Source organism: Amborella trichopoda, chromosome 2 (assembly GCF_054954075.1).
Source record: "Amborella trichopoda isolate Santa Cruz 75 chromosome 2, AtrichopodaSantaCruz75HAP2 v2.0, whole genome shotgun sequence".
NCBI classification, from domain to species: Eukaryota; Viridiplantae; Streptophyta; class Magnoliopsida; order Amborellales; family Amborellaceae; genus Amborella; species Amborella trichopoda.
The window spans coordinates 37,256,868-37,328,956 of NC_142337.1; positions in this window are offsets into that span (position 1 = coordinate 37,256,868).

The following is a 72,089-nucleotide window of genomic DNA, read 5'->3' on the forward strand; positions in this document are numbered from 1 at the left end:
AATTACAATTTAATTGAATTAAAATAAATTCTAAAAATGGGTGTAAAAGGACTATTTTGCCCCTGCCTAACAATGTGTGGAATTTCAGAACAGGCCTTGCTGCTGCTCGAGAACTTGCATGATCTTCCATGACTGATATGGGGTTGCTCTGATGCCCGTTTGATCAAAAGATAATTTTTTTATTGTGGGGCTTGGCATGACGATCGATTTGATACAAATTTTGAGTCATGAATCATGTTTTTGAGCCACAATCATGAGACTTGAATTTTGGATGAATCTTGAAAACTTTGGATCGAAAGTGCGCGCGTTCCATGATGTTTTTCTTCTGTTTCTTCACTAAATCACACTGAGCATGCCATCATGATCCCGTTGCGACAAGCACGGCTTGATTTCGTGTTCGGATGAAGATTTTGTTGTCTTGATTTTTTGGCCTAAATCTTGAAATCCAGCAGCCAAAATTTACAGCAGCTTTGATGCCTTTATGTGTGAAATACAACCGTTCATTGTACATGAGGTTCCAACCAGAGATAGCCTCGGACCTTACGGACATAATGCAATTGGTTTCATGTCGAAGGAGTACGTGAGCGCCATGATTTGGCCGCTCGAGTGAGGCATGATGCTGCTGAATTTTCTGTAATTTTCTTTATGGATCCACAACTTCTCTCTAGTTTTTCTCCCTGCACGGGCATTGTCATGAGTACACTACATTTCAAAACGCTCATCTTGATGAGACAAACACACTCACCAAATTTGAGCACGATCAGACTCGGATCGAGTGAGATATAGGCCCCTAAAGTCACGGCCCATGACTATGAAAACAACCACGTTTAATGGTGTTTTGTGCAGGGTGGCCACACGGGAATAGTGTGTAGCCTAGCCCTTTCCGTAATTTACCCATAACTTTATCCTAGAGTGCCGTATTAAGCCGAAACGTGACCCATGGGAGTTTTTGAATGTGTCAGATCCAATGGTGGTGGTCCCATAGAAATTTGACATACCAAAGATATAGTTCTAGTTACGGGGTCCATTTCAGGATACTAGAGGCAAACTTTTCTGAAATGTTTTCTTTGTGTTTACTGTCTTAGACATGTCTGATGGCGATAAAACTTGGTAAGTGGCCTGTTGGAGTGCTGCTGAAGATCTTGACCAATTATGGGGCCATTCGGAGACTGTCAAAATTTCCATTGTATGTTGAGGCTTTATTGACCTGCTTCTTCTCTATTCTGCATCAGGGACCAAAGTGCTGAAAAATGCATTCAAACAACTTTCCCCACTGAATGTTGTGCTTCAAGATAAGAAAGAAGGATGACATTCAGAAAATTTGCTTCGTCTTTATTACTTTTTTCTTCCTCGCCACAAGACTACATGAACACCAAGGAGATTCACTCACTGATGCAACTAGGATGCTCAGACGTAGGGGTGCATTATTCACAGGTCCATCCCTGAAGAATTTAGGGGGAGAAGAGACTTTTTTGAGGGATCTTATCAAAGTCCTCACCCTCGTGTGGACTATTTGTGATTATGAAGCCGAGGACCTTGTACGGACCTCGTCAGTCAGAATCAGGCCCGTCTAGCAATTGAGTGCCGTGTCCAAGGGCATTGTTCCCATTTGGCCTGGGTTTCTTTATCTTGGATAGACAGCAAAAGATCCTTTGGTTTGGTGCTCTTTTGCGTAGTGCACCAGTTATTCCTTGGCGAGTAGGGTACCTCCGTTTATCGAGGTGAACAGCTTTGGGTATAACCCGTACCCACTACTAGTAGGTCGTTACATAGCAGGTCCGAAGTCATGGTTGGTTTCTTGACGAGTAGGGTACCTCAAGTTATCAAGGTGACCAGCTTCGGGTATAACCCATGGCCACTGTTAGCAGACTGTTACGTAGCAGGTCCAAAGTTATGGTTTACTTAGCCTTCTTAGGGTGTCTTTTGGTTTGTTGGAATGATTTCCTTGTTTATTTGTTCTGGATGGTTTGCTGAAGAGACTTTTATTGATGCTCATCTATATCATGCATCAGTTATTCCTTGACGAGTAGGGTACCTCAGTTTATTGAGGTGACCAGCTTTGGGTATAACCCTTATCCCTTGCTAGCAGGTCATTACATAGCAGGTCCAAAGTCATGGCTGGTTCCTTGGGGAGTAGGGTACCTCAGTTTATCAAGGTGACTAGCTTTGGTTATAACCCTTACCCACTGCTAGCAGGTCGTTACATAACAGGTCCAAAGTCATGGCTGACTTAGCCTTCTCAAGGAGTTTCTAGCATCTTGGAGTGTGTTTCGTAACCTCTTAGGAATGATGCCCTTCTTCATGAGACTTGACTTGATTTCTTGGTGAATCTTCTATCCTTCGAGTCCTTTTTGCAACTAGACTCAGACTGTCAAAATATTTTCTTTGAAGCTCGTATTTTTGGGGTCCTGGTATTGCGACACTAGGGATTTTTTCCTTTGAGTGTGGGTTAAAGCTGTCTATTGAGGCGAATGCTGCATCAACTTGTTTATTGGTCCAAGAGTCCTTTTCAGGTTTTCACTTGAACTTGGGAAGAGGTGCCGTAGAGACGGTTTTCACCAACTTCCTTTCATTTGGGGGCTTTTACCCATGATCTTTCAATCATGTCCACCCTTTTCATCCGTTTTTACTCATAGTGCCCTTTTGGGTTTTCACCGTGCTCGAGTTTTTATTTTCATGGAATTCTTTTGCTCATAGTTTCATGACGTTGTTCAGGAATACACCATACCCATTATATATATATATATATATATTATGAAGGGGTGTTTAAGGTCATGCCTTCAGGACCTATGCGAAGCCTTTTAACATCATGTGACTAGGACGTGCACTACAGTTTAAGGTCATACAGCTGGACCATGATGGTGATGAATGACAGTCTATGGAGGCCATGGAGTGAGTATGATAGTGGTTTTAGCTCACTTTAGGGAGATGGCACGAGGCTACCTGTGAAAGATGGATGATGTGGAAAGGTGGATAAAAAAATGGTGACCCACTAGTTAACGATGAGTATGGGTGGCAGAATGGTTCGCCTTTTTTGTGAGCACAGGTTAGACTCACTGGGGAATGATAAATGATGATGAAATGGATGGACTCACTGGGGTGGTTACGAAGGTGGTGCGTGCACACGAACGGGTTGGTTAGGGAAGACGTGCTTGAAAACACATGTAAAAGGTGTGTGCGCGTATGTGGGGGCATGTTTAAGGTCATCCGTCCGGGACCTGTGCAAAACAGTTTAACGTCATGCGGCCAGGTCGGGCACTATGGTTTAGGGTCATATAGCTTGGATTGTGGTTATGCAGTTTAGAGTCAAGCAATTAGGATGGTGAAGTTTAAGGTCGTGTGACTAGTTCTCCGCTACAGTTTAAGGTCATATAGTTTGGACCATGGCGCTGAGCCTTTTAACGTCATGCGGCTAGGACGTACACTATAGTTTAGAGTCATATAGTATGGATCACGTAGTTTAGGGTGATGTAGCTAGACGTCTGCTATAGTTTAAGGTCGTATAGTTTGGACCTTGCAGTTTAGGGTCGTGGAGCTAAACCTTTGCTATAGTTTAAGGTCAAATAGTTTGGACCATGCAGTTTAGAGTCATGCACTTGAACCAAAGCTATGTAGTTTAGGGTCATGCAACCAGGATCGAGGCTATACGGTTTAGAGTTCTGTGGCTTAGACTATGCACTTTAAGGTCGTGCAGTTAGACCTCCACTACAGTTTTAGGTCATATAATTGGATCATGCAATTTAAGGTCGCGCAACTAGACCAAGGCTGTGAAGTTTAAGGTCATGCAGCGCGGACCGAGGCTATGCGTTTTAGAGTCATGCGGCTTGGACTATGCAATTTAAGGGGGTGCAACTCGACCTCCATTACATTTTTAGGTCATATAGTTTAGACCATTGTGTGGATCACCATGTTGGTGAAGCTCCACAAGGAATAGATCTGTGGATAACAATATGACCCCTTTGGGATAAATATGGTTAAGGCTATACACAAGTAGAGATATTTTTAGATGGAGATGGTGGCCCAATGAGTGGCAAATTTTGCTGGGGATTAGGAGGGTAAGTGTGACTCCCTAGGGATAAAATTATTAAAGCCTTCAAGCGACTCAGATGAGAAGGCCGACTTCACTAGGGAAAAGGGGACAAATGGGTCCTTTATATCCTTGGGGATAGAATAACTAGGTGTGAAGCAGACCCACTTGGGATAATAAGTTGCAGTACAAGTATGACTCTCCCATTAGGGATGAGAAGTCACCACCTGAGTTTGAACGACCTGAGTTTCACTTTGCTGAGGATAATAGGTCATAGTCACGGTACAACTTCACCGGGGATAATAGTAATAGGACACACACAGCTTCGGCTTGGAGTATGCGACAATAGAATGTTTAAAATACAACCGGCGACAGGCGCAGCGACCATCATTCCTTGAACACTCGGATGGCGTTGGGTTTGTTAAAAATGCAGCCGGTACTGAGAACAACCCATGCTATCTTTTGATCATAGCCGGTGTTGAGGACAACCCGTGGTGTCTCCTGAGCATAGCCGGCGCTGAGTCATTGGGAAAGCAGGTGGCACTGTGGTTGTTAAAAACACTGTTGGCGCTGAGAACAACCCGTGCCATATTTTCATCATAGCCGGTGCTGAGGACAACCCGTGCTATCTCTTGAGCACAGCTGGCGTTGAATCATTGAGAACGCAGGCGGCACTGGGGTTATTGAGGTCATAGTTGGCACTGGGTAGTTTAAACAACAGCGTTGGGCTTAGATTAGTGTTCGGGCCCTGACCCGAGCCTGACCCGATCCTAGCCTCTATTGGGATAGGATTTTATAAGCGACAATGAGACTTGCCTCAGACCCTAGGTCAAAGCTTGACCCGGCCCATCGTCGTTTGGCATTCTAGGGTGCAGTTGGGATTCCCAATTTGTGAGGGACATTTGGGGAAAACGTTGGCTATATAAAGGGGTAAAACCCCATTAACTGCTTTCATTGAAGGTAAAAAAAAAATTAACGTAAAAAGTTTAAACAACGAGAAGGGGATTTCTCCCGTGAGGGCTTCGTTGAGCTCACAGGATATTTCGACAAAGTTGGCTGGAGTTCTCCAGCACACAGGGAGGAGGTTTCAGCTATGAGAAGAGGGCACCGGTGGGGAGCACAGGGCCTTTCGGAAGGGAAGGGTACTTTATAGGCAAAGATAGGGGGAAAAAGAAGGGGTTTACCGAGGTCTACCAAAATTTTGGCAGTGAAGTTTTGGGAATTTTAGGGACGAGGAAAAGGCTGGGAGGCTGCAGCAGAGTGTTGCCTGAGCTTTTCCGTTGCTTCTTGGTGGTTTTTCAGTAGGTGCGCGTGGTTTTCGGGTAACTTGGGGGAAGTTGTAGAGGTTTTCTGAAAGTGGAAGGGGAGTTTTGGCAAGAAACCGAAGGGTCAGGGGGGAGACGAACCGTCGCTGAAGCTGGACAGTTTGCTTGGAAGGTGTGCAACCGTCAGGGAGGCAAACATTTGCCATTTACACGTGTGAGACGTGTGTCAAGTGGCATAGCAGGATGAGAGTCATCAGGTGGTGTATCAGGGCTTGAGGTGCCACACGCAGAATCCACAGCGCGTGTGAGAGATATGAACACGGTCGGTGTCAGAAATTGACAAAGATAGTCGGCGGCAGGTGTTAGTAAACACAGCCAGCGCTAAGCATTAGTAGACATAGCTGACGCTAAGCATTAGCAGACACAACCGGTGCTAAACATTAGTAGACACAGCCGGTGCTAAGTGTTAACAGACACAGCCGGTGTTAAACGTTAGTAGACACAGTCGACGCTAACCTTTGAGTGCACAACTGGCGCTGAGTTTCTTAAAACACAGCCAATGTTAAGCTTTTGAAATCACAATTCGTGCTAGACCTTCGTAAATACAATCGGTGCTAGGCTTCTGGAAACTTAGTCCGTGCTAGACCTTCATAAATGCAATCAGCGCTAGGCTTCTGGAAACTCAGTCGATGCTAGGCCTCTGACAATATAGTCAGTTCTTAGCCATTGAAGACCCAGCCGACGCTTATCCAGTACCTTGAGCTCTTTATAATGGCTGAGTCTTCTTACCAAATTCCTAACATAAAGATCCTTCCATGGGGAGGAGGGGTCAGTACCTATGAATTTACCGGTGAGGCTCTATCAAGGGGGGAGCCCATTTGGATGACAAAGCCAGTATGAAAGCTCGAGTGGCCCGGTTCATTTTGAAGTCCACAAGGACAATGATGGCAACATTATTATCAAAGAAGGGGCAGTGCTCCTTCATTGTATGCACATGAACATAGCTTATGGGGAGAACTTGCCTACCCTAGGGAAGCAAATGGTGCAAGCAAAGGGGTTAATGTGGTCTGGGAAAGGTCTTCGAATACAGGGGGAGAACCAATATTTAAAGGGATACTCTTCCTGGACCGCCAAGGTATTGGTGTCGCACATAAGCATTCTTGAACGTGTTTCTCAGCTAGCAGTGGTCTAGTGCTCAGGCAGCTACTATGATCGATGCTCCAATACTGTCAAGGAATTACTAGAGACATGGAGCCATGTTAGCAATACTTGACTTCTTGGGCATGGGGAAGCATGAATCTCTTTACTAGATCTTCATGTTATTTGGGGCCTTCCGATGATTGGGGCGATGTATGACAAGGTCGTGCCCCAAAACTTGGTCATCTTTGGTGGTGCTAGCTTGGGGAGAGAAGAGCCACCTGCTAGTCCCCGAAAGGTTTTTGAGGTCTACCAATTGCTCCATGCACATTCTAGCAACAGTTGGGTAACCTTCATCGAATGGGTGAAATTATTTTGTGGAGACTATCCCGAAGGCGGTCGGGGTACTCTGAGAGGGAAAGGGAAGCAGTTGTGAAGGGGCCTCTATATCAATCCGAGACCAGTGATGACTGTGTCTTCTTGGTCGCATTTTTGGCCTTATTTTTATGCAAGTTCGTGCTCCCTGGAGGGGCGGATGACATTCATCCAGGCAACTTATATTTGGCCTGCGACATGGCAAGAGGGCATGAGTATGCCCTTGCCCAAGCAGTTTTGTGCAACATTAACCATGGATTGGGGGTCATCTGCCATGGAAAGGCTTACAAAGGTAAGGAGGGAGGGAATGACATTGTTGGAGGAGAGGCCTTTCCTGGGGATTTTAAGACTCCGTTCCCCATCCATTACGTATACCGGGGGCTAGGGGCCTATTTCCCTGCCACTTATGTAAGGAGCCAGGGTACGGGGAACAAACTGTGGTCCTTCTTGATGAGGATTGCTGACCAAAGGCTATCTTCCATACCCCAGTGGTTGGGAGTGCACCAGAAGTCCTTTCCCAATTTGATGCAACGCTAAATGAGCTGGAGATCAAGAATACTGCATCATGAAACGAAGACTAGTAGGTTAGCCTCAGAGAAGTCCATCTTGCGTCGTAGTGAGGAGATAGATTTATGCAATGAGAAGAAGGCCACTATCACGGGCCGTCAGCAGGACCTTAAGAGGGAGGCGCAAGGCAATTATAAGAGGATGATCGGAATAAGAGAAGAGATGTGAATATTAAGGCAGGAAATCGCTGGTCTTGAGATGAAGATGATTCAAAGGGGGGATATGGAGGCCTCTTTGGTTGCGGATTCATCTGAACTCGCTCGCACCATTGACTCCGAAACTGTGGTGATGGAGGAGGAGACTCAAATGGTGGCCGAACTGAAGGAGCGTGTCTAGGGCACTGAGACTTCTCTTGCGGCATGTAGCACAGAGATCAATAAGATAATTGATCTTTTTTGAAAATGTCTTTTCTTTTGCCAGCACTTGTAAAAAGTTTGTACTCATGAATAAGATGCTTCTTTTTCTTTTTTGACTGACTTTGCTGCATGATTTCATTCTCCTCTTACTTTTCTACACCTCATGTAATTTTTTTGAACACCTTTGGAGATATTTATTATCTCAAGGGGCTAATATCCTAGGCCTTGTTTAGTCCCATGACGGGCTGTCGTGGCTTGGATAGCTTTGAAATGGGGAGTCATTGCTTTTTCTCCTCTTAATGTTTGATTGGCCAAGGGCTCATAGTTCATTTTCTTCATCATTTGATGACTCTGCTCACTATAGATAGTTCAGTCAGGAGCGGATTTGGTCTCCATTAACTTCAAACCCATCATAGCTTTTGGTCTCAGGCACGAACTCCTTGAGATGTTTTGAAGCAATATGCATAACCTCCAATTAGCTTTGGAGACTGCGAACTTCGCTTCTTAAGTTTGTTAACGGATCCTGCTCTTGAGGGGAAGAAGATTGACCATTCTCAAACTTCTCTCCTCCCGTCAGACCAGGGAAAGTAGAACTTGCTGCTGGTCACTAGTCCGAGGAGCATCCTCTATGCTTACAGCAACTGGAGTTTGAAAAATCTTTCGTGGTGGTTGGGGTACTTCTTCTTTCAAGAGTGAAATGGGGTTATGCAGAACTTTTTGATGGTCCGGTGTATAGGTGATTTTTGCAGCTGGGAATACTATCCCCATAACTTATTCAATCTCAGGAATGACTTCTGGTTCATCTTTTGGCCAAGATGGCCCAGAACTGGGGGTAGAGGGCAAGGACTCCTCTTTAAGTGAAAACGAAGTTTCTTCGGGGAGGATTGTGGGGATGCTAAAATGAATGGCGGTTAAAGGGAGAGTTTTTCCTTGCCTTTCTTCCTCTTTGATCATGCTTACTAATGTTCTCCCCATGTCCTCAACATCTTCATGAGGTGAAGATCGCATCTTTGTTGTAGACTTGTGATCCCCCTCATTCAGCTTTTGAGGTGACACTAGATCTATGAAGTAATATTTAGCATTAGTATAGTGAGTTTCGGGTATAAGGAACGATCTTTTGTCAGCATAGACCGTATGCTGTCTTCCATTTCGACTATACTTGAAGCACTAATGCAATGTCAATGGAACTAACCCCTGGTCATGGAGCCATGGCTGACTGAGGAGAATGTTATAGGAAGTGTCGGTGTCGATTACATGAAATTGGGCTTAATCATTCAGCTCACTGATCTTAAAACGAAAGCAAATCATGCCAGCAGGCTTCCCTCCTAACTGGTTGAATCCTTGAACTGCGATATGGGTCGGAGTAAGATCTTCGGCTAACTCTAATCGAGTAAGGATCCTCCTTGGAATAAGGTTGATCGCCGACCCTCCATCTAACATAATTCGGTTGATGGGGCATGTATGTAATTCGTCAGTGAAAAAGAGGGGCCAATTATGAAACTTTTCTCCTAACTGCAGATCATCCTCTGAAAAGGTGATTGGCATATATCCTTCTAAAATCATCGGGTCCACTTCAATAGGTTTTACTTCAGTCTCATACACCTTTGGGTTAGAGAGAGCCTGAACCAAAGCCATCTGGTAATCCTTCTAGAGCATGAGGGCATCATAGATACTAAGGAGAGCTAGAAGCTTCCGCATATGCCTTATCACATCATATTTCACCTTTTCTTGGTCAAGGCTTTGTGCTCTTAGTCCTGCCACCGATTTGGGTGATATGTTGGGTTGAGGAGCAGGTTTGGGTGCAAGAGGTTTATTTTGGCCTGCTGGCTGACTCGATTGCATAGCGAGCTTGGTTGGGGTGACGTTTGAGGTTTTGGAAGTGACTGTGTCAGAGGTATCGCAGGAAATTGGAGAATAGGTGGATTGTTTGAGGTATTGGGATTAGGAAGGAGTTTGGGGAGCTGAAGGATAAGCAGATTGGTATTTGGATTAGGGCATAGTGCCGAACTAGGAAACTTCAAGGTTCCTGACTTCTACGGTGGAGGTTACAGTGTCTTCCCCCGATCTGAGGCTCATTGGCCCTGTGCTAGGTGATGTTCCTGAGATTTACACCATATGACAAGCCTCTTGAGAATAAAAGCTCTGTTCCCTTGATTCTCTAGTCTCTGCTCAAAGTCGAGCTCAGGGGGCCATTGGGGTTTCTTCAACTTTGTCTTTTTGTGCTTCTTTGAACAAGACAGCTTTGCTTTGGCTTTAGCTATCAGGGCGTTGGCAACTATTAAGAATCTGGCTGCCTGGGCCAGGGTCATTTTCAACCGCCTCCGTTGCGTCCTGCTTATGTTGATTCCTTCCAATTCTCTGTCAAGAGCTTCGAAGTCTAGACATTTCAAGGTTGTACCTACAGGAGACCTAGAAGAGGAAGGATGAGAAGAAGAAGAAGAAGAAGGAGAAGGGTTCAGAAAGTGGGGGACTTTTAAGGTCATTCCCCTCATCAGACCGATCTAGGCAACGTTTTGCACCATCTCCGGAGTTGGACGTGTGTAAGAGGTCTTTTAGGTCTTTCCCTTGCTTAGACTGTTGGGGAGTTCTTTTAACGTCGTGGCCCTCATTGGACGTATGAAGAGGGTCTTTTAGGTCTTTCTTTTGCTTAGACCGTTGGGGAGTGCTTTTAACGTCGTTGCCGTCATTGGACGTGTGTAGGGGGTCTTTTAGGTCTTTCCCTTGCTTAGACCATTGAGGAGTGCTTTTAACGTCGTCACCCTCATTGGACGTACTCTAAGGAGAATATGACATGGAGACGTCTTCTTGATGGAATGGAGAAGGAAGAAGGATCGTGTAAGGGATAAAGTCTACTAAAGTTAGTAGTGGGGGAAGAGGCCTGAGAAATTCCTGCTCAATTGGAGGTTGAACCGTCTTGTTTCTCCGGCGAGCAGCCCTTGGTGCCCGTCTCCTTCTAGTCTTCTGAGGTGGTATTTGATTTGTTTCTCTAGGCTCGTGAACAGACCTAGCTTAGCAGACAGCTTCTCATCTTAAGGATTTGAGTCTACTTCGCCCATGGTGGATTATCTATGGCTGGGAAGGCGAGGGGTCAGTAGAGTTTGAGTCATTATTAGGAAGGTCTTGTGCTGGGATATCCTCTTGCACCGGTGGAGCAGTGGTTTGGGGATCACTTACTGCAACATTGTAAAACTCCTAACATTCCCACATTTTCTTTGCTAATATATCATGGAAACTGATGCATTCCCATAGGTAATGGCCCCATACTTGGTGGTACGGGCACCAACGGTCGTTAGTCTCTTAAGCAAGGCGTCAAGGTTGCCTTGCCTGTTTCAGTGTGAATAAACCTTCTTGAAGCATTATGACAAAGAAGGCATCAAGGATACCAGGGGCTTCGTCTTGCTCTTGGATTGTTACTGCATGAGAGGCTTTTGCTGCCCCGAATGCCTTCTTTAAGTCCTCAAGCTTTATCCGACCCTTCAGAATCAGGGGCTCAATGATATCTTTTAGTGTGAAGAAGTCATCTGTAGGTTGATCGATCCTTCGATGATAAGCACAATAGTTTTTTTGAGTATCGAGTCCAGCTTGCTTAGGGAACTTGGCTTCTGGAAGTTCGATCATATTCTGTTCCAATAATAACAGGAATAGTGTAGGGACCCATTCCTTCTCAAAGGTATAGACCTTGTTCCTATTCCTCGTGAAATAATCATCCTGATTAAGATTCGCCAGCAGGGGTACTCAGTTGTACGATTGTTGTTGCTTGCCTGTCTGAGGAGTTGTCTTTATTGTGCTCACCCCTTTGGAGAGGTCCAAAGTTTGGGAGAGAGCCTTCTTTGGGTCAGTGACAGTGACGAATGCACTGATCACTCAATTTTGTTGACTGCCTTGGGTGTTAGTTCGAGATCTGCCATTGCCCCGATTGTTCCCCGAGCTTATAGACAGCTGTCGTGACCTGCCGTGGTGGCGTGATAGAATTTCTATGCGGACTGATCTACAAATCAGCTCTGACATGGAAGTCGAATTAGAGGCCTCGACGTGTAAAGCAATTTCAGGTTGCATGTTCTGCACGCATGTTTGGACTGCTTCCTTCCCAGGCATGGGATTGGGATGGTGAGCAGCTAAATTTTTCCCTCTTGATATGAACTGGTCCACGGGCTCATCGAGATATTGAGTCAGGGTGAAGAGCTCAATGGTTTGAACCTCTCTCTCGAACTCATAGAAACTCTTGTGGAACCACTTCTCCATTTCCTCCCAAGTATGCACCAAGTTTGGGGGAAGTCGAGCATACCACTAAACAGCTGAGTCGTCAAGGGCAACAAACTGATGGAGAAGGAGTCTCCCATCAACCACTGTTTCTCGACATGCTGCTTGAAAGTGGTCGATATGCTGATTTAGGGATGTGGTTCTACTGAATAGGGGAAACTTGCCTTCCTTGTAATCTATGGGAAACATGACCTAGTCAATGTATGAAGGGTACGACCTTTGATAAGGCGTTGCATCCTGCATCCCTAGAATTTTTATGTTCTTTAAGCTATGGGTTACCATAGCACGGGCTGAGGGACAGAATTGTCCTGTGAGGTGGAGGGAAGGGCTGCCTTGGAGGTGCACCATCTGAGTGGTGGGAATTGACCTCATGGTTAGTTGTTTGTCGTGTGACGTCTATATGATCAATCTTCTCCATCATTGCACGCTCCATATCTTCAAACTTGTTCATGCGATCTTCCTGTGAGTCAGGTTCGTCTATAACCATCACACTAACTGTTTCTTCAAGGACGTCAACCGTAGTTGCAGTTGAGGGCTTGCGAACTTGACGGTTCGCACGCGGCAGATCCGTAAGCAGGGGGCTAGCATGCCCTGACTGAACTCGAATTTTGTATGCCGATCACATGAGGATCGGCTCTCGAAGGCCTTGGGACCGTGGCAGTTGAGGGGCGGGGTCATCTTCTACGATGCTAACCACAGTGCAGGGCTCATGGAGCTTTTCTTCAAGCTTTGTCATTTGAAGAGGGTAGAAGGGGTTCAGGCGAAGACGGTCATTAGAGCTGGTTACCCTGACCGCCTTGGTCAATTTCTTGCTGAGAATTCATTGACCCCTATCATGTTTAGGTTTGAGGTTTTGATGGACCTTGCTCCAAAACTATGATCGGACATGCGGCGGGTCAGCTCTTCTTGCGCAAGAGAGAGCTATCTCCATCAGGTGCGACAAAGGATGAGGGTCAGGGACTGGAGTCATCTTGGGCCGGGGAGGATGAAGGACTTGATCTTTCATAAGGTATTTGCCCCGAGCTCTCTTATGGGGTCCAGAGACGTGATCGAATTCAGGATGGTGCTCTTGAGAACGGTCTTCGAGTACCATAGATGATGGTGTTTGCTCGAAGAAGGAGGGGCAGGCAAGAGCAGGGTTGACCCATGGGAACGCTTGAGTCGAGGGTGAGAGGCTATCTGAAATGGCGACGTGTGTGCTCCCCTTGAAGAAGGATCACGGGTGACCTAGGGGTCAACCCGGGCTCGAGCAAGTGATCTGGCCTTAAGAGGTCGAGAACTGCGAGCAAGTGTCTATAAGAGAACAGGTGGAGGCCTACCCCTTACAGGGTGTGCTTGTGTGTGCTGAGTAGGAGGATGAGAAGATCGTCTCCTATGTACTTAGGTTAGCACATTGACGGCAGTTCCCCGAGTAGTGGGATGCATATGAGTAGTGTATGCAGGACCTGGCCTTAAGAGGTATGATTCTGGCCGCTGACTCGAGGTAATGTAAGTGTTGCCCCGAGTTGTGACTCGAGTGGGTGACCTGCTGGCCTTATAGTGTGTGTGAGGGGTGGAGGCCTTAGGGTCTCCGCCTCGATGTGTTGAGCCTCTAGGGATAGAGACTCGTGGTGGTGTAGGAATGTGGGGGGTAGCCTTGCGACGACCCACAGGAGCAATGGAAACTTGTTTTCCTTTTGCAGAGAGGGTCTAGGCAGTCTTCCGACGTACCTCAACAATACGACCTATAAGTGACTTGCTGGTGGCAGGGTGGATGCTGTGTGCGGCAACAAATGTGTAGTCAATGCAAGGCCCCTTGATGGAGGTTCCACCAGATCAAGGAGATGGGGAGTAAGGGACTTTTAGGTCCCTCCTCATGCCAATCCAGGTTAAGACCTGGGAGCTAGACCTGGGGGTCTTTGCTCAAAAGAAGGGTTGGGAACGAAGTTAGAGGAACGTGTTCCCTGGGGAGACTTGCGAATGCGGGGATAAGAAAATACCCGATCCAGATGAATGGGTTATAGAACCCAGCAGCCACAAGTGCAGACACAAAAAATAAAAATAGAAACTTAGCCAAACAAGTACGATTCGAGTAAGTGGTGTCCCCAATGGAGTCACCAAGCTGGTTAGGTGACAAATACGATTCGACTAGGATTGTAGACACTCCATTTTAAAACTGACAAATTCTATAATTTCTTGAACCCTTAGGATCACACTTAACCTAGTAAACCCAAATTTATAGTTCACGCAACCGACCTTGTGACCCAGAACCAGTCAGCCTGACCGGAACCTTGTAGAAATCCTGTTTTCACCCACATTTCTGTAAACACCTTGTTTGACCAAAACATTCATTAAAAATAGTAAACAAATCCGTTTTTACTTAAATTTTCCCTAAGAGCTTCACAAGAGGCTAAGGAAGACACCCAAATTGAAAAACATTACTTTGGAATAGTTTTGGTTTGGGTGACATGGGGCGTGCCGCCAAGGTGACACAAGGCGTGTCGCCCATGTCATCCTACAATTGCCCTATTATACCAAAACACTCATTAAAAATAGTAAAAAAAATTTGTTTTAACCCAAATTTTCTTTGAGAGCTTCAAAAAAGGATGAGCAACACAGTAGAAGAGAAAAATATCAATTTGAACCAAAATTGGTATTTTTCACACCCCCCAGGCGACATGACCAGTGTCGCCTAGTTCAGACTAGTCCCAAATCTATTTTTGATTTTTGTTAATTTACTTGGGTGGCACGCCTCGTGCCACCCAGATCTGGACGTTCAAAAATAAGTTTTTGACTGGGGCGATTTGTTTGTTGTGGGAGGATATCCTTGCCAATGGATTTTGACCCCTATAACCCTCTTTTCATGGCATTTTGGGAAAAAGAGAGAAAAACCCTAGTAGAGACAGAGAATATGAATGAGGAGAGAGAGAGACTAAACCCTAAGAGAGAACTGATTGAGATCAGATAAAAAAAACCAAAGAGAGTTATACGAGAGAAAAAAAACCCTAGAAACTGCTTCCGGAACCCGAGCCTCCGGAGAAAAAATCCCAAGTCTGAGAAAACCTAGACCTAGGGCACAACCACCTTAGATCTACACTTAGGGCACAACTAGCCTTCTTCAACCAGAGACATTCTGGTGAACATTCGACTTAGAAAGACAAAAGAGGATCATTTTTGATATGGGCGAGCCCTAGAAGGCTCGGGAGTCCCAGGTCATTCGGCTTGGGTTGGTGTCATTTCTTTCTTTTTTTTATTCTTCTTTTATTTTTTTAATTTCATTTTGATCTAATTATTTTATTAAAATCGTATTTTCGTGTCTTGGATCATGTTGGATCTACCACATAATTGAGAGTAAATCTGCTCGTTTTCGGGCAGATCTGGCTTTAGATCTGAATTCAATTTGTCCCACTTTCTTGACAACTTTATTTTACCACATTTTCACAAGTTTAAGGTGACAGATACCAAAGATCTTCATAAGATCTCTCAAATTTTGCATCGTAAACAGTTTGGCGCTCACCGTGGGGCTTTTCGAGCTCGATCCAAGCGCAAAAATACAATTTTTATTCATCGTTTTTCACTGTTTTCGGTAAAAAAAAAAAAGTCCCAAAAGTCAGCAGTAACTAGGATCCAGGGTTTCGGTGCTATGAAACCTTGATTTTTCTGGGTGACACCAGTCGTATCGCCTGGGCGATACCACCAATGCCGCCCTGATCCAAGACGACACTCCCCGTGTCGCCAAAAATTCAAAAGTTTCAAAATATTCTGAAATTTGTAGAACTATTCTGGGTCTCTTTTGTGATAGTCCAGAAAAATTTAGAGCAAACTAAAAATTTCAAAAATACAAAAAAAATAGTTTACTTATTTATTTCATCATAAATAATTTTTTTTCATACTTATTCCAAGTTTAAAGTAGTCTTACTTCATCAATATTAACAAGAAAAAAAAAATACTTTTTTTGGGCTCCATGAGGTGTGCCGTCCAAGCGACACAGGTTGTGCTGCCCAGGCGACGCGAACCGTGCTACCAGTCCCAGGGCAACACGTCATCTGGTGCTCCCCGTTGCCCAATCTTAATTTTTTTGAATATTTTTAGGCTTGATCCTGGGACTCTCTTGTGACTGCTGACAAAATTTTAAATTAAAATAAAATTTTTAAAAATATCAAAAAATATTTTGCTTGATACAGGTCTGTTCTATTTGCTGCTCTTCTGTTTTACTTTGTTTTAATTTTATTTCATCAAAAATTTTAATTTTTCTGTTTCTAAAAGATTTAATAGCCTTATTTATTCAAGGTTGATAGGGAAAAAAGTAATAGAAATATGTTTTTTTAGCGGCATGACCTGTGCCGCCCAACCTATAGGTGAGACACGGCCAGTGCCGCCCTATCATAGAAGTCCCAAAAAATTCCTAGGACCCTGCAGGCTTGTTCCAGAGCCTTTTTTCTTCTTTCTACCAAATTTTGGCTTAAAATCATTTTTTTAAAAATATAAAAAAATTTATTTTACTTTTGATAAGTCTATTCTGCTCCTGACATTTTCTTTTTTATTTAAGTTTATTAATTTTGGCTGAAACCATGTTTTCCCTACTTCACCATGCTTAGTTTAACTGTGTTTCATCCAAATTAAAAAAAAAAGATGAATTTTGTTTTTTTTAAAAAATACATCGAGGGTTGCTCGCGCCCTCCCTGAACCGTTTCCCATTTGAGTCATCCTCAACCCGGGCCGCGCTCGACTTAGAATGGACTATACCTGATCTCATTGTTCTGAGTTTACCTTCTTAGGGGTTGCTTACTACTGTGCTTTAAGCAAGTTTCGCCTCGAAGCGCGCATCGCTAAGCACGATCAGTACTGAGCGATCACTTATTTCCTTTCTTGTTTTGTGTGCATTGTGTGCTTGACTTTATTTTAATTGCATGCTTCTTTACACACTCCAACACACACCGGACCGGGAGTTCCCGAGAAACTAGCAAACAAATATTTCTAAAACCTCCATAATCCGCGTTAACGGCATGAGGGAAACTTAGCTTTGAGAGTCGAGGCAGTTGGGATTCGCGTAGTTTTAACTGTGTGCGCCCCTCCATAATCCTTTGCCTCAAAGCAAGTCCGCATATAGTAGGACTTAGTGAAAATCCTATAACAGGAGTCCAATACCTATGTGGGGACTTATATCAGCCTAGCCGCATTTCAATAATTGAGAACCTACTCTCAAGCTAAGCTTAACTATAATACTAGGTCAAATTTCGTGTGCTTTGCTTGCTTATTTTGTTGGTTAATCTTGGATCATCTCAATCCGGACCCACTTTTGGTCTGAGCAGAACTCTCTGGATCCAAGTCCAGGCTTATACCCAGCTTAGCCCATGTCCGAACCAGGTTTCGCCTTGGTTCGAACTTAGGACCGCTTATGGTCCATGCAGAAGGCTTGTTCCTAGCTCATCTTTGATCCAGTCAGAGTCCACACCTAGTCTGATCATCAAAATTCTCTGGGTCCAAGTTCAGGGTTATAACTAGCCTAGCCAAAGTCCAAACCAGGTTAACACCTAACTCTAAAACTAGGCCCCCTTTTGGTCCTAGCCAAAAGCTCGTTCCTAGCTCATCTTTGAACCAATCCTGACCCACACATAGTTTGATCACCAAAATTATCTGGGTCTAAGTTCAGGCTTATACCCAGCCTAGCCTAGGTCCGAACCAGGTTAACACCCAGGTCCATACCTAGGCCCCCTCTTGGTCCAAGCCGAAGGCTCGTTCCTAGTTCAATCTTGTTTTAGTCCGGGTCTACATCAGATATGAGCTTCAAAACCCTCTAAGTCCAAGCTCAGGCTTGCACCCAACGCAATCTAGGTCCGAAGCAGGCTCACACCCCGGTCCGAACCTAGACCCACCCTTGGTCTGAGCCGAAACTCGTGCACCATCTAGTCTAGATCTTAGTCTAGGTTCTAGCATAGAGTTTCCTCTAAAGCTAGATTAGGCTTACCTTAGTTCAGGATCGGAACCAGAACCCATTGAGTCTAGCAAGTCTAGGTTTTAGTCTAATCTTAGCCTAGGTCTTAGTCAGGGTTTGCCCCTAGAGTTAGGATAGGTCTGCCTTAAATCGTCGAGTTTAGATCTTACATAAGTCTAGATTCTAGAACCCCACTAAAGAGAATCACCATGTTGGTTACTCAAAGCGACTATGATGATCACTCCACAGCCACTATGATGATCACTCCACAACCGACTTTAAGCCTAACCTGCTTAAACTTAGGGACCAGTATGCTGCAATCCCTTGGAAGAGTCAACAGACCTCAGGCCAATCCATTATCTAGTGCCTAGATCTTTAGTTAGAGACAAAGTCCCAAGCATCCACTCCAAATCCTGAAATTGGTGTGATCCGAAAGGCTGGTCCAGCTCGAAAATAGTCAAGGGGGTCCGACCTCGAGTTGTCCTACAAGATGTCTTAGGCAACCAAAGTAGGAGTCGAGTGCGGGAAGAAATTCCGCACAACTCGAACCAAGAAAATCCCAAAGCGCAATGATCTCAGAACGAAGACCCACCTAGGTATAGGGGATCCAACCCAACCTCGAGCAATGGTAGTACTGCTCATGACGTTCTTAACACTGTACATAGCAGAGGCATCAATCCAGACCAACCCTTAGGCGAGATGGGCGTCCAAGCTGCCCTTAAGAGTCTGATTGACCTAGGTTGCACTATTCATTCCCTAGCTCCCTAACCAAGTTGGTGGTATAGGTCAACCCCTAGCACAACTGAGTCAGTTGATTCTTCAATCGGGCCCCTTAGTTCACCCGGTCCAACAAACCGTGTCATTGCCCGCAACCGGTGGCGACACTTATGGGTCAGTACGCCCCTCAGGCACAAATGTATCAAAATGTCCCTGTGACCACGACCCATCAACCTTAGGCCCATACAAGCTCACATCTACCCCAAATCTCAACTTACCAATCTACACTTAGGAACCCACTGAACGGCGGGCCTACTATCATGACAAATACTCAACAAGACGACACTTTAAAAGAGATGCAGGATATGCTCGTAAGAATGGGCATGCATGAAATTCGACCCCCAAAGGCCTATGTTCAAGAGACCCTTGGAGGCTTGGAGGACCTTCCGCTGGGATTTGTTGTCCCAGAATTTAGGAACAAGTTTAATGGGAAGAGCAATCCAGACGCTCATGTCAACATGTAACGCCTCTCCGTTTGAGCTTTATGAGACATGCCTAACCAACTAAAGGCCATATTTTCGCAAACATTCACCGACGAGTCCTTGAACTGGGACCAGAGAACGATGTCCGCTCAACCACACATCACTCCAAACGAAATGTTCAACCTATTCGTCTCTCACTACCTCGGGTCGACACCAAGATCTCTCTTCCTGGGCGAGCTCAGTGCAACAAAGAAAAATCCAGGAGAATCCTTTGAGGATTTCATCCTTCGATTCTACGAGGGAAAAATTCGGGTCGTAGAATGCCCACTGATATACCCAGCGAAAAACTCCATGGCCTTAGAGAACGTTGCTCCTGAATACAAGACCTTTTTCAACCAAGGCCTTATCCCCCACTCTTTCGACTCCATGATCGAGCGGGTTGCACGACATGAAAGGGCAAGAGGGACACCCCTCTGCATCAGGCCCTACAATAAACCAATAACGACTCCCCAAAATAAGAGAAAAAACAATAACAAGGGGAAGGCTTCCAGTTAGGTTAATGAGATTGTCGTTAACAGACCGACTCAAGGTTCAATCACTTAGAACAACAATCAAAACCAAAACTGAAGGGGTCTGCCTAGAGCCAATGCTCGAAATAATAACCAAAGGAGAGAGGACTATTTCACTCCTCTCAAAGACCCGCTGAAAAAAGTGCTAGAACTACTCTTGGCAAGAAACATGGTTTATCTACCACCACCATTTGAACCACCGTTTCAAGTCACGAACAAGAGCAGTTGGTGCAAATGGCATCAAAACCATGCACATGATACCCAAAATTGCACATATTTGAAACGGGTGGTTCAGGGGTTAATCAATAGGGGGGACATCACTGTCGCACTTAGAAATCAAACCGTTGAAGAGCTTAATCAAAAGATGGGTATCTTCACAAACCCTCTCCCTAAGCATATGGTCACAACCGAAAAGCCGGGAGCTCAAGACAACTCAAAAGAAAATGTTGTCATTCACGTGGTTGAGAGTGAAGATGAAGAAGAAGATCCCTGTCAATTCATATTGGCTTGTGATCATCACTTTCAAGAACTTGAAGAAAATCTATTAGATCTTCTAAGAGGAAGCCCTTCATCTCCAAACCTCGACAACCTTCCCAAGTGGGACCAATAGGACGAAGATGATACACTAGAGATCGATATGGTCAAAACTCATGAAAAGGCATAATCTCCCAAACAAGGGGCCAACACCCCGAAATCTCCCATTACTCTTGCTAGGGCTTATCCTATCGAGCTTCTAGCTGGTGAGGTTGATTCCCTAACCCAAAGAGGCCAAGTGTTTGAACTCTTTCAATTAATGGTCGATGAAAGGATGAGAAACTCCTCAAGAGCAAAACAATCAACAGGGGGTGTGGATCACGAGCCGAACAAGGAAATTCAAGGATCTACAACCACCTGCAATCTATCGACTCATCTCAAGAAGATCCAGGCTCAAATCTCCATCTTGGAGCTACTCGCCAACTCACCAGCACACAGGGCCCAGATTGAAAGGTTCCTCGCCAAGACACACATCTCGAGCAACATATAGCCGGTTACGTTGTCTGGTATGATCAACCAACTAATGACACCAACTCCATTCATGTTCACGGACGATGACATCCAGGCCAACTTCAACCGCTTTCATGTCCAACCTTTGCACATCACTGTTTCATGCAAGGATATGAAATACGGAGAGTGCTTGTTGATAATGGGGCATCCCTAAACATATGCCCTATGAAAATGGTGAAGTAGATAGGTAAAGTCCCAGATTACTTAGAGCTGTGTCAACTAACTATCGCTGCGTACAATGGGACTAAGAGACAAGCTGAAGACATATTGCCTCTTACACTTAAGATCGGCCCGGTCATTCAAGTGATAAAGTTTTATGTCTTAGACATAAAACATTAGTTCAATATGCTTTTAGGAAGACTGTGGCTGTATGAAATCCTTGTGGTCGCCTCTATCAATGCCTCAAATTTCCAACGAAAAATGGTGTCGCGAAGGTATCCGTTGAACCCCCTGCTTTTCTCAATCTTAGCATACATAACGGGAAGCTAGCTGTAGGGGTCGAGCTAGGAGAAATCCCACTCGCTTCCTTCGATCAAGGTTATTGTGCCACCTTACGCCTAGATGCCGACAATCTTGTTCCTAAAATTTTGCAAACATTTGCATCGATGGAGGACATTATTCAATGTCAACATCGATACGGTTTCGGGTCCCTCAAAGATTGGCACATGCTCCTCTCCCAAGGATTCCAACCAGGCCAAGGCTTGGGGAGTTAAGGGCAAGGCGTAAATAAGCGATTTCTGAATCACGCTAAGCCAAAATTGAAAACGGGAATCGAAGAGGACTCGGGTGTTCTCTCACTTTAGTTCAAAGCCGGATGAAGCCTTCAAGCTATCCAGGCTTTGTATCCGGAGGCATTCATCTGGATACAAAGCCTCGATCCTCTCGATGCCCGTCCTTCTAAACGACCAAAGGTGATCCTTGATTCCCCATCAGGGAATAACTCTTCTTCCACATCTCAGTACACACAAGAATTGGGAATTGAAGACCTTTTCGCTAACCTGGATTTGAAGGTATGCACAATCAGCTCTAACACAACCAAGTTTACTCATCTGCCTCGAGCTCAAAATCAAAGAATAAATCGACAAACTGCTCAAGGCGAGGTTCTTTACTCCCATCGATTATTCAAAATGCTTGGCCAACATAGTGGCCATACCTAAGAAAGATGGGAGGATCCGAGTGTGTGTCGATTACAGAGACCTCAATACGGCATGTCCCAAAGACAATTTTCCATTACCAAACATAGATGCCTTGGTCGACAACACTGCGGGTCACGAGATGCTGTCATTCATGTACAACTTCTCGAGTTACAACCCAATCCTCATGGCAGAAGAAGACCAAATCAAGATGTAATTCATAACGCAATGGGGAACCTACTGTTACAAAGTCATGCCCTTCAGTCTAAAAATGCAGGAGCAACTTATCAACGGGCAATGACTAGCATCTTCCACGATCTAATGCATACCGTTATGAAAGACTATGTCGACGACATTCTGGTCAAGTCAAAGACTAGGTCTGATCATCTCACCAACCTGAGAACCATTTTTGAAAGACTCTGGAAACATCAACTTAAACTCAATCCACAAAAATGTGCCTTTAGAGTTGAATCCGACAAATTACTAGGTTTTATAGTAAGTCAAAGAGGCATTGAGGTGGACCTGTTCAAAATACGAGCCATCATTGAAATGCCTCCTCCCCAAAACATCAGAGAAATCCGTGGGCTTCAAGGTCACATACAAGCCATAAGGCGTTTCATTTCACAACTGGCGGATAAGTGCGCACCATTCAATAGACTCCTTAAGAAGGACACCCCATTCATATGGGACAATGAATGCCAAGAAGCGTTCGATCAAACCAAGGAGTACCTCACAAAACCTCCCATCCTTAGTCCTCCTAGTCTAGATAAACCCCTGTTCCTATACAGGTAAGTTAAAGACAAGACCATGGGGGCAATGTTAGGACAATATAACGACCATGGAAAAGAACAAACAATATACTATATCAGCAAAACCAGGGTCGACTATGAGACAAGATACATGGATGTGGAGAAACACTGCTTAACACTTGTGTGAACCATGCAGAAAATAAGACATTATGTCTTATCTCATTCAATCAAGCTCATATAAAAAATTGACCCACTCAAGTACCTATTAGAGAGGGCACTCCTCAACGGACATTTAGTGAAGTGTAGAATGCTATTGAGTGAGTTCGAGATATAGTATGTCACTCAAAAATCCATAAAACGACATGCCATTGCCGACCACTTAGCTGAACAAGCATTGTCAGACAGTATTCCTGTTAACACGGATCTCCCTGATGAGAACCTCTTCACAATTGAGGAATCGATTTGGGAGCTATACTTCGACGGTGCAAAGAACAAATACGAGTCAGATATAGGAGTCATATTATACTCACCCGAGAAGATTTTAATGCCAACAGCCATCAGATTGAATTTTCCATGTACCAATAACGTTACTGAATACGAAGCCTTGATAGCCAGGCTTGAGAATGCCATGGGAATGATAATCCAGCAAATACGAGTGATTGGTGAATCCTTACTCGTGATAAACCAAGTTCAAGGGATTTGGAGGGTGAAAGAAGAAAAGCTCAAACCCTATCAAGAAAAGGTGGAAAAGATGATTCCATACTTTAAGAAAATCACCTTTCAGCACGTAACTAGGGAAAATAATCGATTCGTCGATACCCTGACCCTTGCTTCAATGGTTGACATTCCTCCAGAAATCACCACACTGCCATTCTACATCAAAAACAAACATGACCCTTCCCCACCAAGGATCAAAAAAGAAATAGAGCAAGAAAAGGAGAACAATGAGGTAGTGTCTCTCACAGCTTCAGAGGTGCTAGTTAAGGCAAAACGGTGGCTCCACGATGTTTTGTCCCTGCTAAAAGATGGTTTATACCTCGAAAGAGTCGTCAAAAGGATAAAGAAGCCCTTCAATGGTTTTCTATGGGATTCTTAGTAAGAGGTGCTTCTAATCAAAAAGTCCTTCGATGGAATAAATCTACGGTGCCTTGATTAGCTAGAAATTGACCAAGTACTAACAAAGTTGTACAATGAAAGAGGTCATTTTGGGGCAGCTGCCTTAGCTCAGAAAATCAGGTGCCAAGGCTATTACTGGACCACCATGGCTGAAGACTGCTGGAAGTTCGTTAAGAGGTGTCCCAAATGTCAACTCTAGGGAGACCTCATCCATGCACTGTCCGTATCTCTCAACTCAACACCGCCCGTATGGCCTTCGCCATGTGGGTTCTTGATATCATTAGAATGATATCACCAAAAGCCTCAAACGACCACCGTTTTATATTAACGACTACATAATACTTCACTAAATGGGTAGAGGCCGCATCATTTGTTAAAATTGAAGGCCAACATGTTGCCCGTTTCATAAAGAACAATATCGTATTCAGATTCAGTGTTCCTAAGTCAATCATCACGACAATGGATCCAATCTCAAAAATGAAATGGTCACTAAGGTGTGCAAAAGGTTCGAAATAACGTAGAAATTCTCCACACCTTACTACCCTCAAGGAAACGGACAAGCGAAGGCCACAAACAAAGGACTTCTCAGAATAATAGACAAAATAATAGAAGGCGGGAAAGATGACACAAAAAGCTTAATGACGCCATATGGGCCTATCGGACAACTGAGAAGACTCCTACTGATATGACCCCGTACTCACTGGTGTATGGTATGGAAGCAGTGCTACTTATCAAGGTTGAGATACCATCTCTCCGAGTCCTTATTCATAAAATTCAGATGAGGAACAAACGATCGAAGCACAAATCGCTGCCCTCATAAATTTGGATGAAAAATGACTTCGAGCAACACAAAATATCATTGCTTACAAATGTAGAACTGAGAGGGCATACCGAAGAAAATTTGTTCCTCGACAATTCAGAGAAGGAGACATGGTACTCAAGAAAATCTTCCACACTCTTGCAAATCAACACCCTTTAGACAAGTTCAAACCTAATTGGGAGGGGCCATTCTTGGTTACCCGAGTGAATGCAGGTAATTCTTATAAGATAAAATTAGGAGGAGCACGAACTCAACGACCCAATTAATGCAATGTATCTCAGAAAGTACTACTCACAATGGGCTAAAAAACGAGGTGAAAATCTGAAAAGGCATCACAAAGAAAAATAAAAAAATAAAAAAACAAAACATGGACGTGGTGAAATCCTGAAAAGGCACCACGGCTAAAAAGAATAAAAAGATCTCCAAGAAGGAGCTTTCGATGCAAAACACTCAAGTACAAACAAGTACTTTCAAGTTCCAATAATATTGCACAAGCAGACCCTAAGGATGAAGACTCCTCCTAAACCTTGTAGGTTCCCAACAAAACCAACTCAGAAAGATGTAAGAGGGTGACATGAATGGAAAATCGAAGTGATTTCGACGAACCCTGAAAACTATCGAGACCCTACAAGATGGAAGCCCGGCAAGAATCCAGAGGGCTCTTCATGGATCCGCGAAGCAGAGGATGAAAGCGTCAAAGGTAAAAAGACAACTTCGTGATTTCTGAGTTCTCACCATCCCGCAAGGGATCCTTTCATCATCTTTGGGTAGAATATAACAAAGAAAATGACCACCAAAGGAGGGCCACAGGTGGCAAAACTGTAAGGCCCATCCCTTTTGAAACTATTGTTTCAATTTAATTGTTAAAATCATCCATTTTCAAAATCTTTATTCTTGTATAAGGGACTTCCTCCATCACTACAAGAGGCTAAACTGTTAGTCAATCTGGCCTCGTTCTCGAAGCCAACTTCCTATGCCTGTTATGAAGGCTTGAAACTAGCTAGGCACTCCATGGTTGTATGAGTATAACTACTAACTACCATATATCAGATACAGGTGAATCTCGTAAATGACGAAATTGGCTAGTCTGGGAGCGTTTTTATCTCAACTGGATCCCCTGAGGCAAAACAAGGCGAGCTCATTCCTGTATGTGCGTATGACGGTTTGATAACTGGATATTCGAGACAAAAACCCTACAACTAAGGGGGCTGAGTTTGTAAGAAATTCAGTTTGACAAGTGTGTGTAAGGAAAGTGTTCTGCTATGCTTCAATGAATCAAATGCACACTTACTACAAGAATCCCTAACAAGGGCAATAAAAAAAATAAAATGAGAAGGGGTTTTTCAAACTCCCCATAACAAGGAGAACGCTGCAAAGGACCTCCCAATAGGGGCAAAATTCTCCCAAAAGTAATATATATATATATATATATATATATATATATATATATATATATATATATATATATATATATATATATATATATATATATATATATATATATATATATATATATATATATATATATATATTTATTTATTTATTTTTGAGCAACACGCCTAGTGTCGCCCACATCTCTCATAACCCATTTAAATCCCAACTTGTATGGGCGACACCACTGGTGTCTCCTAAGTTTTTTTATGTCAAAACCTCTTTGTTTTTATTCCCAAACTTCCAATAATAATAAAAAAAAAGGTTTGTTTTAGGTGGGTGACATCAGCTGTGTCGCCCAAACCTAGGCAATACCACCAGTGCCGCCCGGAAGACACGCCTTGTGTCACCCAAACGTTTTTTTTCAAAAATGCCCCCACTTAATTTTGGGGACTTCCAAGGACCAAACATGGTTTTTCAAGATTTTTTATGATCATTTTCAGACATTTTTATTAACTTTTAAAATAAAACACTCCTCGGTGGCATGAGCCTAAACTGCCAACCAATTTTTAAAAAAATTTCAAAAAAATAAAAATGCTCTGCGGTGGCATGAGCCTAAGCTGCCAACCAAGTTTCTAAAATTTCCAAAAAAAAAAAAGAAAGAAAAGAGAGAATACTCCTCGGTGGCATGAGCCTGAACTGCCAACCAAAGTTCGATCCAGGGCACAACCACCCTGTTTCAATGGAAAAACGTCAAACTTATGCGATGTTAAAGAGTCGAGACAGGAAAAACGTCAAATGCGCGCGGCGTTAAAGAGTCGAGATAGGAAAAAAATCAAACTCGTGCCACATTAAAGAGCCGAGACAAGAAAAATGTCAAACTCGTACAACGTTAAAGAGCCGAGACACGAAAAACGTCAAACTCGTGCTATGTTAAAGAGCCGAGATTGGTAACGTCTAGCCCCGTATAATGTAAAATGTCGGATGTGTTAAGGGCACAACCACTTTGTTCAATGTGTTCATGGCACAACCACCCTTTTTCAAACGTCTAGCCCCATATGGCGCTAAAGGTCGGATATATACAGTTTGACGTCAAACTTGTATGATGTAAAAGAGCCGAGACAATTAACGTCTAGCCCCATATGATGTAAAATATCGGATGTGTTTAGGGCACAACCACCTTGTTCAATGTTGTTCAGTGCACAACCACCCTATTCAATATGTTCAAGGCACAACCACCTTGTTCAAATGTCTATCCCCATATGACGTAAAAGCGTCGGGTATATGGTCCATTACTGTATGATGCTAAACTGCTTAGAGGGCTCCTGGTTAAACCTGTTAACCAACTTTGTTTTTCAAATATCTTTCTCTTTTCAAAATTTTCACTTTATGTTTGCGATTTCAAAAACTTTAATTTCTTTGTTAAAATCGTAACATGTTCCTGCCTTGGGTTTTATTTCAAATCTCACCTTACTTTCAAAATTTCTAAAACATTTTCTAAAACAAAGGAGCTTGGACACCCGTATATGATGATTAGCACGTTGCCGCGTTTACCGCGTTGCTGCCTTGTCTCTTTCTTCGGGTTCAGCTGGACAAGTGTCTTCCTATAGAAGGCCCTTTCCTATAGATAGGCTCAGGAAACCCTAAGGAGATCAAAGAAAATGCTAGGGATAAAAATTTCAAACTATAAAACCCCTAAAGTTAAGTGGCATGGTCAGAAAATCCGACTTGAGTTTCAAGCATTGTGTAACTCACCGACAACACAAGAAACCCTAAGAGGAAAAATGCCCTAGGTGGGTGAGCTCAATGAGCACAATGACTTAGAGGGATAGTTGGTGTGCCCTCTAACCACATGATGTCCGGACAAAATTTAAAATGTCTGCTTTATCTTTGTCGTTCACTTGCTTCTCGAAGGACAGGGAGTTCCAGAGTGTCTTCTTCTTTGCCACTCGCCTATCCCTCGAAGGACAGGGAGTGCCAAAGAGGGGCAACTGTAGACACCCCATTTTAAAACTGGCAAATTCTATGATTTCCTGAACCCTTAGGATCAAACATAACCTATTAAATCCAAATCCATAGTTCACACATCCTACCTTGTGGCCTAGAACCAGTCTGCCTACCCGGAACCCTGTTTTGACCCAGATTTCTGCAAATGCCCTGTTTTACAAAAACATTCATTAAAAATAGTAAGAAAATCTATTTTGACCCAAATTTTCTTTGAGAGCTTCACAAGAGGCTGATGAAGACACTCAAGTTGAAAAACATCATTTTAGAAAAGTTTTGATTTGGGCAACATGGAGCGTGCCGCCGAGGCAACATAAGGAGTGTCACCCAAGTCATCCTACAATTGCCTTGTTTTAATAAAAAAATCATTAAAAATAGTAAAAAAATCCGTTCTGACCCAAAGTTTCTCTAGGAGCTTCACAAGAGGCTGAGGAATACACCAAAAGTTAAAATTTTCAATTTGGACCAAAATTGGTATGTATGACATGGGGCGTGCCACCAAGGCAACACGACCGTACCGCCCAGCTCCGACTAGCCCCAAATCTATTTTTGATGTTTTTTAGTTTACTTGGGTGGCACTCCCCGTGCCGCCCCAATCCGCACCTCCAAAAACATGTTTTTGGCAGGGGGATTTGTTTGTTGCTGGAGGACATCCTACCCAACGGATTTTGACCCTTATAAGCCTTCTTTTCATGGCATTTTAAGAAAAAGAGAGAAAAACCCTAGCAGAGTTGGAGAATACGATTGAGGAGAGAGAGAGACCAAACCCTAAGAGAGAACAAATAGAGATTAGAGAAAAAAAACTAGAGAGAGTTACACAAGAGAAAAAAAACCCTAGAAACTACTTCAGAAACCTAGGCCTCCTGAGAAAAAATCCTAAGTTTGAGAAAACCTAGACCTAGGTCACAACCACCCTAAATCTACCCTTAGGGCACAACCATCCTTCTTCAACCAGAGACTTTCTGGTGAACATTTGACTTAGAGAGACAAAAGAGGATTGATTTTGATATGGGCGAGCCCAAAAATCCTCAGTAGTCCCGGGCCATCCGATCCTGTTCGATATCATTTCTTTCTTTTTTTTATTCTTCTCTTATTATTTTAATTTCATTTTGATCTGCTTAATTTCTTTAAAATCCTTTTTTCGTCTCATGGATCATGTTGGCTCTACCACATATCTGAGAGTAGATCTGCTTGTTTCCCAGCAGATCTAGCCTCAGATCTGAATTCAATTTGTCCCATTTTCTTCACCACGTTTTTTTACTGCATTTTCACAAGTTAAGGTGACAGATTTGAACTCTCAGATTTTGCATCATAAACAAGGATGATCGGGTGGCACGCGTCTCGGTTTTCAAGGAGACCTGGGACTTTGAGATCGCTCTCTCGGGAACGCCGTTCGAGAGCTAGACATGATGGTTAATATATCGTGGCAATAAAGCGGTCACAGTAATTCTAGCACAACAACGTTATGGCTAGATGACAAGACTACTATGGAACGCTAATCACAACCCCTCTTAATCAACCGAAAGAATAATAGAAAATATGGAGATCATAGAGAAAGAATAAGGAATAGGATAAGAGAAGAAGAAGAGATTAGAAGAAAATAAGAGGAAGAAATAGAAAGGAGGGGAAAAGCATGAGAGTAGAGAGAAGGAAGGCACAAAGATACAGACGACAACAAGAGGAGGAGAAAGAAAACTTAGTCGGCGATATGTCTCTACCAGCTATGACAGGTACGGAGAAGAAAGTGAAGGCACAGGAGGTAATGTGCTCTCGCCAATGTGACAGGAGAGAGAAAAAGAAGGGAACACAGACGACGCTTGACCTTCGCTAGCTGTGGTGGGGGAAGAGGCATGATAGGATGCAGGCGGTACTAAGCTTCGCCGGCTTTGTTAAACAAAGAAGAAGAGAAGACCAAATGACACTAAGCATCGTTGACTGTGTTAGAAGAAGAGGAGAGATAAGGTACAGGTAGCGCTAAGCTTTTTTAGCTGTGTTAGATAAAGAAGAGAGAGAGGACACAGACGACACTAAGCATCGTCGACTGTGTTAAGAAGAGAGGAGAGAGAGGACACAGGCGGCGTTGAGTTTCACCGGCTGTGTTAGACAAATAAAAGAGAGAGGACACAGGCGGTGTTAGATATCATCGGCTGTATTAAGAAGAGAGGAGAGAGAGGACTTAGGCAGCCCTGAGCTTCCTCGGTTGTGTTAGACAAATAAGAAAGAGGATATAGGTGGCGTTGAGCATTACTGGCTGCGTTAGGAAGATAGGAGAGAGAGATGAGAAGGGAGAGATAGAGATGAGAAGAAGAGAGAGAAAGATAAATAGATATGAGAAGAGGGAGAAAAAGAGGGGAGGAGAGAGAAAGAGGGGACTTGAATTTTGGATGAATCTTGAAAACTTTAGATCTATAGTGTACTCATTCCTTGATGTTTTTCTTCTGTTTCTTCACTAAATCACACTGATCATGCCGTCATGATCATGTTGTAAAAAGTGCGGCTCGATTTCATGTTCAGATGAAGATTTTGCCATCAGGAGTTTTTGGCCGGAATCTTGAAATCCAGCAAGTGGAATTTACAGCAGCTTTGATGCCTCCATGTGTGAAATCTAACTATTCATCGTATGCGAGGTTTAGACCAGGGATAGCCTCGGACCTTACGCACATAATGTAATTAGTTTCGTGCCGATCGGGTATGCAAGAGCCATGATTTGGCTGCTGGAGTGAGGGATGCTGCTGCTGAATTTTCTGCAATACTCTTCATGGATCAGCAAATTTTCTCTCCTTTTTCTCCCTGCTCGGGCAACGTCATGAGGTGTACCACATATCAAAACACTCGTCTTTACGAGACAAACATGCTTACCAAATTTGAGCGCGATCTAACTCAAATCGAGTGAGCTATAGGCCCAAAACTTCATTGCTCGTTACTGTGAAAACAACCACCTTTAATGGGAGCGTGGCCATACAAGAATAGTGTGCGGCCCTTTTCGTTATTTTACCCATAACTTTGTCTCGGAGTGCTCGATTAAGCCGAAACTTGACCCGTAGGGGTTTTCGACTATGTCGAATCTAATGGTGGTAGTCTCATAGTAATTTGACGCACCAAAAATATAGCTCTAGTTACGAGGTCCATTTGAGGGTGCTAGTGGCCAATGTTTTCGAAATTGTTTATGTGTTTACTACCATAGACATGTCTGATTGTGATAAAACTTACCGAGTATTCTTTTGGAGTGCTGATGAAGATATTGACCAATTCAGGGGCTATTATGAGACTGTTGAAATTTCCACACTATGTTGAGACTTTATTGACCTGCTTCCTCTTTATTCCGCATCTGGGAACAAAATGCTGAAAAATGCATTCAAACAGTGTCATCCAAATATTTCATTCCCATGCTTTAGCAATAAATTTTCGAATAATTATAAAAAAAAAATTTCTTTTGGGCAACACCAGCTGTGTCGCCAAGGCTTGTGGATGACACCACTAGTGTCGCCCAAAACGTTTTTATAAAAAAAACTTCCACTCAATTTTGGGGTCTTTTAAGGATCAAGTATGATTTTATCATGTGATTTTATGATCATTTTCAAACATTTTAATTAATTTTCAAATATTTTAACTCCCTCCTCTGTGGCACTAGCCTAAACTGCAAACCAATTTTTCAAAAAAATAAAAAATAAAAGAGGAAATTCTCCTCGATGGCACGAGCCTAAACTTCCAACCAAAGTCCAATTCAGAAAATGTCAAACTCGTGCGATGTAAAAGGGCCAAGACAGAAAAATGTCAAACTCGTGCGACGTAAAAGAGCTAAGGCAGGAAAAACATCAAACTCGTGCGACGTAAAAGATTTGTGGCATGAAAAACATCAAACTAGTGTGACAGGAAAAACATTAAACTCGTGCGACGTAAAAGAGCTGAGGCAAGTAACGTCTAGTCGCGTATGACATGAAAGGTCGGGTGTATTCCATTTAGTCCCGTATGATGTAAAAGGTCGGGTTTATCCAGTTCAATGTCAAACTCGTGCAACGTAAAAGAGCAGAGGCACGTAATTTCTAGCCCCATGACGGAAAAGGTCAGGTGTATTCTGTCTATCCCTGTATGACATAACAGGGTCAGGTGTATTCTGTCTAGCCCCATATGACATAAAAGGGTCGGGTGTATGGTCCATCGTTGCATGATGCTAAACTGCTTAAAGGGCTCTATGGTTGCAGGAGTTGAAACTGTTAACCAATCTTATTTTTCCAAATATCTTTCTATTTTCAAAACTTTTCACTATATGTCTTGTGCTTTCTAAAACTTTAATTTCTTTGTTAAAATCATATGTTTGAAGACATTTTTAAGCACCTTGGTCCTTGATACGAAATAAAGAGGAAGTCGGTCAATAAAGCCTTGACATACAGTGGAATTCTTGACAGTCTCATAATTACCCCAGAACAAGTCAGAATGTTCTTAAGCACTTAAAAAGACCACCTGCCAAGTTTCGTTGCAATCCGACATGTCTAAGACAACGCAGACAAAGAAACGATTTTTGAAAAATCAGTCTCTGACACCCTGAAACGAACCCCGTAACTAGATCTCCATTTTTGGTGCGTCAAATTTCTGTGGGACCATCGCCATTGGATCCATTACGGTCGAGAACCCCTATGGGTCATGTTTCGGCTTAATTCGGTACTCCAGAACAAAGTTATGGGTAAAAAGACCAAAACGGGGTAGGCCGCACACTATTCCTGTGCGCCCTCTCTGCACCAAATCACCATTAAAGGTGGCTGTTTTTGCAATCTCGGGCAGTGACTTTTGGGAGCCATATCTCACTTGTCTCAAGTCGGATCATGCTCAAATTTTGTGAGCGTGTTTGTCTAGTCAAGACGAGCTTTTTGATATGTGGCATGCCCCATGACGACGCTCGAGAGGGAAAAAAACTTAGAGAGATGTTGCCGATCCATGAAGAAAGTTGCAGGAAAATAAGCAGCGACACGCCTCGCTCGAGCGGCCAAATCACGGCGCTCGCATGTCGAATTGAAGCGAGACCAGTTTCATCGTGTGTGTAAGTCTACGGCTATCTCTGGTCCAAACCCCGTACATGATGAATGATCGAATTTCACACACAAAGCCAATAAAGTGACTGTAAATTTTGGCACCGAAATTTTAGATTCCGGCCATAATCCAAAAGTTGCGAAATCTTCATGCGGGCACGAAATTAAGCTACGTTTGTTGCCACGTGATTGTGATTACATGATTAGTGTGATCCAAGGAAAAAATCATGGAGAAACATCAAGGAACGAGAACACTATCGATCAGAAGTTTTCAAGATTCATTCAAATTTCTAATCGTATGATCGTGGCTTTAAAAAACGATCCATGACACTAAGTTGGTATCAAATCGATCGCCATGTCGGTCCTTAAAAGAAAACAATCATCTTTCGATCAAATGGGCACCAGAGCAAACCCGGATCATTCACGGAAGATCATGCACATTCTTGGGTAGTAACAGGGACTATTTTGGAATTTCATGAATTAATAGGCAGGGGCAAAACAATCATCTTGCACCCATGTTTAGAATTTATTTTTATTCAAAATAATTGTAATTATCATCAATTGAGATAGTTTTTGGGCATCAACCCATGTTTGGGCCCAATTTTATAAATACATGCTAAACCTAATTGTAAAGGGTTCTTCCCTAATTCCCCCTCAAGCATTCAATTGATCAATAAAGTTCATGTTTCTTCTTTGAATTCGTCGGTGCGTCTTGGAGAGAGAGAGAGGAGAGAGAAGAAAAGGGTCGATACCTTTCGATAAGGTAATTTTCTCTCTTCCTCTCATCTCTATCTCTTTCTCTCTCCTCCTGTTATCTCTCTCTTTCTCTTTCTCTCTCCTCATTTTTTCTCTCTCTTGCTTCCTCTATCTTTTCTTTCTTCTTCTTTTCTCTCTTCTTCTCGGTGAACACGTACGACTATGGCAGAGCCGTGCATGTCTTCTTCTTCCTTCTTTTTCTCTAACCTACATGACGACGAGAGCGTTTTGTGTGTCCCATTCTCTCTTTTTGTTCTTCTTCTTCTCAATCTTTCTCTTGGTTTCTCTCTTACTGAATGTGCATGGCAATGTCAACGCCATGCACGAATCTCTCTCTCTATATTTTATTTCTCTATCTCACACACGGTGATGGCAACGCCATGTGCATTTTCTTCTCTCACTTCTTCTTCTTTCTCTTCTCCTTCTTTCTTTATTCTCTCTCTGCTCTATCTTTCTCTTTGTCTCTCTCTGTCTGAACATGGACGGCGATGGCAATGCCATGCACAAATCTATCTTTTTGTTTTCTTCTCTCTTTAACACCCACGACAGTGGCAGTGCCGTGCGTACTTCTTTCCTCTTCTCTTTCCTTATTCTTCATTTCTCTTTCCTAATCTCTTTCTTTCTCTTTGCTTCTTTCTTCTCTAGCTCTTTCGCAATTTCTCTCCTCACTTTTTTTGCCCTCTCTTCTTCCCTTTCTTCACTTTTTACTTCCCTTTCCTCTTCCTCTTTCCTAAAATCCTCTTTCCACCTCCCTGTCTTTCTTGCCTTCACTCTGATTTCTTTTCTCTCTCCCCTCCAGTCGTGCACGATGATGCTCATCGCCAGGTAAGACGTTCTCAACCTTCCTTTATCTTCTGAAAATATGCACAGTGAGCTGAGTCTTAACTCGAGTGGCGGGCCAGGCCTCTGTCCAAATTTCCTCTTTCTCATGTGGTGAATAGCGATGCTCATCGCTGCGCATGAAATTCATTTCTCATTCTTGTCTCTCTCTATCATGGATGGCAGAAGTCCATCGTCGTCCATGTTCTTTTTCTCTCATCTTCTCTCTATCATGGACGGTGGAAGTCCATCACTGTTCATGTACTTTCTCTCTCCTTTTTCTCTATCATGAATGGTGGAAGTCCATCACCGTCCATGTTCTTTCTCTTTCCTCTTTCCTCTGTCATGGACGACAGAAGTCCATCGCCATCCATGTTCTTTCTCTCTCATCTTCTCTTTATCATGGACAACAGAAGTCTATCGTCGTCCATTTACTTTCTCTCTCCTCTTTTTCTGTCATGAACAACGGAAGTCTACCGTTGTTCATGCTTTTCTCTCTCTTCTTTTTCTCTTCTTCTCTCTCTTCTTCTTTCTCTTTTTTTCTCCCTTTTCTATTCTTTCTCTCTCTTCCTTTCTCTCTTCTTTCTCTCTTCTTATCTCTCTTCTTTCTCTTTGTTCTTCGTCTCCCTCTCTCATTTGATCAAGGGACATGTCTAGCACTGTCACGGTAGTTTCATCATCGAGCAGTATTATCATCATTTTGGTCTAAGTTACCGTGCCCGTCATGTTGCCATGTCGAACTAGCCGTTGTGCCAAGCTGGTCGGTGTCGGTCTTCTGTCATTGAGTAGTATTGCCGCTGTGCCAATCCGTGTTACCGTGCCCATCTTGCTACCACGTCAAGTCAATCATCATGCGAATCTTGCCACTGTGTTAGGTTAGTCACCCAGTCAAATGTCTATTTCTTTTCTTTGCTTCTCTCTTCTTCCTTCTCCCAACCTTCATTTCATCATTTGTTTTCTTTTCTCCTTTGAATGTCCACGCCTGTGTACATTTGCCCAAAGACGAGGTGGGGTCCCTCAGCTCACTTGTCTTGTAAAATTAACCATGTGTGTGTGATTGCGGAAACATGAGAATATAGGCCAAGGGAGGCGAATCCGAACTAGTTGTAGGATTGGGGAGCTTTCTTCGTGATCTAAGAGGTCACCCCATGCGAGCCAGCCTGAGTAAGTCCCAAACCCACCTTAATTTCTCTCTCATCGGTTGGCATACCTACCCTTGCTTTTGAGCAAGGTTTCCGAGAGAGCGATCTCAAAGTCCCGGGTTCTCTCGAAACCCAAGACTTGTGCTGCCAGATCATCCAGATCCGAAGGGTGAGATCGAGGCACCTAACCAGCTCTACGATTCCATTAGGGACTTACTACCCGTTCGTCAGATCGTCCTTGTTTGGTTAGTTTCTCCTTTGTTTATCTGGTTTTACACACCACATATGGCTTCTGGGTTCTCTAACCCTCTTATCTGAATCGGTGATTTTTTGATCCCTACAGTCGCAAACTTCCCCCAGGACCAAGTTCCACGAACTTCATTCCCAACCTTACTTTTGAGCAAAGACCTTGTGTTTAGCTCTCAGGTCTTAACCTGGATAGGCGTGAGGAGGGACTTAAAGGTCCCTAACTCCCCATCTCTTCACCCTGATGGAACTTCCACCAAGGAGCCTGCATTGGTAGCACTTCTGCTACTACTAACAGCATGCACCTTGTCGGTACGTCAAAAGGTTGTCCAGTCCCTTTCTGCAAAAGGCAAGGAAGTTGTCATTGCTTCTGTGGGTCGCTATAAGGCTTCCCCTCACATTCCTACCCCACCTCGAGTCTCTATGATTAGAGACTCAACTCATCAAGGAGGAGACCCTGCGGCCTCCACCTCATGCACACATACAACGGCTCGTGGGTCATCCACTCGAGTCACACCTCAGGGCAGCCTTTGTGCTAACTCGAGTAAGCATTTAGGATCAAGCCTCCTTGGGCCGAAAGCTATGCACATACATATGTATCCCACTGCTCGGGGCAGCACCATTGCTACGTCAACCCAAGCACATGGGAGACGACCATTCGTCCTCCCACTTAGCACACACACGTGCACCCTATAAGGGGCAAGCTTTTCCCTTACAGACACCTGCTCATGGTTCTTGGCCGCCAAAGGCCAGATCACCTGTTCGAGCCCGGGCAGATCCCCAAGTCCCTCGGAATGTTACTTCAAGGGACATACATGCGCCACTTTCCCAGGCCCTTGCTTGCTCCCAACCTAGACATCATCGAGAGCCGCTCCCCTCTTCTGCTGCCCTGTCTCCTCCTGACGGAAACCTCAAGACCTGGTACTCGAAGGTTTTCCCTAAGAGTACCATCCTCAGCCAGCCTCATCAGGTCTGCTACGCCTCTAGAGCCCACAAAGGAGCTCGGGGTAGAGGACTGATGATTGATGAAGTTCTTCAATTTCGGAGGTAGCTGCCCAAGCTGGACCCCATCCAAGGTCTGCATTCACTGCCCCACCTTATGGATACCACCCTCTCATGCTTTAAGAAGGCAGGTCAACCTCGATCCCCAGTCTGAGTTCTAGAGAGAGGTCTATTGCAGTCTAAAGCTCAAGCAAGACAGATGACTGCAGATTCTGATTAAGGAGCAGACTAGAAAAGTCGGGTCACCTTGTTCCAAGGGTCTCCTCCCTCAAAATCCCTTTTACTCTCTTCGAATCACAGAGACTGAAGAAGAAGTGCGGGAACCTGCATCGTGGTCAGCGTCATAGAAGACGACCCGACCACCCAGCAGCCACGGTCTCAAGACCGTCAAGAGCCGGTTCTAACACGGTTCTCATATAAGACTCGAGTCCAGTAGGGGCATGCTGACCCCTTGCTGACTGATTTGCCATGTGCAACCCGCCAAGCTCGAAAACCCTCAACTGCATCGAAGGCTGACCTCCCTCGAGAAACGGTCAGTGTCATGGTTGTAAACGAGCCTGGCGACTCTCAAGAAGCTCGCATGGAAAGGTTTGAACAGATGGTGAAAGCAATGATGGAAAAGATTGATCGTATAGAGGTCGCGCTTCACGCGGCTAACCATGAGGTCATTCCCATCATTCAGATGATACAGCTCCAAGGCAGCCTCCTCTTCCTGCATCACATGACAATTCTGTCCCTCACCCCATCTCACAGGTAGACATCGATGCTATGGTGACTCACATCGTAAAGAATAAACAAATCCCAAGAATACAGGGTTCAACGCATTATCAAAAGTCATACCTTTCATACATTGATCAGGTGTCGTTTCCCTCAGACTATAAGAAAGGGGAGTTTCCCCTGTTCAATGGTACCACATCCCTGCACCAGCATATCATCGACTTCCATGCAGCATGTCAAGAGATAGCAACTGATGAGCGACTCCTACTTCGTCAGTTCTTCGAAATCCTTGATGGCCCGATCTTTCAGTGGTATGCTCAGCTTTCCCCAAACTCAGTACATACTTGAGAAGAAATGGAGAAATTGTTCCACCAGCGCTTCTATGAGGTTGAGAGAGAGGTTCAAACCATCAAGCTTCTCATCTAGACCCAAGATCTAGATGAACCCATGGATCAATTCATAACAAGGTGGAGAGATTTGGTCGCTTGTCATCCTAATCCCATGCCTGAGAAGGAAGCAGTTCGAACCTGTGTGCGAAACCTGCGACCTGAGCTTGCTTTGCATGTCGAGGCCTCTAACCCGACCTCCATGTCAAAGCTGATCTCTAAGTCAGTTCGCATAGAGAGTCTGTCACGCCACCATGGTGGGTCACGACAACAGTCCTCAAGCTTGGGAAACAACTGGGGTAATGGTAGTTCTCGGACCCATGCCCGTGGCAACCAACAAAAAAGGGTAATCAATTCAGCTGTTACCATCAGTGATCCAAAGAAGGCTGCCTCTCAGACTTTGGACTTCTCTAAAGGGGTAAGCACAGTAGAGACAACACCTCAAACAGTCAAACAATAGCCGTCACACAACCAGATACCCCCACCCGTAAACCTTAACCGAGATGACTATTGGACCAGACATCAGAACAAGGTTTATCCTTTTGAAAAGGAATGGGTTCCCGCGCTGCTCCGACTATTTCTGGAACAAAACATGATTGAGCTGTCCGAGATCAAGTTGGTCTCGATACTCATGCAAGATACTATGCTTATCATCGAATGGTAAACCACTCCACAGAAGAATGCTGCACACTTAAAGACCTCATAGAGGCTCTGATCCAAAAGGGTAAGATCAAGCTCGAAGAACTCAAGAAAGCATTCAGAGCAGCAAAAGTGTCCCACGTAATGACAGTTCAAGAGGAAGATGAGGCACCCAGCATCCTTCGTGCCTTGTTTGCCATAATGCTTCAAGAAGGCCTCATCATGCAGAAACCAACAAGAAAACCCAAGCACCGGACTCAAGGAGCCGAGGGTCTCTGATGTCCATATCATCAGATATCGAGGCATAACCTGAGCGAATGCTCTAACTTCCACAAGCTATTAGGAAAGAAAATGCAGAGAGGCCAAGAAGTTGGTGACATTCCAGATAGAGATCCCAAAATCTCTCCTCCCCTGGTACATGAGGACCCCTTGACTCAAGACCCAGGATATGATAATTCGGACCCTTTTCTAGCCTTGTTTAAGGTAATGCTCCAGTAAGGGCTCGTCACTCCTAAGCCAATAAGCCAACCCAAACACCTTGCCCAGGGGATCGAGAATCACTGGTGCCCAAACTATCAGATATGGGGCCATGACCAGAACGAATGTTGTGGGTTCGAAGCTGTGATTGCGAATTGTAGCCCCGAGTTTTGCAAGTGCATCTGCCTGCGAGTTTAGCCTCTCGGGGATGTGACTCAAGGATACGTCCTCAAAATGGGCCATATAAGTCTTGAGAGTGTATTTCCTCACGTCATAGATCCCTTTGAGCTGTCGAATAACCAACTCAGAGTCATCAGAGATCTTGAGCTACTCCAAGTCGAGCTCGAAAGCTATCTCCAACCCGATTATAAGGATAAGATATTCTTCCTCATTATGAGAACCGGCTTGAGGAGAGAGAAAGAAAGTGGCAATACTCCTCCTTTCGGAGTTTAGAATACTGCTCCGATGCCTCCTCGGTCTGATTGGAAGCTCTGTTGAAGTACAATTCCCACGCATGAGCAAGGTCAGCATAAAACACTTGTTCATTAGGGTAGTCACTTGACAACCGAGATTTCGCTGGTACAGGGTGTGCTGCAAGAAAATCAGCTTGATGGCCTTCTGTGGGACATACGTGATGTCGAATTCCACCAGCAATAATGCCTATTTAGCAAGGTGCCCTGACAAGAAGGGGCGTGTCATGAGAAAATTTATAAGATCTTCTTTTGATATGAGTTTCACTTCATGACCAAGCAAGTAATGGCAGAGTTTTTGTATTGCGAAGATTAGGGCCAAGCACATCTTCTCTATTGGGGGATAATTCTTCTTGGCCCCTTGCATCCTGCGGCTGAGATAATAAAGAGTCGTTTCTTTTCCCTCATCATTGTTTTGTGTTAACAATACTCCGAGTGACTCGTTCAAAGCAGTCACGTATAGGATGAGAGGTTTTCCCAACACTGGTGTAGAAAGTACTTGAGGATTAAGCAAATACTGCTTGATGTCATCAAGGGCTGCTTGACATGCTTCATCCCAAATGAACGGAGTATCCTTCTTTAACAGGTGTGTAAAGGGTTTACATCGACCTTAAAGATTTGAGATGAGCCTGCAGAGGTATGATAGCTATCCTTGAAGAGAATGTAGTTCTCTCAGTGTAGTTGATGATGACATTTCTTGGATCGCCTTAATCTTGACTGGCTCAACTTCAAGCCCTCGATGTCTGACAATGAACCCCAAGAACTTTCCCTAATGCACCCCAAAAGCGCATTTCAGTGGGTTCAGTTTAAGTTGATGAAGACGTAGTTGCTCAAAAACCCTTTCAAGGTCTCTCATGTGAGCATCTTTCTCCTCGGATTTTACCACCTAGTCATCTACATAACACTCCACCTCCTTGTGCATCATGTCTTTGAAGATGGTCATCATTGATATCTGGTATGTGGCACCATTATTCTTTAATCCAAAAGGCATCATTGTGTTATAGAAGACCCCTTTTAGAGTCAAGAATGCAGTGGCTTCCTCATCTTCGGGTGCCATCTGTATCTGATTATAACCGGAGTATCCATCCATGAAGCAGAAGATCTGGCATGTAGAGTCGATGAGCATCTCGGTGAATGGTAAAGGGAAGTCATCTTTGGGACAGGCAGTATTGAGGTCACGAAAGTTAAACCCTGATTTGGCCATTCTTCTTCTTGACTGGAACAACATTTGCTAGCCATTTTTGGTACTTGACTTCACGTATGAAGCCTGCTTGATAGGTTTGATAGTCGGATCGATGTCGAGATGGTGAACAACGACTTGAGGGTCTAACCCAGGCATCTCATGGTAATGTCAAGCAAAGACATCTCGGTTTTCTTACAAGAAAGTAGTGAAATTTTCTTTTTCTTCTGGAGACATATTTGTCTCGATGAAAGTAGGCCTAGGGTCGGCTTCATCCCCTAGATTTATTTCTTTGAGTTTGTCAGCAGTAGCTTGACCACCTTCTTCCCATTCTTTTGGAGCCTCTTGCAACTCTTCATCGTTGTTTTCAGAGGCCTTTTCACCGACCTCAAGTGCAGAGACCCATGACCCTAACTGGAGTTTGACTTGGAGTTTATTGGGCATTTGATATTCAACGATTATAGGGTGAGAAGTGTCCTCATACGAGCCACATGGTCTTTGCATGGGTACCTGCAGCATTTTCCCCACGCTAGATGGTACTTCATAAACTTTTATCATGTGGCAAGCTTCTTGAGAGTAGAAGCTTTGCCCTCTTGATTCTCTCAATCTCTGCTCAAAGTCAGGCTCAGTGGGCCACTAAGGTTTGTTCGACTTTGTCTTTTTGTGCTTCTTTGAAGAAGATGGATCTGCTTTGGCTTTAGCTATCAGGGAATCAACAACTATTAAGAATCCGATTGCTTGGGTCAGGGTTTTTCAACCACTTCCGTTGCATCCTTCTTATGTTGATTTGTTCAAATTCTCTGTCAAGAGCTTCGAAGTCTGGATATTTTAAGGTTGTATCTGCAGGAGACATAGAAGAGGAAGGATGAGAAGAAGAAGAAGAAGAAGAAGGAGAAGGGTCAGAAAGTGGGGGTCTTTTAAGGTCATTCCCCTCATCAGACATATCTATGCAGCTTTTTATGCCATCTCTGAGGTTGGTCGTGTGCAGGGGGTCTTTTAAGTATTTCCCTTGCTTAGACCATTGGGGAGTGCTTTTAACGTCATCGCCCTCATTGGACGTACTCTGAGGAGAAGATGATATGGGGGCGTCTTCTTGATGGGATGGAGAAGGAAGAAGGATCGTGCCAGGGATAAAGTCCAGTAAAGTTGGTAGTGGGGCAAGAGGCCTGAGAAATTCCTGCACATATGGAGGTTGAGTCATCTTGTTTCTCTAGCGAGCAGTTCTTGGTGCCCGTCTCCTTCTGGTTTTTTGAGGTGGTGTTTGATTCATCTCGCTAGGATTGTGAACAACCCTAGATTGGCGAACTGCTTCTCGTCTTAAGGGCTTGAGTCTATTTCGCCCATGGTGGACTATCCATTGTTAGGAAGTCGAGGGTTCAGTAGAGTCTAAATCATTATTAGGAAGGTCTTGTGTTCGGAGATCCTCTTGCATCGGTGGAGCAGTGGTTTGGGGATCACTTACTACGACATTGTAAAACTCCTAACATTCCTGCATTTTCTTTACAATTATATCATGGAAACTGGTGCATTCCCATAGGTAGTGGCCTCATACTTGGTGATACGAGCACCAACGGTCTTCAATCCCCTGAGTAAGGTATCGGGGTTGCCTTGCCTGTTTCGGTGTGATTAGACCTTCCTGAAGCATTATAACAAAGAAGGTGTGAAGGATACCAGGGGCTTCGGCTTCCACTTGGACAGTTACTGCATGGGAGGCTTCTACTGCCTTGAATGCCTTCTTTAACTCCTCAAGCTTTATCTAACCCTTCTGAATCAGGGCCGCAATGATATCTTTTAGCGTGAAGCAGTCATCTGTATGATGATTGATTCTTCGATGATAAGCACAATAATTTTCTTGAGAATCGATTCCAGCTTGCTCAGGAAGCTCGATTATATTTTGTTTCAGCAATAACCGGAACAATGCAAGAACCCATTCCTTCTCAAAGGGGTAGACCTTGTTCCTATGCCTGGTGAAATAATTATTTCAATTAAGATTCGCTTGCAGGGGTACTCAATTGTATAATTGTTGTTGCTTGCCTGTCTGAGGAGTTATCTTTACTGTGCTCACCCCTTTGGGTAGGTCTAAAGTTTGGGATGGAGCCTTCTTTAGGTCAGTGACGGTGACGGCTGCATTGATCACTCCTTTTTGTTGGCTTCCTTGGGTGTTAGTCCGAGAGCTTCCATTACCCAAGTTGTTCCTTGAGCTTGCAGACGGTTGTCATGACCCGCCGTGATGGAATGATAGACTTTCTATGCGGTCTGATTTAGAAATCAGCTCTGACATGGAAGTCAGATTAGAGGCCTCGACAAGTAGCCAAATTTCTCCATCTTGATATGAATTGGTCCACAGGCTCATTCGGGTCTTGAGTCAGGGAGAGAAGCTCGATTCTCTCGACCACATAAAAATGCTGGTGGAACAGCTTCTCCATTTCCTCCCAAGTTTGTACTGAGGTTGGGGGAAGTTCAGCATGCCACTGAAAAGTTGGGCCGTCAAGGGTTTCAACAAACTGACAGAGAAGGAGTCTCCCATTAGCCGCTGTTTCTCAACATGCTGCTTGGAAGTGGGCAATATGCTGATTCGGGTATGTGGTTCCATTGAATAGAGGAAACTTCCCTTTCTTGTAATCTGAGGGAAACGAGACCTGGTCAATGTATGAAGGTTACGGCATTTGATAAGGTGTTGTATCTTACATCCCCAAAACTTGTCTGTTCTTTAAGCTATGGGTTACCATATCATCAATGTCTGCCTGCGAGACGAGGTGAGGGACATAATTGTCCTGTGAGGCTGAGGGCAGGAGCTGCCTTGGAGGTCTGCCATCGCAGTTGTGGGAATTGACCTCATAGTTAGCTGATTATCGTGTGGTATTTATACGATCAATCTTCTCCATCATTGCGTGCACCATATGCCATCTTCCTGTGAATCAATTTTGTCTATAACCATCAGACTCTGACTATTTTTCTAGGGAGGTCAGCCTTAGTTGCAGTTGAGGGCTTGCGAACTTGAAGGGTCGCACACGACAGATCGGTCAGCAGGGGGCCAGCATGCTTTGACTTAACTCGACTTTTGTATGTTGATGGCGTGAGGACCGGTTCTTGACGGTCTTGGGACCGTGGCTGTTGAGGGGCTGGGTCGTCTTCTACGACACTAACCACAATGCAGGCCTCACAGACCTTTTCTTTACGCTTCATCAGGGCCATCAGAGCTGGTTACCCCGACGGCCTTGGTCACTTGCTTGGTGAGAATTCGGAGACCCCTATTGCGTTTAGCTTTAAGGTTTTGATGGACCTCGCGCCAAAACTATGATCCGGCCTGCGGTTGGTCAGCTCTTCTTGCACAAGAGAGAGTTGTCTCCATCAGGTGCGGCAAAGGATGAGGGCTAGGGACTGAAGTCATCTTGGGCCGAGGAGGATGAAGGACTTGATCTTCCATACGGTCTTCGCCCGGAGCTCTCTTATGGGGCTTCAGAGACGCGACTGAAGTGATGGCGCTGGTTCAAGATGGTGCTCTTGGGGAAGATCTTTGACTACCATGGCTGAAGGTGCTTGCTCGAAGAAGGAGCAGGCAAGAGCAAAGTTAACCTATGAGGAAGCCTGAGTCGAGGGCGAGAGGCTGTCTGAAATGGAGACGTGTGTGCACCACTTGAAGAAGGATCACGGGTGACTTGGAGGTCAGCCCGGGCTCGAGCAAGTGGTCTTGCCTTAGGAGGCCGAGAACTGCGATCAAGTGTCTGTAAGAGAATAGGTGGAGGCCTGCCGCTTATAGGGTGTGCTTGTGTGTGCTGAGTAGGAGGACAAGAAGATCGTCTCCTGTGTACTCGGGTTGGCGCACTAATGGCGTTGCCCTGAGCAATGGGATGCATATGAGCAGCGTATGCAGGACCTGGCCTTGGGAGGTCTGATCCTGGTCGTTGACTTGAGGTAACATAAGGGTTGCCCCGCTTGTGACTCGAGTGGGTGATCTGAGAGCCTTATGGTGTGTGCAAGGGGTGGACGCCGCATGGTCTCTAACTCGATGTGTTGAGCCTCTAAGGATAGAGACTTGTGGTGGTGCAGGAATATAGGGGGTAGCCTTGCGGCGACCCACAAGAGCAAAGACAACTTGTTTGCCTTTTGTAGAGAGGGACTGGGAAGCCTTCTGGCGTACCTCATCAATACGACTGACAAGTGACTTGCCGAAGGCAGGGTGGACGCAATGTGCGGCAATTGATGTGCTGTCGATGCTAGGTGCCTTAGTGGAGGTTCCACTAGAGCGAGGAGATGGGGAGTTTAGGACTTTTAGGTCCCTCCTTACGCCAATCCAAGTTAAGGCCTAGTAGCTAGACCCCAAAAGAAGGGTTGGGAATGAAGTTAAAGGAACTTGTTCCCAGGGGACACTCACGAATGCGGGAATCCCTGATCCGAATGAAAGGGTTAAAAAACCCCGCAGCCATAAGTGCAAACACAGAAAATAAAAAGAGAAACTAAGCCAAACAAGTACGATCTAACTAAGGGGTAGTAAGTCCCCAGTGGAGTCGCTAAGTTGGTTAGGTGCCTCGATCTCGCCCTCTGGATCAAGATGATCGGGCGATACATGTCTCGGGTTTCAAGGAGACTCAAAACTTTGAGATCGCTCTTTTGAGAACCTCGTTCGAGAATAAAGGCAGGTATTACCAACTGGTGAGAGAGGAATTTAAGTTGGGTTCGGGATATACTTGGGTTGACTCATGTGGACACCCTCTTAGATCACGAAGAAAGCCCTCCAGTCGTAAAACTAGTTCGAAATCTCCTACCTTGGCTTGTATTCCCCTGTTTTCTGCAATCACACATATATGGCAAATATTATAAGACAGGTCGGTCAATAGACCTCATCTTGCCTTCAAGTGAACGTACACAAGCGTGCATATTCAAAAAGACGAAGAGAGTAATGAGAGAAGAAAGATGGGGGAGAGAAGAATTTGATCAAGCAGGGAGGTTAACACAATGACTAAGCTGGTCGTAATTGGCCTGACATGGCAGTAAAAGGAGCTCGGTAACTCAAACTGACTCAACAGAATTACTACTAGACGTCAATACCGATACTGACTAACTAGACATGATGGTTAGTCTGTCGTGACAATAAAGTGGGCACAGTAATTCTGGCGCAACAACATTATGGCTAGATGACAAGACTACCATGGAAGGCTAATCTCGACCTCTCTTATTCAAACAAAAGAATAACAGAAAGAATGGAGATCATAGAGAAAGAATAAGGAATAGGATAAGAGAAGAAGAAGAGAAAAGAAAAAAAAGGAGAGGAAGAGAAAGAAAGGAGGGGAAAAGCATGAGAGAAGAGAGAAGGAAGGAGCAAAGATACAAACGATAACAAGAGGGGGAGAAAGAAAATTTGGTCGGTGATATGTCTCCGCCGGCTATGACGAGTAAGGAGAAGAAGGTGAAGGCACAGGCGGCAATGTGCTCCCACCAATGTGACAGAAGAGAGAGAAAGAAGGGAACACAGACGACGCTTGATCTTCATCGGCTGTGGCGGAGGAAGAGGCATGATAGGACGTAGTCGATGCTAAGCTTTGCAGGCTGTGTTAAACAATTATGAAATAAAAGACATAGATGATGCTAAGTAGCACCTACTGTGTTTGAAGAAGAGGAGAGATAAGACACATGCAGAATTGAGCTTCACCGACTGTGTTAGACATAAAAGAGAAAGAGGACACAGACGGCACAAAGCATCACCGACTGTGTCAAGAAGAGAGGATAGAGAGGACACAGGCAACGCTGAGCTTCGCCTGTTGTGTTAGACAAAGAAGAGAGAGAGGACACAGACGGTGCTAAGCATCACCGACTGTGTTAAAAAAAGAAGAAAGAGAAGACACAGACTACGCTAAGCATCGCCCACTGTGTTAGAAGATGAGGAGAGATAAGACACAGGTGGCATAGAGCTTCACTGGTTGTGTTAGACAAAGAAGAGAGCAAGGACACAGATGATGCTAGGCATCATCGGATGTGTTAAGAAGAGAGGAGAGAGAGGACACAGGCGGTGCTGAGCTTCGCCGACTGGGTTAGACAAAGAAGAGCGAGAGGACACAAACATCGTTAAGCATTGCCGGCTGTGTTAAACAAAGAAGAAAGAGAAGACATAGACGACGCTAAGCATCACCGGCTGTGTTAGAAGAAGACGAGAGATAAGATACAAGCGACACTGAGCTTCACTAACTATGTTAGACAAAGAAGAGAGAGAGGATATAGACGGCACTAAGCATTTTTGTTATGTTAGGGAGAGAGAGGACACAGGCGGCACTGAGCTTCATCGACTGTGTTAGATAAAGAAAAGAGAGAGGACACAGATGGCACTAAGCATCGCTGGCTGTGTGAAACAAAGAAGAAAGAGAAGACACAAATGACGCTCAGCATTGCCGGCTGTGTTAGAATAAGAGGAGAGATAAGACACAGGTGGCGCTGAGCTTCACCGACTGTGATAGACAAAGAAGAGAGAGAGGACACAGACGGCGTTAAGCATTGTCAGTTGTGTTAAGAAGAGAGGAGAGATAGAACACAGGGGAACTGAGCTTTTCCCATTGTGTTAGACAAAGAAGAGAGAGAAGACATAAACGGTGCTAAGCGTCACCGGCTGTGTTAAACAAAAAAGAAAGAGAAGAGATAGACGAAGCTAAGCATCACCGACTGTGTTAGAAGAAGAATAGAGATAAGCACAAGCAGCATGAACCTTCACCGACTGTGCTAGACAAAGAAGAGAGAGGACAGATACGATGCTAAGAATCACCGGTTGTGTTAAGAAGAGATGAGAGAGAGGATATAGGTGGCGCTGAGCTTCGCCAGCTGTGTTAGGTAAAGAAGAAATAAAGGACATAGATGGCGCTAAGCAGCGCTAACTGTGATAAGAAGAGAGGAGAGAGAAAGAGGTAAAGATGAGAAGGGAGAGATAGAGATGAGAAGAAGAGAGAGAAAGAGACATAGAGATGAGAGGGGAAACATCGGTGGGAACTCGTAGAGTTGGGGAGATCGTAACGATTGCGAAGACAAAGGGTCGTGGGCTGGCGAATGGTCACCCACAGCACGCGCTACAACAGGCCACGCCGCAAGTGTCAAGCGGCATGTCTGGATTTCTAGGGTCGCACATGCATCGCGTGCTGACAGCTGGAGCGAGGCATTAATATGCCTTGGTTCGTGGGACGTCGATAGTCCTTGGTTGATCACGAGATGGCGATTCCTCCTGGTGGAGATGTTGATTCTATCTTAGTGAGCAGACAGTGATACCCACCCTCTTTTACGAGACGGTGATTCCATCTTGTTGGGCAAACGGTGATAGTCCTGCCCTTGTGAGAGTAGTTTCTTCGTGGTCTCTTAACATCCTTCATTTTTGTTCCAATGGTCGAGTCTTCGGGGGCCATTCATGTTGTGAAGAACCTCCCACGAGAAAGGGATCTTGGCACTGACGTTTTCACCGGCGAGAGCTGAGTGTGAGGTTAACTAATATGGCTCACCAATGCCTTATGAGAACCCAGGTGGCCCCTGAGCGTCACCTTTGTGAGTGCGCCGTTCAGTTAGTGATGAGGGAAGATAATGATGGAGCCGTGAGCATAGAGGAAGGGGTAGGCCTTCTGCATTGCCTGCATCGAAACGTGGCCTCTAACGCGAACTTGCCTACCGTAAGTAAGAGAATGGTGGAAACCCCAGGCATGCAATGGTCCTCTTTTGGTTTGCGGGTGCAAGGGGAACACCAATATTTAAGGGGCTATTCCTCTTGGACCTTGAAAGTCCTACGGGACTTCAAGGATATTTTGAGACTGGCTTCTTTGCTGATTGCCCTTTAGTGCTCACTGGGCTACTACGACCGTTGTTGAAACATGGACAAAGTGTTGTTAGAGACCTGGAGCCATGGTAAAAACACATGGCTGCTTCGTCACGGAGAGGCATGGATTTCGTTGATGGATCTGCACTTCGTCGACGGGCTGCCGCTCCTCGGTGACATGTATGATGAGAGTATTGCCCCAAACTCAGTAATTTTTGGAGGGGAAAAGGTTGGTGAAGAAGCCCCTTCCACTAGACTTCGTGAGTTGTTCAAGATCTATCAACAACTCTATGATGAGCCAAAGAAGGGGCAGGTTACCTTCGCCAAGTGAGTAGCGTTCTTTTATGGCGACTATACGAATGAAGTTGGTCTGTTGCCAAGAAATGTGGGGAAGGAAAGCCCACCAGTTTTTGAGCTGTGGGAGAAGAATGGACATGTCTTCTTGGCATCTTACTTGGCACTTTTCTTGTGCAAATTTTCTCTATCGGGAGGGTCAGACGTCATTCATCCAGAAACTTTTTATGTGGCCTATGACATGGTGCGGGGGAGGGAATACGAGCTCGCATAGCCCGTACTGTGCAACATTTATTATGGCCTGGGTGCCATTTCCAGGGGGAGACCGTACCAAGGGGATGAAGAGGGGAGATTTCAAGACCCATTTCCATGTTCATTACGTGTACGGCTGGCTTGGAGCTTCCTTTCGGGACATATACCTTAGAACCAAGGAGCTGGAGGACAGCATGTGTCCATTTTTCCTGAAGATTGCTGGGCAGAACGCAATTTTCCATGCCCCGGGCCATGCGCGCAGCCTAATTTTCAGCGACCACCTCCACATGACCCAGGTAGAGTTTCCAGTTGGAAGCCTCACAGACCGTGCATACATCAACGAGCTGCACTATCACCTGGATGGTGACTTCACCAGTTCGAAAGAATTGATGTATATGCTAAGTGTCAAAGGTGGCATTCTCACCTATCACACTGTCCATGGCGCAAAGCTTGAGGGCTATTTTCCTCATCTATTCGTCAGGTAGCATGGGCGGGATCTGGGGTGCCCATTCTCTGTGATTTTTGAGAAGCGGCATAGCAAGGCAGCTTGTTGGAAGAAGGACAGATTGAGAACCCGTCGGGAGACTTAACACTAGAGGCACGTTCGCACTGCATGGTCCACATGCTTGGAGGCCACCCAGGTCAACAAGTACGCGATGCGCCATTTTGGCAGAACGACACGGGCAGCCAAAGCCCACGATCATTGGTGGAGGATCAAGAACAAGGTGTACTGAGACACGGACCACCCCTATAAAAGGGAGCATGGCAGCTGGAGCCAAGACACCTGGCAACGAAAATTGGCTAAGACCCCTCCCCTAGGAGAAATCTTTAACCTAGGCTTTCCTTATGACTGGCGTGTAATCAGGCGGCCTCACCGACTTATCGTTGACAATTCTTTGCCACAGATTCTTAGTTTGGAGAAGAAGACAGAGTATTTTTTACCACCACTCTAAGATCTTCAAATGAAAGGAAGGCCGTAAATGAGCTGATAGGGAGCGGCCTTCATAGTAAACTAGCCACTAGCTCTTCCAAGTCTGGGGCTTCAAAGGTTGCTCCACCTAAGCAGACGAAAGGGAAGAAGAGAAAGCTGGCTACTACTTCTAAGCCAGCGGAGAAGAAGAGGTAGACTGCTGTGCCCGGGTCGGTGAAGAGGAAAAAGCAGGCTATTGTGCCCGAGCCGGTGAAGAGGAAAAAGTAGGCTGTTGTGCTTGAGCCAATGAAACGAAAGGAGAAAAGCGAACGGCCCCAGCGACTCTTCGCGCCTCAGCCAAGAAGGCAACCAAGGCTTCGACGGGCTAGGGGGGTAAGGTCCTCATGTTTCGCTAGCCAAGAGATGGCTCCTCATCCTCGTCTACTTTGGAAGGTTGTACATCTCTAGCCTTTTCCTGTACACCTTCTGCTCTTGTGCCCTCGCCTTCTCTCTCTCATGAACTTTCTCCTGACTCTTCAGTGGTTCGAGTCAGTGCCTAGGAGCCTACTGCCCCGATTATGGTTGAAGGGGAGGGCCCAGTCCTAACGGAAGTGAGCGGAGCTGATTAGATTGGTCTTGAGGTGGTGGCAGAGGCAACGAGGGTCGCTGGAATTCTGACAGTCACCGTGCCTACCAAGGAAAGGGAAACCCTAATGGAGGTCATGATAATAGAAGAGGATGAACCCTCAAGAGCTGAAGAGGGGCCATTCAAGCAGCAGGAGACGACTGCCTCGAGCGATGGATATGCGGGGCTTGGAGAAGCAAGACACCCTGAGGGATCAAGCTTACCGGGCCCTGAGGCGGTGCTCGTGACTATAGAGGAGGTGTCACGTGGTGAAGAAGGAGAGGGAGGGGATGTCGAACATCCCGAGGTGGAGATGGCTCTGGAGGAGGGGACACAGGGAAGGGTCACTGCTCCAAGCGAGGAGATTATCGAGGTGCAACCCAAGACTAAGGCGGTGGCTCCAAGCGAGGAGGGCAGTCTTGCCCCAGCTACAGTTGTGGTGCTTATAGATGATGAGGTGATGGTGCCTGGGCATGAAAGGATCGAGCCCAACGTGGTCATGACCAGGGGCAAGAGTGAGAAAGCCATTGCTGAGGTATCAGAGCAGCTTGAGGTTGCTCTTGAGGAATCTGAGACCTTGGTTGTAGCTGGGGGTCCTCCTACTATGGTTGCTCTTGCTGCATTGCCCAGGCCTTTTCTCAGCAGGTTATCAAGCGTCATTTTTGTGATGCTTTAGACAGGCCTCCAGCAATTGAAGGAGCAGTCTTTTGTAGAGCTTGGAGCGGTGATCCAATGGTCGAGGGAGATTGCCCTATGGGATGTGCCCGAAGTCCTTCCTTATTTTGACAGAGTCGTCAATGAGCTGGAGGGATGGAGGGTGAACGCCTTGTGAGAAGAAGCAACTGTGTAGCAACTGGAAAGCCTGCAGTTGCCCCCTTTGGAGTCTTCTCTTCTGCGCTACAGTGAGTTGGTAAACACTCAATCGTAGCAGTTGGATGCCATGGAATCATAGAGATCAGGCCTTGCTGAGGAGGCCATCGCCCACCATCGCAAGGTGATGGCTCTATGAGCCTAGATATTAGAGTTGATGCAAAGGCTTGACAAGCGCGAGAAAGAGACCGTGGATTGGGAAGCGAAGGATAAAGTGCTTTTTGATGGTGCTTTGGCCCTCCAACATTCTTTGGGAGAAGCGACCACCTTAATGGAACAAGAGGTGGGGCTGGTTGCAGAGCTAAAGAACGAGATTGAACGGGTGAAAACATCGGACAAGGGAAAGATCAATGAAGCCATTGATCGATTTTGATGATGACTTCTTTGCCTTTTCTTTTTTGTTTCTTTCCATCGTAAAGGAAGGCATCTTGTAACATCCTTTTGATTTGCAAAAGAAACAATTCTTTTGATCTTTCTTTCTATTTCGTTGCTTCCTCCCTTTCTTGGTTTGATACGGGATAGAATAGCCTACTCCTTGCATCATCTTGTAGCAGCCTGTTGTGGCTTCAATGACTTCGAATGGGGGAGAAGTGGCCTCCACACCCCTTAGTGTTTGATTGGAGAGGGGCTCATAATTCATGGTTCTCATGATTCGATGAGCCTTCTCGTTGTAAATGCTCCAGTCTGGGGAAGCTTTGGCTTCGATTCGAGGTGCATTAGTCTTGAGCTCATCATAAGTCTTAGTCTCAGGGACAAACTCCTTTAAATGCTTTGAAGCAACGCGCATAGCCTTTAGCTGATTCTGGAGGTTATGCACCTTGCTTCACAGCTCCACCATGGGGTCTCATTCCTGAGAGTCAAAGGGTTGATTCTTTTCTGCCTGTACTTCTTCAACAACCCCCGAGAAGTGTAGGACTTTCTTCAAGCTGCCGGTGATCTTCTTGTTCAAGGAGGATGAAATTTGGAGCACCTTCCATGGTGGTTGATTCGTCAATTCTGCCTCTAGGAGAGCGACGAGGACATGCAAAACCTTTTATCGATATGATGTATAGGTGACCCTTGGTGCTGGAAGGTCCACCTCTGGGGCTTCCTTGGACTCAGGAACTACTTTCGACTCGTCGTTTCGTTCTGGCGAATTAGAAGTAGAGGGAGAGGCTTCATCTTCAAGAGAGGGCACCATGAGCTTGGAGAGGTGGCCAGGTATACTTGGGTGGATGGGGCTCAGAGGGAGGATCTTGCCTTGTCTTTCCTCTTCTTTGAAAATATCCATGATCATTCGCCCCAGATCGTCGACGTCGTCATAAGATGAAGGTTATGTCTCTCTCACAAACTTCCGATCATCATCTTTTGGCTTTCCTGGTGCTGGAAGGTATGTGAAATAGTACTTAACGTTAGCATAATGAGTTTCAACTATGGGGAACAGTCTTTTGTCAGCATAGACCGTGTGTGTCCTTCCATCTCGGCTGTACTTGAAACATTGGTGGAGTGTGAAGCCAAGGAAGATCAAGCAGGACGTTTGTAAGAGGTATCGGTGTCAATTACATGGAACTGAGCGTAATCGTTGAGATCACCAATCTTGAGGCAAAGACACACTGTGTCGGCTGCCTTTTCTCTTGATTGGTTGAACCCTTGCACAGTTATGTGGGTAGGTGTGAGTCGTCAGACCCTAATCCCAGTCAAGTGAGAATCCTTCTTGAAATCAGGTTAACTGCTGACCCTCCGTCCAGCATGATCCGATTGAGAAGGTAGGCATGTAGTTCACCATTCACGAAGAGGGGGTGATTGTGGAATTTGCCTCCCAACTGAAAGTCATCTTTGGAAAAGGAGATTTCCAGGCACAAACTTAGAATGGCTGAGTCAACTTCAATAGGTTCCACCTCTGTCTTGTACACCTCTGAGTTAGAACGAACCTGGACCAAAGACATACGATAGTCTCTAGACAGCAGGAGGGCATCATAAATACTTAAAAGGGCTGGAAGCTTTCTCTAGTGCCCAATGACGTCATACTTCACTTTATCCTCATTAGTCTTCATGTTCCTGATCCAGTCACTGGTGTGGTAGGGTAGGTTTAGGCACAGGCTTTGGTTGGGTTTTGGTTTGTGACACTGGCTGACTTTGTTCAGCCGATGCGGTCTAGGTTGATAGGGTAGTAATAGGAATCTGTATTAGGGACGTAGAGGTTTGAGGTTTAGTTTTAGGGGAAAATGAAGGATCAAGAAGTTTGAGGACCTTAAGCTTTTCAAATGTAGGTTGTAACTTATTTTCTGATCTTAGACCTATTTGCTCCGCACTAGTTGGTACTTCCATGATTTGCACCATGTGGGAGGCCTCTTTGGAACAGGAGTCTGAAGCCTAGCCTTTGCTCGAGTTGATAGGGCATCGGTGGCTATAGAGAATCCTACCGCCTGGGCCATATTTCTCTGAGGAGTTCTTGCTGTGTCATGGTGAGGCTGGTGCCTCTGAACTCTTTGCTTAGAGCGTCAAAGTTTGGGTATCGTTGAGCTGCACTTGCGGGGAAAATAGAGGAGGTGAAAGGAGAAGAAGAGTTAGAACATTCCGGGCATATTTTCATGTCGTCATCGGAATTGGACGTTTGCAGGGGGTATTTAAGGCCATGCCCCAGCTTGGACCGTCGTGGGGTACTTTTAATGTCGTCACCCATTTTGGCCGACTATTGAGATACTGATAACTCAGGGCCATCTACCGATTGGATGAGGCAAGTTGCGCCTATGATAAAGTCCCACAAGGTTGGCAATGGAGGAAGGGGCCTGAAGATTTCTTCCTTGACTGGTGGCTGAGGAAGATGATTCCTTAGGCAGGCAGACCTAAGTGCTCGCCGTCTCCTTTGGGATCCCTGAGGGGGTGTTTGGACAACCCTATCACGGTGGTAAGTGGCCCTAGCTTGGTAGACTGCCTTGCATTTCACGGATTTGAGCCTACTTCACCCATGGTAGACTTCCTAGGGCTGAGAGGTTGAGGGCTCTAAAGGATCCAGTGCATGCTCATGAGGGGCTTGTAGAAGGGCTTCCTCCTGAACGAGAGCAAAGGCTTGGACGTTTTCTAAGAGAATCTCAATGATGATGTGGCCTTGCTGGACTTTCTCCATGATTATAGCCTCAAATCCAGTGCATTGCTTGAGTTTGCAACCCCACACTTGATGATAGGGGCACCAGAGTTTTTTTGTGCCCTGGGCAAGACTCTTAGGTTGTCTAGCTGATTTGGGGGTGACAAGGCCCTACTGGAGAATTGTCTCAAAGAGGGCCTACAGAGGGTCTTGCTCAGTATTTTGCTGGGCTTGCGTCAGGGGGTTTTCTTGCACAGGCGGAAGAGGGACCTGAGGGTGTCTTGTCAGGTTGCTCTGAACCTCCTGACACTGCTATATCTTTTATGTCAAGAGTTTATGGAAGCCAGCGCACTCGCTGATGTCATGACCTCATATCCGGTGGTACGAGCACCAGAGGTTCTCGATCCCTGGAGGCAGGAACTTGGGCTGCCTTGTCGGCTATGGGGTGGTGATTCCTTCTTTGAGCATTATAAAGAAAAATGCAAGAAGAATAGAGGGTGCCCCGTCGTTCTCTTGGATCGTGACAATGTGAGCTGCCCAGAATGCCTTTTTCAACTCTTTGAGCTATCTAACCCTTGTTGATGAGGGCCTCGATAGTGTCGTTGAACTTATGGAAATCATGAGTGGGGTGGGCTACTTTCCTATGATAGGCCCAGTACTTCTCATTTGACTCCTACCGCGGCGACTCTACAACATTGACCTCTAGCAGCTGGATCATGTTCTGTTCTAACAGCAGTTGGAGTAGTGTAAGGGTCCACTCCGTGTCGAAGGGATAAACCTTATTCTGGTGCTGAGTCCAGTAGTCGTTCTACTTACTGTTTTTAGGAGGCAGGACTGCATTGTGGGACTGCTACTTACCTCTGGCCTCAGGGGTTTGTGCTTTAGAGAGGTCGAGAGTTTGGGGAGCCGGGCCTTTGGTGTCAGTCACGGTGACGACCGCACTAATCATTACCTTTTAATATCCCCGACTGCTGGAGCGAGAGTTTGAGCCGAAGGATTGCTGATGAGGGTTGTCATGGTGCTTGAACAATCCCTCGATACGAACTACCTTAGAGATGAGCTCTGACATGGAGGATAGATTGGATGCTCTCCGGGAGCATGTTTCGTATGCAGGTCTGAACTGCTTCCTTCTCAGTCATGGGGGCGGCGTGAAAGGTCGCCAACTCTCTCTATCAGGTAATGAACTTGTCAACCGGCTCACCAGGGTCATGTATCAAGGTGAGGAGCTCGATGGTTTCCACGTTCCTTTGGACTTCGTAGAATCATTGATAGAACAATTGCTCCATTTCTTGCCAGGTGTGCAACGACTTTGGCAGCAGCGAGCATACCACTGGAAGGTTGGTCCTTCGAGAGTCTCAACGAACTGGTGGAGGAGGAGACATCCATCAGTTGCTATCTCCCAGCAGGCTGCTTGGAAGTGGGCCTTATGCTGGTGAGGAGACGTGGTACCATTGAACAAGGGGAGTTTATCTTTTTGATAGTTCAGGGTAAACGGGACCTGGTCAATGTACGAGGGATACAAATTTTGGTAGAGTGCGTCTCCTGCATGCCCAGGACCTTGTTCTTGAGGCTATAGGCCACCATAGCATCTATGTTGATTTGGGAGACCCCACGATAAGAGGTGCTGTCTTGGGAGACCGGAGGGGGAGTCAGCCTAGGAGCTGTGTCCTCACTGGTCTTGGAATCAGATGAAGAAGGGGACCTGGAGGCCTCTAGGCACTCCATCTTTCCAAGGATGGCTTGCATCATTTCCTTGAACTTATTCATCCGCTCCTCCTGAGTGTCGTTCGGGTCATTGATCACCATGACATTGACCGTTTCTTCTGGGAGACCAAAGTTAGGTGATGCAGCAGACAGCTGAGGCTGACACAGTTAGTCTTGAGGGGCTTAGCTTGTCCCGACTTGACTCGGGCTTTGTATGACGATCTTGTGAGGACCGGTTCGTGACGGTCTTGGGATCGTGACTTCTGAGTGGTGATCACCGAACAGTATTCCTTGACTTGCTCAAACTCCGGAGTTTGAAGAGGGAAGAAGGGATTACAAGGCAGGAGGTCGTCAGGGGTGGTAACCTCCATTGCCTTTAAGGTCTCCCTGGTCAGGATCTGCATGCCTCTCTTTTGCTTGATGCTGAGGCAGCTGTGGACCTGATTGTAGAACCGAACCTGAGATGTAGACTACCCCATTTTCTTCGAACAAATGAGGGCCATGTCTATGAGCTGGAGCAGGGAGTGGGGCCCAAGGATGGAGGGCATCTTGGGTTCTTATCTTGGAAGGTGGATGCCTCTGTCTGACATCAAGCTATTGCTGTTGGCGGAGGGTCAATCAACACAAGGAGGTAGGGAGCGAGGGACTTTTAAGTCCATCCTCACCTTTCCAGGTGATGACCTGGGAGCACAACATAGGGTCAATACACAGGAGAAAGGTTTAGAACGATGTTCACGGAACCTATTCCTGATGAAGACTCATGAGTGTGGAGATTATGAAACCCCCGACTTGGATGAAGGGGTTAAGCCACCCCAATTACAGCTTTGGGTATAGTGAGTAGGAATAAAAAGAAAGGAAGGTCAAACAAAAACAATCCAACGATGGGGTAGCAAATCCCTAGTCGAGTCACCAGGTTGGTTAGGTGCCTCAATCTCGCCCTCCAGGTTGGCTTGACCTGATGGCATGGTTCCGGGTTCCAATTGGACTCAAGACCTGAGATCACTCTCTCGAGAACCATGTAAAGAAGACACAGGCAGAAGTACCAACCAGTGAGAGAGGAATTAGGGTTTTGAGGCAGGACTTACCTCACGTGGGTCCGTGATACACTCAGGTTGGCTCACGTGGATGCCCCCTTAGATCACATTGGAAATCCCCCTTGGCCTGTGGCCGGTTGAGAACCACCTCCCTTGGCCTATTATCTCCTTTCTTGCAAACACACACATATTAAAAAATATAGAGGTGTGGGTCATAGGAACCCGCCTTGTTATAAAGAGAAAAGAAGTGAAAATGAGAGAAGAAGTTTGACCAGGTGGCTAGGCTGGCATGATGGCTAGACCAGTACGGTGACTGATTTAATGTGGTAGTAAGACGGGCAAGGTGACTTAGACCGGCATGGTGACACTACTACTCGACGACAGAACTAACACCGACCAGCCTAGCACAATGGCTAGTCTGACGTGGTAGGAAGATGGGCACAATAACTCAAACTAGCACGGTGGAATACTGCTCAATGAAAGAACTGGTAAGACGACTATGTTGGAAGGTATTTTTCATCAACATGGGGGCCCCGCTCAATAAAGGACTAGCAAGTAGTGGAAATTTGAAAAGTCTCAGAATAGCCCCAGACCTGGACACGATCTTCATGCGATCTCTCAAGAGTCTCCTTCCAAGTTTCGTCACAATCCGACATGCCTAAGGTAGTGCAAACTAAGAAACGGTTCCGACAGAATCGGCCTCTAGCACCCTAACCCGGACCCCTATAACTAGAGCTACATTTTCAATGTCTCAAATATCTATGGGACCACCACCATTGGATCCGACACTATTGAACCCCTAGGGGTCAAGTTTCAGCTCAAACAGACATTTCAGGAATAAGTTATAGGTGAAAGAGTGAAACATGAGAAGCCTCACGCTATTCCTGTGAGACCACCCTACAACACTATACCATTGAAAGGACAGTCACGACCAGTGAATTTTGATGCTCATATCTCACTTGTCTTAAGTTGGATCGTTCTCAAATTTGGGGAGCATGTTCGTCTAGTCGAGACGAGCGATTTGATATGTGACACACCCCGTGATGATACCAGATCGTGAAGAAAAGCTAGAGGGATGTTTTTTATTTGTGAAGAAAAGTGCAGGAAATTCAGTTGTGTCGTGCCTCGTTCGAGTGGCCAAATCATGTCGCTCATGAGCCTGATCGACGCGAGACAATTCCCTTACGGGCATAAGGTCTTGAGCCATCTCTGACCCCGTACATGATTAACGGTCAGATTCTGCATACAAAGCCGACGAACAGATTGCAAATTTCGTGGTCGGAATCCTTGATTCCGACTAAAATTCCAAATTCGCAAAATCTTCATTTGGCCATGGAATCGAGCTGTGTTTGGTGCCCCGTGATTGTAGTGGCATGCTAAGTGTGATTCAGTGAAGAAAACATAGAAAAACGTCATGGAACGAACACACAACCGATCCAAAGTTTCAAGATCTACTCAAGTTCCAAGTCACATGATCGGGCACCAAAAACGCGAACCATGGCTCGAAGTTGGTATCAAATAGATCGCCATGCTAAGCTCTATAATAAACTATCATCTTACTATCAACCAGGTACAAGAACGACCTCGGATCAACCATGCAAGATCACGCAAGTCCTAAGGCAACACAGGGACTGGTCTGGAATTCCATGACTTGTTAGAAAGGGGCAAATCTATCATTTTGCACCCTCTTTTCTAATTTCTTTTAATTCAATTTAATCTTAATTTCAGCAATTAGGGTTACTTTTGATCATCCACCCATGTTTGCGGCATACCTATATATATACGTACTATCATTGTACGCAAAAAAGAGGAGGCAAAGGCAGACACACACACAAGAGAGATTTTTTAGTTAATACAAGTTTCTTTTTCTTACCATTGTGGTGTCATATTTGAGAGAGAAAGTGAGGTGAGAGAAACTTTTGGCCGGTACTCCTAAGGTTGAGGTAAATCTTCCCTCTATTCCCTTTTTTTCTTTTCTTCTTCTCTCCCTCCTCCCCTCTCTTCTCCCTCTTCTTCGTCTGTGTTCCTTGCAGAGATCGTAGATGGCAGTGGTAGTGTCGTGCATGCCACTCCCTCAGCTTCACAGGCTGTGAATGATAATGGCAGTGTGATGCACGAGTCCCCGTCCCCTTCTATTCGTCTTTCTCTTTCTTCCAGTGAAGTCTGTAGAAGGTGCTGCCTATTGCCACCCACAGGTGTAGCCGTGACATCTAGGCGAAGAGCCCAGACGGCGAAGCTTATTGCCGCCCGTAGGGGTCTTCCTCTACTACCCGTCTAGCTGAGATGGTGATACCTATCGCTGCCTGCTAGGCGCTTTAGCAAAACCTATCGCCATCCGTGAGCTTCCTCCGTATGACCGGCGCCCACCACCATTCTCCCTGCATCCCATGCCTATCACCGTGCGACCTAGGAGAAACAATTGTCGTGTGCCTCATCAGGAGGTGGTGTCGTCCACAAGGGATGAGCCATCTCCTTGCATTGCCCACCACGATACCTATTGACATTTAGACTTCCCCTTTCTTTTTGTCATCTCGTTCTCTCCTCTTCACCTATTACTCCTTTCACTTGACTGAAGGTAGACCTAGCCTATCATCGACATGCCGACCTTGGTTTCGAGTAGTTTTGCCGCCGTGCTGGTCCTGATAACCATGCCCGTCTTGTTACCACTCCGAGTCGATGATTTATGGTCGTCATGCTAGTCTCACCCCCATGTCAAGCTCTCTTCTCTTTTCTATCTTTCGTCGAACCTTGCATTTCATTGCCTCCTCATGTGAACATGCATTGCTCTAAGACAAGGGTGGGTTCCTTCGACCAACTTGTCTTATAAAGTAACCATAGAAGTGTTGTGCAGGGGAGGTAATTTCGAACCAGCTCAAAGCAGCTTGGGGGCTTTCTTCGTGATCTAAGAGGGGGCCCAGGCGAGTCAGCCTGAGTAAGTCTCAAACCCACCTAAATTCCTCTCTCATTGGTTAGCATACCTTTCCCATGAGATATGTTCCGAGAGAGCGATCTCAAATCCCCGGTTCACCAGAAACTTGAGACACGTGCCGTCAGATCACCTAGATCTAGAGAGCAAGATCGAGGCACCTAATCAGCTTGGCAACTCCACTGGTCACTTACTACCCCTTAGTCGGCTCGCTCTTGTTTGACCAATTTCTTTTTTACTTTTTGCACCTTTTTCTATGGCACCTGGGTTATTTAACCCGTTCATTTAGGTTGGGGAATTCCATATCCCTGCACTCGTTGCTATCCCAAGGAAGCGAGTCGCTCAAGCCTCCTTTCCTACTCTCCTTTTGAGTCAAGACTCAAGATTCGGCTCCCAGATTCTCACCTAGATTGGTGTGAGAGGGTACTTAAAGGTCCCTGCCACCCAGCTTTCTCGCCCTGGTGGACTCTCCGCCAAAGCCCCTTGCATGGGTAGCACTCCTGCTGTCGCGCACCCTGTTACTAGCAATTCTCCTAGCAGCCACAGATAGTCTCTTGAGGGTGTGGAATCTACATATATCCCTCAAACATCCCAAATGATTTCACTTATCGTTTATCTTGAAGCCCAACATTCGGCAGAGCATGCTGTTGGAAGGTATTTTTCATCAACATGGAGTCCCCCGCTCAATAAAGGCCTAGCAAGTAGTGGAAATGGGGACAGTCTCGAAGCAGCCCCAAAACTGGCCAAGATCTTCATGAGGTCTCTCAAGGTTTTCCTACCATATTTCGTCACATTACGAAATGCCTAAGGGAGTGCCGACTGAGAAACAGTTCCGGTATAGTCAGCCTCAACACCCTGAAACCCTATAACTAGAGCCACATTTTTCAGCATCTCAAAATATTGTGGGACCACCACCATTGGATCTGGCACGATTGAAAACCCCCAAGGGTCAAGTTTCAGCTTAAACGGACATTCCAAGAAGAATTTATAGGAGATAGAGTGAAACCAGAGAAGCCGCACGCTATTCTCGTGCGGCCACTCTGCAACACTACACCATTGAAGGGACAGTCACGACCAGCGACTTGCGATGCTCATATCTTACTCCTCCTAAGTCGGATCCTGTTTAAATTTGGTGAGCATGTTCGTCTAGTCAAGAAAAGCAATTCGATATGTAGCACGCCCCATGAAGATACCCGAGCACAAAGAAAAATTAGAGAGAAGTTCCTGATCCATAAAGAAAAGTGCAAGAAATTCAGCAGCATCGTGCCTCGTTCGAGTGGCAAAATCATGCCGCACGTGAGCCCGATCAATGTGAGACCAATTCCATTGTGAGCGTAAGGTCTCGGGCCATCTCTGACCCAAACCCCGTACATGATTAACGGTCGGATTCTGTATACGAAGCCAACAAATAGACTGCAAATTATGTCGTCAGAATCCTTGATTCCGGCCAAAATTCCAAACTCGCAATATCATGGAATCGAGTGCATTTGGTGCCTCGTGATCGTAGTGGCATGATCAGTGTGATTCAGCGAAGAAAACACATAAAATATCAAGGAAAGAACACACTATCAATCCAAAGTTTCAAGATCTACTCAAGTTTCAGGTCACATGATCGTGCACGAAAAACATGATCCATAGCTCGAAGTTGGTATCAAATCGATCGCCATGCTGAGCCCTACAAGAAAACGATTATCTTACGATCAACCAGGCAACAGAACGACCCCGGATCAGCCACGCAAGATCACGCAAGTTCTAGGGCAACACAGGAGCTGTTCTAGAATTCCACGACTTATTAGGAAGGGGAAAATCTATCATTTTGCATCCTATTTTCTAATTTATTTTAATGCAATTTAATCTTAATTTCCATCAATTAGGGTTACTTTTGATCATCCACCCATGTTTGGGACATACCACTATATACAAGTAGCATCATTGTACGTAAGAGGAGGCGGAGGCATACACACACACAACAGAGAGGTTTCACTTAATACAAGTTTCTCTTTCTTACCATTGTGGTGTCACTTTTGAGACAGAGAGTGAGGTGAGAAACTTTTGGTCGGTACCCCTAGGGTTGAGGTAAATCTTTTTTCTCTTCCCTTTTTTCTTTTCTTCTTCTCTCTCTCTCTCTCCTCCCTCTTCTTCGTCTAAGTTCCTTGTAGAGGTCATGCACGGCAGTGGCAGTGGCAATGTCGTGCATGCCTCTCCCTCGGCTTCATAGGTTGTGCATGGCGATGGCAGCGCTATGCACGAGTCTCCCTCTCCTTCTCTTCGCATGTCTCTTTCTACCAATGAAGTCTATAGATGGTGTTTATGATGAAAAATCGAACGAACTTCAGGCAAAGATCTCTCTGATTTTTTACACTTTAAATAAAATAAAAAGGGAATAAAAGAGTGGTAAAGAAAGTGGGACAAATTAAATTCAGATCTGAGGCCAGGTCTACTAGAAAACGAGCAGATTTACTCTCAGATCTATGGCAGAGCCAGCATGATCCAAGACACGAAAAATAAGATTTTAAAGCAAATAACCAAATCAAAATGAAATTAAAACAATAAAAGAAAAATAAAAAAAAGAAAGAAATGATAGCGAATTGAGCTGGATGGCCTGAGACTCCTGAGCCTTCTGGGGCTGGCCCTTATCAGAACTGGTCCTCTTTTGTCTCTCTGATTCGAATGTTCACCAACAAGTCTGTGGTTGAAAAAAGGTGGTTGTGCCCTAAGGGTATATCTAGGGTGGTTGTGCCCTAGGTCTAGGTTTTCTCATACTTAGGTTTTCTCTAAGGAGGCTTGGGTTCCTGAAGCACTTTCTAGGGTTTTTTCTTCTCTTGTGTAACTCTCTCTCTGGTTTTTTTCTCTCTGATCTCTATATGTTCTCTCCCCTAGGGTTTTGGTCCCTTGTATTTTATATCTCTATCTCCTCCCTCCTAGGGTTTCGTCTCTCTCCATCTTACATCAAATGACCACAAAAAAAGGCCTTATAGGGGTGAAAATTTGTTGGGACGAATAAACTAACGTAACAAACATATCCCCAGTCAAAATGTCAAATTTTGAGGGTCATGGATCTGGGCGACATGGGCAGGTCACACGGGAGACACTGTTCGTGTCGCACAAGTCAAAAAGTGTCATAATTGAAATTGTTTTCAAGAGTGATCCTTAGCCTCTTATGAAGATACGAAAAAACATTTGGGTCAAAATACATTTTTTTACTATTTTTCATTATTTTTTGGTAAATGCAGGATGACTTGAGTGACATTGCCAATGTTGCCTGGGCGACACTACTGGTGTCTCCTAAACCAAAAGTTTTTCAAATTGATATTTTCCAATTTGAGTGTCTTCCTCAGCCTCTTGTGAAGCTCTCAGAGAAACTATGGGTCGAAAACAATTTCTTTATTATTTTTAATGATTTGTTTGGTAAAACATGGCGTTTACAAAAATCTGGTCAAAACAGGGTTTCTATAGGGTTCCGGGTAAGCAAACTGGTTCTGGGTCATAGGATAGGTTGTGTGAACTATGGATTTGGGTTTACTATATTAAGTGTGATCTTAAGAGTTTAGGAAACCACAGAATTTTCCAGATTTAAAATGGGGTGTCTACAGTTTCCCCTCTTTGGCACTTCCTGTCCTTCGAGGGACAGGTGAGTGGAAAAGAAGTATATACTTTGGCGTTCCCTATCCTTCGAGGAGCACGCGAATGTCAAAGATTTCTTCTTGAGGTCACGTGGTCAGAAGGCACACCAGCTATCCCTCCAAGTCATTGTGCTCATCAAGGTCACCCACCTAGGGCATTTTTCCTCCTAAGGTTTTTAGCTTGAGATGTCGATGAGTTACACAAGCTTGAAACCCAAGTTTGATTTTCTGGCCATGCTACTTAACTTCAGGGGTTTTGGAGTTCATAAATTTTAACCCTGGCATCTTCTTTGATCTCCTTAGGTTTTCCTAAGGTTTTCTATATGTTTAAGAAAAGAGAGGATAGTGCAGACATTGAAAATTTGTTCCTGATGTAACGTGGTCAGAGGGCACACCAACTATCCCTCCAAGTCATGGCGCACATCACGCTCACCCACCTAGGGTATTTTTCCTCCTATTGTTTTTCGACGTGAGATGTTGGTGAGTTACACAAGCTTGAAACTCGAGTAGGATTTTCTGGCTATGCCACTTAACTTCAGTTTCAAATCTACAGACCTACATTTCCCTGGATTTCCTCAATATTTCATAAGGCTTTCTATAGGAAAAGGCTTTCTATAGGAAGAGACTTGTCTAACCGATTTTGAAGAGAGAGATGAGTAGCAACGCAGTAATCGTGCCAACACGGTAATCATCATTTACGGGTATCCAAGCTCCTTTGTTTTGAAAGTCGTTTGGAAATTTTGAAAGTAGGGGGAGATTTGAAATAGAACCCGGAGCAAGGACATGTTACGATTTTAACAAAGAAATTAAAGTTTTTGAAGACACAAGACATATAGTAAAAAATTTTCAAAAGAGAAATATATTTCACAAAAACAAATTTTGGTTAACAGTTTTAACTCCTGCAACCATAGAGCCCTCTAAGAAATTTAACGTCATGCAACGACGGATGGCGTAGTCGGCAGTTATACTCATACGACCGTAGAGTTTTTATTGTTATTATATATTTTACGCCTGTTGGAGGGTGATTTTCTTTTAATGTAGGTCTTACAGTTTAACCACTTGTGACCCCTTTGGTGGACCCTATGTAAGCATATGGGGTCTTTGCTTGAATCTTCATGACAAGGAATTATGAAGTACTTCTTTATCTTCCAACCTAGCTTTTGCATTTCAATTCAAATGAGAGTTCTTTGGAGCTTTCGCACAGAACATAGTTTTGAAAATACAGGATATTGTCCCTAGATGTTCAGAATCTCTTTGGATTTTCGATTTCGGTCCTCCACCACTCACCTTTCGAAGTTTCAGATGATCTAGGTCCTTAACAATGTTCCGTCAGGATAATGCTTATTGATTTTTCTTTTAACATCACGTTGACTCAAGAGAGGAAAAGAAGATGTTTAGAGTGAAAAGACTTTGGAGATTAGAAGGAAGGAGAGAACATCTTATTTTTTCATCGCCCCAAGGTCCCTTCCTGGTGTTCAGCCCGGTAATCTTTTTTCCAATGCTTGGGGTTCCTTTCAGATTTTCAACCCAGCAGATTTTTTTATTTTTATTTTTTTCATCGCTCCGAGGTTCCTTTCGGTTTTTCAACCTGGTAGCCTTTTTTCCAAATTTTGGGTTTACTTTCAGATTTTCAGTCTAGTAGACTTTTTTTTTTATTTTGAAGAAGAGAACAATGACAAAGGAAGAGGAGGATGAGGAAGAAGAGTCAAAGGTTCCCCCTCTTTTTTTTTTTGCAATTCGCCTTAAGATCATATAAGAGTTTGATCATCTTTCCTTCCTCCAAGTGGCAGGGAGGTTCTAATATTGGTCTTCCTCTGATTTCCCTTGACCCAAGTTGGCATCCAAAATCTCTTTGAAATGGATGTTGAATTTCCGTTGAACGTTTCTTTTAAACTATTCCACTTCAACCTTGATTTTGGGAATAAAAATCACCCTCAATTTCCAAATCCCTTAGCTTTCTGTACGGACGAATAGGCTCATCAGGGTTTTCCCGTTAATGGAGTACTTCATGTTACACATTAGGTGTTAATACTTTTTGAAGTGTGAGGCATGAATGCCTCATTTGGTTATTTGCAAGGGGTGAGTGATCACCCAAGTCCTTTTCGATAATCTTTTTTATTGCAAGTTTCGAACTGCTTTTCGGAGGTTAACTCCATGGTAGGCTCCATCTCAATGCTCGAGCATAGGTGAGACCCTCGCATAAGAGGAGTGTTTGAGTTGGTACTAGATGGCCTTGCGACATGTTGGGAGTCAACGAACATGAGTTCTATCTCATTAGTTGCCTCAATTGTATCCTCTTCACGAGAGGAGTTTGTCCCTATTGAATATTTTGATGGGGTTGCCCTTGCAGGGCTTTCCGTTCCATTGGGAACTTGTTCTTCACATGATGAATTATCTTAATATGGTGGTGCTCCGGTTATCAAAGTTGTGCTCATGTTGCTAATGACTTTTAGAGAGTCTGCCTCTTGAGGAGGTAATATGGTTGGATTTTCAATATCCAAGTCTTGATCGCAGATTGGTGGATCATTCAAGAAATCTTGCGAAGGTGGTCCAGATGGACCCCTTAGAATATCTAAAGGTTCGAGCTCTATCAACTCTAGTGAAGATGTCAAATCTTTAGGAATAGTCAAATTTGGGCTCTTTGCTTCTCCATCATCTATAACTGGGTTCACCTCGAGAGGTGACTCGGTTAAATCTTTTAAGCTTGGCTTGTCATCCCATGTAGGTGGGTTGGTGAGGAAGTCTAGTGAAGGTGGCCCAGGTGGGCGCCTTAGAATTTTCAAAGGTTCTACCTCTTTTGATATTTGAGGTGTTGGCCCCTTATTTGAAAGGGTCATGCGAGACTTTGGGGTGTTGACCCCTTGTTTGGAAGATGACCCCTTCTCGTTGATCTGGATCACATCAATTTCTGAAATGTCATCCTCATCAAATTGATCCCACTTGGGTGGGTCGTCAAGGTTTTGCCCCCTCACAAGTTGTTGTCTAAGAATTAAGGGTTTTCCTGTCGTCATGAGCTTGGGAATCCATAGCTTCAAAACCTTAGTTGAGTTTATGCTCGAGTTCATATTGCTCTTGCGAGTTTGATTCATTATCACACACGTATGAACCATTTATTATGTTAACTTGGAAGTACGGGTTGAAGGGTTCATATGCCTTAGTGTGACTCTTGACAATTGGGATTTCTTGTGCCACTTTTAGGAGTGTATCTTGGAGTGGAATCTCATATGCGATATCCCTTTCTTTGGTTATGGACATGGGGCTAAGATCATCCTCACTGTTTTGATCTTGAGTATCCTTAGTAATTAACTCATGGGTGAGGTTATGCTCATTTTGTTCTTCATCTACTGGAATTTCCAGTTGATTTCTTCTTGTGCTCCAAGGCCTTTATGGATGTTCTTCGGGTTTGGGCACAGCTTGTGATTCTTCTGAGTTAATCAGGTTGACATCAGTATTCGTTGTCGGGACATCTAGAGTTTTTGATTCTTCTTTGCTGTTAATATCTTCCTTTATGACACTTATCATGGCGTTATCGATAAGATATTGAACTCTATGTCTGAAAGCTTGACATTCTTCAATGCTATAGGCTTAGTTTTGATGTCAATCGCACCATCGAGATGTATCGCCTATATGGAACGGAGGAATCTTGGCTGCTGTCGATAATTCTATGAGCCTTGCCGTAAGCAATTTCTTCATGACATCAGTCATGGGCTCAACAATGGGAGTGAATTCCCTTAGTGTGGAATTCTTCATTCTCCATGTGATAGAATGAATTTTGGTCTTTTCTTGTGAATGGTTTGTAGAAAGGTTGTTTTTCTTGATCATGTTTACCTCTCCTTCTTGAGAAGGTTTTTAAACTGCAACTTTATCTTCCTTGGCACGCTCATATAGCGACACTCTTTCAAGAATAACATCAAATGAGTAAGAGACTATCCCCGTACTGAAGAACATGACATATTCTAGAGTCATGTTCTCTAATACCAATCTTACCCTCGCAGCTTCAGGGAGTGGAGTTTCAGTGACTCGCATAGCGGCCTCTCTAAATCTGGTTATAAACAGGGAAGGAAATTTGCCCGATTTCTATTTGATGGAAGTTAACTCGCTAAGGGTGATGGGTCTTAGCCTTCCTCCAATATAGCGGGAGGAAAATTGCCTGAACATTTCGTCAGGAGTTGCTTGAGGGTTATCATTCATGAATCTTTGTTGCCACATCAAGGGTTCTTCTGATAAGCTATGCGAGAACATGACCTTAAGTTGGTTGGATCGGTCTCGCAATGTGTGGACTATCAATAAGTAGGCATCGATGTGTGCCTCAGGATCCCCTTTCCCTGAAAATAGGTTTTTGAACTGTGGCATCACAAACCCCACTGGTAGATCTTCTAGGTGTGTTAGAACTTCTTATACATAAGATTTAGGAGTTGAGATATCCCATATTCTCATTTTCTCTAAAGAGTCTTGGAGGTGTTTTATACGAGCGAATTTAGCCGTCGTTGTAGCTCTGAGCTGGCTCGGTTGTATGGTTTGTTGAACCTGATTTGGTGGTATGTGACCCGTATGAATTGGTTGTTGGGCCCATGTAACAGGTTTCCCTAAGGACTGAGCCTAAGGAATGTGTTGATCTTGATGTGTCGGTTGTCGGCTTATAGACTCTTCCGAGTTGAATTGGGTCAGATTATACCCATTACTCGGAGGTGCACAACTTGGTCATGCAAGGAGGCCAGCATGATAAAACCACCACTTAACTAGGATGGACGATTTAAGTTGCTATGACGATTAGACCTCTGACTTTTGACAGCTAGGTCTACCTGACCTTGACCTTGATTGGATGATCTATCCCTAGGGTTAGGGTACTCTCTTGCCTTAGCACGGGACTGAAAGAGTGAAGGAATGTCATAACTACTGCCAAAGGGAGTCTGCCCTCTAGGTAGTCTTGTGGCCCGTAGTGGGTTGAATTGACAGGCTAACAGCCCCAAGATTATCTTGGTTTGAGCTAAAATGTTGGGCTAGGCCTATCGCTTGAGCTTTTGACTTGACTTTCCCTGATTGAGTGCGCTGGATGGTGTATCCTTTATTAAGCAGGTCTTGAAAGTAAGCACCTTAGAATTGTCTTTATATCGAGTTAGGTCAAAACCTTGATCTTTCCTGGTGATGGGTTGCATGGGTAGACTTTCCCTAGTTATGTGTGATCCCACTCGCCCACTAACTGGCTAATTGCCAAGACTAGAATTTTGGGTTGCTAATTGACCATCGGGGTTCACACGGCTGAGATCGGCTGACTCAAAGATTTGAGCCGGGGCCTTATTCATGTTGTGCCGACTAGATTTGAGGTTAACCCCTGTGTCTTGGAGGATTTCCCCCGACCTGACCCCTTGACTATTCAAGGTGTTACGAACCTTATAAACCTGTTGGCTCGTGACTTCTAAATGGTGTCCTTGAAGGTGGCTTGGACGACTAGGTTTAGTTCCATGTGGGTCGAGAGTCGGCTCACTGACACAAGTGTTATGAATTATTTGTGAGGGAGCACTGTAACGGTGGCTCTTGGATTGACTAGGTTCTCTGGATCTAGACTGAGCTGGAGCCATGGGGTTGGACCTTGCTCTACTATGATTGTGGATCATAATTCCTAGACTCGATGAGATTTAGACTCAACGCCTCAGGGTAGACCTAGTCTGACTCTAGGGGAAAAGCCCTAACTAAGATCTTGGCTAGGACTAGACTGGATGAAACCTGCTAGACTTGATGGGTTTTTGTTTGAACCCTGAACTAGGGTAAGCCTAGTCTAGCTCTATAGGCAACTCTAAGCTTAAACCTATACTAAAACCTATACTGAGATCTAGAATGGATGGGTCTCGGACCAAGAGTGGGTTTAGGTTTGGACCTGGGTGTGAGCCTGGTTCGGACCTGGACTGAGTTGGCTGCAAGCCTAGGCTTGGACTTAGAGGGTTTTGAAGATCAGATCGGGTGTGGACCTGAATTGGATCAAGGTTAAGATAGACACAAGCCCTAGGCTTGGACTAAAAGGAGGCCTAGGTTTGGACCTGGGTGTGAACCTGGTTCGGACCTGGGCTAGGATGGGTATAAGCCTGAACTTGGACCCAGAGAATTTTGATGATCAAACCAGGTATGGACCCGGACTGGATCAAAGATGAGCTAGGAACGGACCGAGAGAGGGCCTAAGTTCGGACCAAGGCTTAACCTGGTTCGGACCTAGGCTAAGCTGGGTATAAGCCTGAACTTGGACCTAGAGGGTTCAGCTCGGATCAAAAGCAGGTCCGAACTGAGATCTAAGATTAACCAACAAAAATAAGCAAGCACAGCACACGAACACGTTTGACCTATATTATAGGTAGGCTTGGCTTGAGAGTGGATTCCTAACTATTGAAATGCGGCTAAGATGATATAGGTCCCCACATAGGTCCTGGCCTCCTATTATAGGATGTTCACCAGGTCCTACTATATGCGGAGTTGCTTTGAGGCAAAGGATTACGGAGGGGCGCTCACAGTTAAAGTTACACGAATCTCAATCTCCTTGACTTTGAAAACTAAGTTCCCCTCATGTTGTTAGCGTGGGGTTTGGGGCTTTTCGAAATATTTGTTCGCTGGTTTCCCAGGCATTCCCGGTCTGGTGTGTGCTAGAGTATGTAAAGAAGCACGCAATCAAAAATAAAGTAGCAAGCAAGTAGGCACCCAATGCAAGAAAAATGTGAGCACTTCGCTCAAATCATGCCAAGGGAGGTGTGCTTCGGGTCGGGTTTTTGACTGATCAAAAGCACAGTTATGATGTGGGGGTAAGCAACCCCTAAGAAGGTATACAGTAAATGAAAGTGGAACAAAACACAACCTGTGCCTAGTTGAGCGCACCCCAAGTAGTTGGTGACTTGATCAAGGCACAATTAGAGAGAGAGTGTAAGTGACCTTGAAAAAATTTTTTAACCCAGTTTTGTTTAATGAGGAGATAAAGAAGCGGCAAATGCCGAATTAGGAGCAAAGAAATGAAAGAGATTTTTTTTTTTTTAAGTGAAGATTATCTCTTTTTTTAAAAAAATGTTTTTTTTGTGAAAACGAAATGACTAACAAAAAGAAATTTTTGTAGAAAAAAAGATTTTTTTTGTTTTTTTGCAAAGCAAATTTTTTCTTTTCCAAAAATGAGAAATGCCTCAAAAAAAAAAAAAAAAAATGTTTTGAAAGCAAGATTGTCTTTAAAAGAATGTTTTTTTTTAGACACACAGATTGCTAATTATCATAAATGAGAAATGCCTCATATATATATATATATATATATGAAAGCAAGATTGCCTTTAAAAGATTTATTTTTTCTTTATTAGACAAAGATGCCTAAAAAATTTTTTGATATTCGTTTTTTTAGGAAAGTGATTTTTTTATTTTTTTAAGAAAAAGCTAAATACCTGTTTTTTTTTTTTTTTAGAGGATAAGAAAGATGGCCTCAAACACCCACTCTTTTTCTTTTTTTTTCTTTTTTTCTTTTTGAGATAGAATGACCTTAAAAAAGACAAAACAATTTTTCAAGAAAATGATCCTTTTTTATTTATTTTTTTGAAACAAAGAGACCTTCTGAAGTCTTTTTATTTTTATTTTTTTCAATTGCAAAGGAATTCTTTGTTTAAAAAAAAAAAAAACGAGAAAGGCCTTAATTTAAAAAAAAAAAAAAAACAAGATGGCCTTAAAAGAAATTTTGGTTTTTATTGAATGACTAGTAGCTTTTTAAATTATTTTTTTTTGTTTTTTCTCTCTCCCACACCACCCTAAAACACACACACACATACACTCTCTCTCTCACTTTCTTTTCTTCCTATTTTCTCTCAATCTCCTTTCCCTATTTCTTCTCCCTATTTTCTCTCAATCTCCCTTCCCTATCCATCTCTATCTAAATCTTCCATAAATTTCCTCTAAAAGGATTTGTTGCTATCTAAGTAAATCTCCTCTCAAGGGAATAGTTTCTATCCAGTCCCCAAAATCCTCTTAACAACTCACATACCTCATCCCAGTTATCTTAAATTCACGTATTATTGATATGAAAAACTATCCCATGAATACCAAAGAAGAAAATTTTTTTCCATGAATATCAAAAAAAGATTAAGGAAGAAGAGACCAAAGATTGTTTTGAAGGTGAATACTAGCAGAGACTGCTAACAATTAACCCAAAGTGATAACTACCGAAAAGAAAGCTTTATCTCTTAATAAAAAACTCTACCTCTTTTAATAAGATAAAGGAAAATGAATAAACA